This window comes from Silene latifolia, chromosome 3, assembly GCF_048544455.1.
Source record: "Silene latifolia isolate original U9 population chromosome 3, ASM4854445v1, whole genome shotgun sequence".
In the NCBI taxonomy this organism is placed as follows: domain Eukaryota; kingdom Viridiplantae; phylum Streptophyta; class Magnoliopsida; order Caryophyllales; family Caryophyllaceae; genus Silene; species Silene latifolia.
This window is the reverse complement of record NC_133528.1, coordinates 59,090,463-59,162,551: the sequence shown is the minus strand read 5'-3', so window position 1 is coordinate 59,162,551 and position 72,089 is coordinate 59,090,463. Positions and strand designations below refer to the sequence as shown.

The window sequence follows — 72,089 nt, the reverse complement described above, 5'->3', positions numbered from 1 at the left end:
CTTGTATATATTGTTTTGTATATATTGTGTTTGTCCATCCTTTTTCACATTGATCGACTACGCCACATCCGAGACATGAGGATATTGAAGACCGCATGATATGATCTTTCCAATCTCCTTTTTCCTCTTTATGTTAATGACTATGTGGCTTTATTTTGATTGATGCGGTATAAACAATGTGATTATAGGATTGCATTTAGTTTATATGGCATGCTAGTTGGTAGAAGCATATGCATTAGGATGTATATATATTAGCTGCATCATGGCATGTAGTTGCATGTTAGGAAAAATTTTGTGAAACCGTCTATTTGGGAAGCTTGACAAGTGTATATAAGGCCCTTGTAGATACTTTTTCTTCTTAAGACTTTGCTTGTTAGAATACTTGTAAAACACCCTAGGATGTGTCATGCTAGTATCCTTTGACCCATGGATTAAGGCCTAGTCAAGAGTACCTTGTGGTGTGATAACTCCTTGGCTACCGTTTATTCCAAGGTGACCCTTGAAGCCATGCAACCATCTTCCATGTTCTACCACAATTTTTTCATCAAAAACGGAATGGGCACAAAAATTGTTCAAAAATTTGAGTTCAAGAATTGAAATGAAAAGTGAAAAAGTTTGCAATTGCATCGAAAGAAAAGAGGAGTAACGAAAATAAAAACTCCTATGCTTCAAATATAAGGCACCCTCGTTACAAATGGGGTGACTTTGAAAATGTTCAAAAGAAAATGCAAAAGTTGAAAGTTGTCAAGTATTGAAATGCCAAACATCAAAGAAATGGCAAAAAAAAAAGTGTTCTCAAATGTTATATGCCACAAGAAATTGGGGGGAAACAACAACAAAAGCAAACTCCCAAATGAAACTCAAATACTATTGATTCCTTTTCCATCGTATCCATTTTTGTGCATGGTAAAGAGGGGACTACCCTTCTTCTTGTCTAGGCAAGAAGGGAAATTCCGTGATCCTCCAGTGTTTCTAACACCATAGTGAGTCTACTCTTGACGAAAGCATTTAACGATTGAGGATAAAGGTACCCTAGCTTGACACAACTTGGAGGTGATTTATTGGTATCCTTCTAGGCTTAGTAGTTTGAAGAAACCGTATCTATAATGGAGTGTGTATCCTTGAATTGCTTCCCCTTTAGATAATTTCCGCCACTTAGATGAGGAAAGTGGCTATTCTTTTGTAGATGCATCCATTACTTGATTTTGTGTGCTTTAATGCTTGGATGTGTCGCTATTTTGGCAAGCCCCACCTTGCCTTGCAAGAAGGTATCCTACCTCATGGTTGTCTTGTTGTGAGTTGAAGGGGCGGAGTGAGACCCGCTAATTGTCTCATATCGGTTATATTATTAGGATAGTTTAAATAAAGGTTTAGTTTTAGTCACCTCTTTACTCGGGACGAGTAAAGGTTCGGTTTATTTGATGTGACTCATATTTGCGCACATTTAGTCCCTTAATTGAGCATATTTTGCATATTACTATAGCGTTCCATAGCCATTTTATCCGTCAAATTCCTTCTATTTTGCTTTCCTATTGCATTATGTTTGTTTTGTAGGAAAGAAGACAATTAGGCGGAAATTCCCGTCTCTCGTGCTTATTTGAAAGGTTATTGATGATATTGGCTGAACGAGTATGGAAGGAGAGGCAACAACTAAGATCAACAATGCAAGAATAAGAAGTATGCGAGAGGAAGAAGCTAAAGCACTCTGAAGAACAATCCGAGCGTCCTAGCTTCAAGACGCTCGTCGCCACCTCAAGCAATCCGAGCGTCCCGACTGTCAAGCCGCTCGTCTCCTCTGCCCACAATCCGAACGTCTTCCTCCTTTGCACGAGCGGACCGTGGCAACTTCAGCAATATGCTCATCTCCTCGAGAATACTTGCATTTCCCTACTTAGAACTTAGAATTGTTAATTACTAATTTAGCCTTATTTAACCTAATGATGCACTACTATATATACCCCATTTTTTTAATAATCAAGGGGGGGCTTCCACATTAGAAAATCCTCTTAGATTAGATTAGGAGTAGATTAGAATAGATTATCCTTTAGGGTGTGTTTGGATAACAAAAGTGGAGGGAAAGGGAGGGGAGGGGGAAAGAGGGAAGAGAAAGGGAGAGAAGGGAAGGGGAGGGGGAATGGAGTGTGGTTGTTTGGATACAATTTCCCTCCAAATCTTGCCTATTGTGGAGAGATTTTGATTAGGCTTGGAGGAGGGAAATTGGATCCTTCCAAATCTCTCCCCCTCCATTTCCCTCCACCGTCATTTGCTATCCAAATAAGGGATTTTAAATCCCTTACTCTCCCTCCCTTTCTTTTCCCTCCAAAACTCCCAATCCAAACACACCCTTAATCTTTCCACAAAATTACACATTAATCTTTCCTTAATTATTGTTCAAGTTTCTTACTTTTAGGTAATTGAAGATTATTGGGTTATTATTGGAGGATTGACAACCCTTCATCAATCAATCAAGTTCTCTTCTTTTATTTTTGCTTTATTATTTGGATCATCTCAAGTTTGGTATCATTCCTTTACTCTTTACTCTTTATTGTTTATTTCCTTCAAGCCATTATCATGTTTACACTTGTTGTGATGATTGACACCATTAATAACATGTTTTCCATGATAATGGGTGAGTAGTCTCCTTAACTAGGATTAGTGGGTAATTAAGGGAAGTAAACATAGGGAATAATCATGCTTAATCCAATATGTTTCCATAATTAATTTGCTTGCTTGTTGTGATGTCAACCTATGCACATGTTATGTTTGAGAAATGCTAAGCCTATGAATCCTTGCATTTACAACCATCTCTTATCTACTCAACTTGACTTGTAAGATATAAAACAGCTCGAGTCTAGTTAGACCTTGCATAGAAGTGATTAGGGGGAAAGTAAGTCGACTTGTAGGTGTTGTACAATCTAATCGATTCGGCTCCGGGACCCAACTCTTCCTAAGAACCGTAAGACATACACCAACTCGATTCCATCACAAAATTAATTGCTTGCAATTTTGTGAACATATTTGTATGGTTAACTCCCATGAATCCCCTATGAACCCATGATATCCTAGTACTTTTAGTCATTTGTTTACATCCTTCCTTTTATTGATTGTTTTACTTTATTGCTTGTATTAGTCTAGAATACAACTACAAACCCAAATCAATTGTGACACTAGCATAAATTGAGATAGATAGACTTAGAACCCAAAGCACACCGTCCCATGGATCGATCTCGACTTAACCACTAACTAGTTGTTTGTTGAGAATATAAATGTGTTTGATTGGATGTGTGACGACCAACTCTTGTCCATCACTTGCCTCGTTCTTTTACTTCTTGATGCTTATTCCTTCTTCTAAACTCTCTTTCCTTTTTCCTTGGAAGTTACTCTTGTACCCTCCCAACTTGTTCTTTGTTCCTTGCTTATCCTTCCTTGACGCCTGGTAGATGGTTCCCTTTCCCTTGTGGAATGTTAACCTTGGTTGAAAATTTTGACTTTTGAGGAGATTGTTTGTGGTTGACCCGTAACCCTGGTCTTGAGAGGTTGTGATGTTAGAAAGACTTAGATAGTGTGATGAGACATACTTAGTGATTCTTATACCTAGTTCCTTGATAAAGTGAGTATATTTGATTGGTGAATTCTGCGTGTTAAGTGTGAGTTACCTATGATACTAAGGTTATGGAACTTGGCCTTGTTGTTTATACTTGGCAGTTTGAGTTGAGCTCGAGGTTAGCATAGTCTGTATACTTTTGTGAGTGTTGTGATGATTACATAAGAACCATGTTAGGCGAGAGTTGTTGCTAGTTTTGGAATCTCATTTGGGTATTCACTTTGCATAATGAGGATTTGTAGCCAGAGTTCTTGATATGTAATTATAAGTTGGGATCGTTAGAGGTTGAGCTGAGATGAGTTAGATGTAGAGTATAACAAGATCTCTTTGGGATGTTAGAATGTGCAAAAGAACTTTTGAATTTCGATTTTGATCGAGGGTTGTACCATTTTGAGAAACTCATAGTTGACACTAGTTGGATATGAATATAGCTTTGACCTTGATCTCGTGGTTGTTGTTTGTGGATGTTTGAGGATTTGGAGTGGTGAAATCACACTTATAGTGAAGTACCTTGTTTCAAAGAATAGCTTAGGATGAAGTAACGTAAGTGTTTTGAGGAAATCCTTGGGAGTGATGTGGTTACGAGTTTTGTTGTTAGGAAGTTTTCGGAACCGTTTAGGATGATGTAGGGTTTGAGATTTGAGTACCTGGCGTTTCCTTGTTGTCTAAATCTCCCTTTTCCTTTGACCGTAAGCGTTACCGTCCATACCTCTCTTCTTCGCTTCATCTTGCTCCTCCTTTAAATTTGATGCTGGTAATCTATGAAACTCTATCTCTTACATCCTTGTAGATTTGACTTCAATTCTTACCCCTAGGAAGTTCATCATAGCTCTTTTGTTGGTTAGATTTGGACTCTCTTAGCGTACTTTGTATTTATGAGATCTAAGTTACTTTCCTTTTGACCAATTTCTAAACTTTTCAAGCTACCATTTTTGGTTCGTGGTTAAAACTTTATGTTACTTTTACAAAACTTTACCTATTTTAAAGGTTTCAAAATGAAAATTTGATTTAGTGCCCTATTTGTTCCTTGAATATAGACTTCTTTATCATGATTTTTGATTGCTAAACCCGAGTTACTTTTAATTTTGCTCAATTTCTAACTAACTTTGATTTATTTATGATTCTTTGTCAAAGTTTAATGTTATATTTTCAAGAATTTGACTCCTTTTTAAGTTTAACCGTGAATCTTTCAATTTTCATTTGGCTTTTGCAAAAGAAAATTTGAGTGGATTACCTCTTTCATTTGGTTTTAACGTTGATAGGATGTTAGAACTCGTTAGTAGAGACGTTTACTAACTTGTTCTACGCTTGTCGGCAAATGATTTTGTTTCAAACTTGTCTTTAACTTGGAAAGTTAACGTTCTTGTGTGCACGACAAGAGCAATTTCGTTCCATGAAGGAGACTTATACTTTTGAAAGCTCTCTATAAATGTTTTTGGAAGTATTTTGATTTTTGATTTATGCAAATGATTTGCCTTTTTGACCTTATCTTTGATTTGGAATGTTATGTTTTTGAATGCGCAACGAGAGCACTTCCGTTCCTTTGAAGAGAATCTGGTTCTGTCGGAAAATTTTATTTGAAACTTTTGAAAGAATTTTAATTCTTACGATAAGTAACCTTTTAATGTTTTGGTTACCAATTTCAAAAGTCCAGTTTTATTTTTATGACTTTTCATCTCTATTTTCAAGTTTCAAGGACGAAATATTTTAAAAGGTGGGGTGATTGTAACACCCGTGAATTTCCTATTTTTAACATTTGTGATTTATTTAACCGTTCAACTTCTTTATTTATATTTTAAATTATTTAATTTAGTTAATTTCGTGTTTAACATAATTTTCATAAAGATTACATTTTTATAAGCTTGTTTATATAAGAATATATATATATATATTAGTCGGATAATAATAGTGACAGTAATAATAATAGTTTCCATGTTAAGTTAATATAGACTCGAGACATTATTCCGTCTAGCTATAGACCGTCACATTTCCACTTGTGAAACTAATCTTTTCTCGACCTATCCTATATCGACAACACACTCACCTACCCTCTTACACTCTACTTTTAAATATCTCTTTTATATATTATTATTATTATTATTATTATTATTATTATTATTATTATTATTATTATTATTATTATTATTATTATTATTATTATTATTATTATTATTATTATTATTAGGAAAAATGGCAAACTACTACCTATTATAGTTAGTAAATTTCAAAATACTACATAATACACTTAATTTTTCAAAATACTACCTGTATAGTTACAAATCTTCTCAAACTGCTACCAAATAAGCTAAACTAGGTCATAATTGAGGTTAAATCATCAAAAAATCTGAAATTAATGTAGTATATTATCCATTTTGTCCATCTTTACCCAGTTAAACTCACCACCTTCACCAAAGTCCCACCATGTTAGATCACCACCAATACCTCTACCACCTAACCATGCCATCGTTATCACCCCTAATTAGCCACGCCGCACATTCTAACAAGGGTAGATATTGGGGTGTGGTGGGTGGATGTTGATAGTGGTGGTGGGTAGATGAATATTATGAAAAGGGAAAGATTGGAATAAGGGGTAGGATTATTAATAAGGGTATAATGGGTAGAATATTTAAAATTGAATTAATAAAAGAGAAATTAATGAAAATCATCTTATAATGGTTAATTAAGACCTTATCTAGGTTATTAGGTATCAATTTGGGAAGAGTTGTAACTATATAGGTAGTATTTTGAAGAAAACATTATAATATGTAGTATTCTGAAAAATCATAACTATAATGGGTAGTAATATGCAAATCAGCCTTATTATTATTCACCTGTCCCCACTCCCCCTTCATTCCCCTTCTTCTTTTCTTATCCCCTGCAAAAAACAACAAAAACGCAGCTCTCGACCAAAAATCAAACAGAGACCCTAAACACCATTTCCGTCAGCTCAAAACCAAGATTTCGTCTTCATTTCTTCACCATTCCTCTTAGTTTTTGTACGATTCTCTTCCCCTTTCCTTCCTCCTTCTTCCAAGGTAAGAAAGTTTCAGTTTTGTTGCGGTTTTGAAAATGTCATCTTGAGACAAACTCGGTTTTATGACTCAAATAACCCGTTTTCTTACTCCTAGTGATGAACTTGAAGATCCGGAGAGAAGCCCGTGCTCTTTTGGACGTCTCCACTCGGAAATTTTAGAAGTTAAAGATAACGGTGATAGGTTACTCGACAAAGTGTCGATATTTCTTCTTTTAATCAGTTTTCACCCGTTTTCACTGTAAAGTCTAAACCTTTATGTCTTTCTCTTGTTATTGGTTGGATGTGTGAATTTAGTAAGCATTTTTACATGTTTATTGGGCTGCTTTCATAGCCTCTTCCTCTTAAGTGATTTCGGTTATCCGGGTTGTTTCGAACGTATGTCGTCTTTCTCACGGATGAATTGGCTGCTTATTCTGTCCCTTTTCTGAGTTTTTAATGTGGTGAAATTTGTGGGGTTTGTCCATATTTTTAATCGTGCTTTTTTTCCCGCCTCAATGTACTTGTAAATTGGACTGTTCTGGGTGTCTTTATGAGCGGGCTTATTGCTCTGTTTTGGGATAGTTCATGGAAGCCTTGGTGATGTTATGGGACTGTTTCAAGACGAAAATTGCAGTATTCATCGATGCTTTACATGGCTTGTCCTTGGCCAGCTGTGCTTTGGTTCCGTCTTGGTTATGTCTAAGGACTTTTGTTGGATTGACTCGATATGGTCCGGGTTTGGCTCGGTTTGTAGGGGCTGTTTTAGGTCGAGGCGGTGACTGACCAGTGACTGGTTGGACAGTTAGCCACGGCTTGGCTGAGCTCGGGTTTGCCCGGGGCAGCGTGGCTGGGACCCGACTGTGTGTTGGTGTTGGTCACAGGTGGAAAAGGGTAGTACACCCATGGTTTCCATATTCCTTTCTTTGTTGTTTCTTTTAGATTGTGTTTTGTAATGGGTTTATTTGCATTATATGTTTGGGCCAACCCTTATAATTGAGTATAGGCTCATAGCCCTTGTTTTCCTCCTTCTTTTAATTGAGATTTGTGTTGTGTCTTGAATTGGCTTGTGCTCATACTTTGGCTTTTTGGACCGATCCATTAGGATGACATGAACTTCTAAATGATCCATAATTGAGTATTCATATTCTACCTCGGTTTTCACATAACGTAAATTATTCATTATCGTTTGTTGTACTTTATTTATTTTATTTAACCGGCACTTATAATTATGAAATGAAATGTTTATTTTATATGTTACAAGTATGAAAAATATTATTATAAATGGTCTGTTACTATTTATTTATGTTTTTAATCAAGTGACAAATATTGAAGAAATGGGTTACTTATTCATGTTTATGAATATAATTTGGCATGAAATGTCTTACTTGGATCATCGGATCATTACATGTAGTAGTCTCTTTCCAAGTTGATTCGTATCGCTTGGTTGAGTCGTGTTCTTAGGATAATGCCTTTATGTTATACCGTATTGCTTGACTTATCTTTACGCCTCTTTCGGACTGTCCTGGCGATTGTGGGTTTAGCTAATATCTTCCGCCTCTTTCGGACTATCCTGCCGATTGTGGGTTCTCGATTTCCGATTTAGGATTCGGGTCTTAGATGCGGACTGTCCTGCCGCATGTCGAATCGGGAACTGTAATGTCCCGAGAGTCTGGCCAGATTTAGACTAGGACTGAGTCTTGGGAGTACCATTGTCGTCCTACCAGGGGAATTATATATTGATATATGAGTAGTAAAGGTCTTGCTTGGTTATAGATATTGGTATTTGTCTTTCAAGGCAAGAGTTATGCCTTGTATTGTTTGTTTTGGTCCTATCGGATACTAGGGGTGAGCTATAAGCCCTCTAGTTGCGATATAATCGTCGAGATTGATGTTCCCATCCGTTCTTATGGTGAGATGCAAACCATAAGTATGAATGTGACATTAGTAGCCACGTCCCGTGAAATGTTTGCTAAGTGGTTTTCCAAGTAATGGCTACATTTTGTATTCTTGTAATTTGCATTGGTTGATCCCTTACTTAACTGCCTCACATGATTCGGATTCTAATCTCATATCTATGTTGTATTTCCTTAAAATGCGTGCTTTTGTATAAATGACCGTATTCTTGCCTTTCATATTATTAAGTTGTCTCACGTGATTAGTTGAATCTTTATTATGCTGATGTTATCTATCTTGTTCCATCTCATTTAATTGTCATCTTTAATTATAAACTTGATATTCATATCTTTTGTAAGTATCTTACATGACTTACCTATTTTAGTTCTTTGTTATGTTCGTTTTAACATTTTGTGGCTGGGAGAACCTTGAGTTACTCCCCAGTCCCCACTGACTGTGGCGTTCATGTTTACATGAATGACAGGTATTAGTTGGTGCTTTCATGGGATGAAGACATGTGTGAGCTAGAGAGCACTTTGGCCGTGTAGTCGGTTTATTAGGATTGTTTAGACTCACCTTTTATTGTATTGTCATTCGAGTGATATATTTTCCCTCGCTTTGACTAGCACGTTTGTATAATTTAAATTTTGTTTCCGCATTCTTTATTTATGTTTTGGATTTTAATGAACCCGCGCTTTAAATTTCAAAAGTTTCAAAAAAATTCTTGATTTCCGCTTGAATTTACAAGTTATATTTTCCGCTTTATCGCGCGGTGTCACAATATTTGCTCTGGATCAAGTTGTGTCGAGTATGAAAGTGTGTTGCGTCTTTCTACAAATTGGAGAAAGGTATTAGAATAAAGTATTTTCTTACAAGGATTATGAAGCTCCTTGCTGTCAAACTCTATAATGTACTCATACTACAGCTTGCATCTTTTATTACTTACAAGGCTATACATGGATTGGTAGCTTGATGTTGGGAGACCAAAGTTATTCTCATTTTATAATATGTTTTGATTTATCCCTTTAGAGCAATTGTGTTATGTATAACCCTTATTTCATTTTTGTTAACCGTATTTTAAAGGCTATTAGCTCAATGGTAGAGCGATGTGTACATTTTGCACAAAGGTATGAGTTCGAATCTTATATAGCCTATTAAATAACAAATCTCATGATTGCAACTTGTCGATATGCAAGTGGTACATTACAACAAAGGTTAAAAATGCCATAATGATACTTGTGCAATGACGACAATCTATAATTAGACTCGCACGTGCAGCAAGAACGCCACAGAGGCACTGCAATAGCTTTGTAGTGATCAGAATGCTATGACTATACATTCCGGTCTTTGGCGATCTCAATGTAAACACTGATACTTCCTAGCCAATGTGGGAGTCGAACCCACATCTTGTGCATTGCACAATGCTCTGCCGTTTGAGCTAATTGGCTCTCGCAATAAGTAAAATGCAAGTATTCGTAATGTAGAAATAGTAGTGACAATATTAAAGATAGTATAATCAAATATGTTATTGTTTCATTAAATCATTCTTAATGAGCATCAACTAACAAGGAACATGACCAACTAACAAGAAAAACTTCTGGGAAGTGCATGCCAATCATCATATGAGCAGAAGAGAATAAGTTGGGTGTATAAAAAAATGAAAACTATACATCATTCGAGTACACCAAATAACAACATATATAAGTTACCAACGAATTTTCACTCTTATAAGTAATGATGCCATAGGGGCTGAGGGCAGATGTACGCATCCGTATCATATAACTTCTGGGATGTTTGTCTTGGTCCTGTCATTCGGAATTATGCTGACAGCTTTAAGAAGCAGGAAAGTGCGGTTATGGAGATATGGTGCAGGTATGCATAAGTTTCTGTTTATTGTTTTTATAAACCCAAACATGATGAAAGAATGTTGCTTGTCATTTTTATTCTGAGGAATAGCCCAAGTAGAACATGGATATACATGTTCTGTTTTCAGGCTGGGTGCGGAGCTTGATAGCAGACTATGGAGTTCTACTAATGGTTCTAGTTTGGACTAGTGCTTCTTACATACAATCTGAAAGTGTAACATACGGAATACCGAGGCGTCTCTTAAGCCCAAACCCATGGTCTGCTGGTGTATATGAGAACTGGACGGTCGTCAAGGTAAATGTAAAATTATACTTTTCTAATATTAAATTCAAACAGAATATATTTTACTGATAAAACTAGTTCATAATGACAGTACATGCTAATGTACCGATAATGTACATAGTCGGGCCTTTATTTCATACCAACAACTATGATTGCAGTGCTTTACTATTTTGACCACATGTAGCATCCCAACATGCTCAGCAGAAAGAATTCAATTTGAGAAAGCCACCTTGTTTTCACTATGACTTGCTGCTTTTTCGTTCTTTTCATTAGCATGTACCAAATTTACTCTTGAACAATTTAACTAACAACAAAAAACGAATAGAAGTCACAATTATAATATTCGAATCTTCCAAATTCCATTGTATAGCTTCATTCAATAATTAAACATCGAAATTACATGATTGAACATAAAAATTGAATTCGACTCGATATACCGGTAACAAATAGGATGTTTCCAAATTCCAATAAACACTAAAATAACTCAGTCATAACAAAGATAAACAACAATAAGTGGCAAAAACGAATTATCATCATCTAATTGATGAATATACACTTTAATTATCATCAACGAAAAAGAAATACAAATTAAATTGATGAATATAAAGCCTAATTTCGACTTATTCGACTAATTTAATTAATGAATCGAAAAATTGAAAAGACATAAAAATATAAACCTTAATTTCACAAAAGTAAAAATCAATTTTGAGTCTTTACCTCGTCGAATCCAAAGCATCCATTGATGAAGAAAGCATAAAGTCTGGAGTGCGATCAATGTGAGAAAAAGGGAAAGATTAGTAGCTTGGCGAACCCGTGCTTGACGCTCGAACAGTGAGAAAAATATTGTGTTGCGAGCTTCGAAGAGAGGAAAAAAAATAGTCATAATGAAAATTGGAAAATGACGGGGGGTCAGAGCGTTAGAGGCTTAGAGGAGGTGAGAGTTAGCTTAGTTAATCTCGGTGGTTATGAGGGGTTCTCATGGTTCTCATTATGTTAGTGGTTCTCACCGAATCTTGACCCTATATATGTGTGTGTGTGTGTGTGTGTGTGTGTGTGTGTGTGTGTGTGTGTGTGTGTGTGTGTGTGTGTGTGTGTGTGTGTGTGTGTGTGTGTGTGTGTGTGTGTGTGTGTGTGTGTGTGTGTGTGTGTGTGTGTGTGTGTGTGTGTGTGTGTGTGTGTGTATTCCAGAAATCAAGGGACTTCTATGTAATAAAATAAAGATAAATAAATCTATACATATTAATTATACTAGTTTGAAAGCACGTACTTCGTACGTGTTAATGACCTTGATTATTTTAAAACTAAGTTTTAGAACTTTATCTAATAGGTGTTTTGAAGTTCAAATCCGGGTGTCATATAATTCTATAAAAAATGAAATATCCTAATCCCTTATGGTATCTTGATACTTACTTGATTCTAAGCATTAAGTAGCCTCTAAAGCTTTGTTATCTCGAATTCTAGCAAAAATTATTAAATATTAATAATCATAAGTGTAAGCCAATCGGGACGCTTTGATAGCCCTTTGATTAATATAAAGATAGGTGTTTCGAAGTTCAAATCCGGGTGTTACATAGTTCTAAAAAAATGAAATATCCTAATCCCTTATGGTCTCTTGATACGTACTTGATTCTAAGCATTAAGCAGCCTCTAAAGCTTTGTTATCTCGAATTCTAGCAAACTTTATTAAGTACTAATCATCATAAGTGTAAGCCAATGGGGGCGCTTTGATAACCCTTATGATTAATACAAAGACAGGTGTGAAATTAATGAATAGTTTACATTTGCTATATTTTGGTAGGGAGAATAAAGAAAATGTAAACTATTGACTGGGACGGAGGGAGTATATATTTTGTTTGAACCATATACCTACCCTTCGAATATGGACAATTTACTTACACATGTCATTCTTATAAGTTAGTCATTTCAAATGTTTTTGTTCAATTAATAAGACCGTCTCACATAATAATAATAATTAATCTTTTAATTACTGATACATAGAGTTCATTTTTATGTTCTTTCTTTCACAATGCACTTGCAATGTATACTCCTATGATCATCTTATTGCTATCATTCCATCGTAAAGGCGAAAAAGATAAATCCGTCTATGTTTTTGGCCAGTATAAGCTGTAATACTCCGTATTTATGAGTCTTTGGGTACTCTATCGAGTAGGCCTTACTCTGTCGAGTAAGGGTAAGTTGCATTTTAAAATAGTTTCTGACCTGTTGGGTACTCGATCGAGTACCGTAGATACTCGATCGAGTAAGGGGGCACTCGATCGAGTACCTTAGCTACTCGATCGAGTAGCCGGTTTACGGGGATGTTTTGACGGGTTTTGCTAATAACGCGAGTTTGATATAAAAGGTTTCCTTCAGTTTATTTAATCACTTTTAACCTTTCTAAACCCTTCAAAAGAAAAAGGAGTTACGTAGTTCTCTCTCGTCGCGTTGTTGGCAAATCCCCAAGGCTAGGAGTGTCGGATCATCTTGTTCTTTGCATCATAGTGTTCCTTGCGTCAAGGGTAAGTTCTACATACCAATTTTATACTGTTTCTTTGAATTTGTTTAAACCCTAATATGGGGAATTGGGGGTTTTGTTGTAGATAATGATTGGTAATGGTTATGTGTATGTATGATAGGAGGAGGATTTGTAGAAGAGGCTTTTTGATACAGCTGTTGAGACCGTCTGATTGTTGTGCTTTCCAGGTAGGATTTCCTACTCAGTATTAGTCCCATAATGGGATGATTGTTGATGTGTTGAGATTGATTGTTTGCTATAGTAATTGTATTATGACGGCTGTGATTGTGATTGGTTGTCTATGTTTCTCGAGACGTGTCCTCGGCTGAGTGGCGTCACTTGCGGGAGTGGCTTCACGCCCTAGTTTCTCCTTCTGTGGAACTCGCCACAGAAGGGATGTGCACATTAATGGACAGGGTTATCGCTCATTATGAGGAGCGGGGATTTGGTGGGTACGGCTGCGGTCCCCCATCGCGGTAGTCCAAAGTGGACGGTCGGTGATTGAGATTGTTGGAATTGGTGTGGTTGTGTGTGTGTGACGGTTAAGTCATCTGTTTATCTTATTGTTGATATATATTGAATTGTGTGATTAGTACTTGACCCCGTTTAAATGTTTTAAAAATCGTGGTGATCCATTCGGGGTGGTGAGCGCTTATTGAGCAGGTATGATATGACGCGTATGGGATAGCCGGATGAGTCATCACGTGGCGCTTAGAAGTCTTCCGCATTGTCGACGATGTTTTATAGCTTTGATAGTTTTAGCAAGAGAGACCGTCCGAGAATCTTGTGTTTCTTTTTATCAGTTTGGTTTTGCTATGCAATCACTTTAAACTTTATTTACTTTTAAAGTTGTTTCGTTATTGTCTTATGAATATCATGCCTCGGGTAACCGAGATGGTGGCATCCTTATACCTGAGTGGTCCTGGTAAGGCACTTGGAGTATGGGGGTGTTACAAATGGTATCAGAGCGACGATCCTGAAACCTGTAACCAATAAATTTAATGAATATAGGGAGTCAATTAAAATGAACCCGGGGTAAAGGTTGTAGGAGCTAATGCAAAGACTTGGGAGACGTCCTAAAGTCGCGAACTCGCCCTACAATTTTGAACCGGTCACCATGGGATATGAGTCGGGATCGCTATGTGTTTATCCTGTGACTTGTGTACCTATATGGTAATGTGTGGCATGAATCAGTGGATGTATGTATGTGGAGAATGGGGAATGTGTAGAAAAGATGGTGATAATGTGATTTCGTATGTTGTTGATTGAAAGCATGTTGCATGATAGTTGGTTTACAATGTTGGTTGGAATTGTTAGAAAAGTGTATGAGAATGATGAGTAATGTGTTGGAAATGGATGAATTAATTGGAAAAGATGGAGTAGTAATTGCATGAGAATATGAATTTTGTGATTATGAATATGTTTAGGTGACGAAGTGCATTTGTAATGTTGTTGTATTAGTAACATGGAAATAGGATTTGTAATGTATGAGAATGTTGTGTTACGAAAAGTTATAAAATTTAAAGTATGTGGTTAGTACATGACTAATGAGTTAAATAATATATGTGCATGATGGATGTTGTTGCTTGATTTTTGAAGATGGTAACATGAGATTAGCAATACTGGTTTTATGTGTACTGAGTCGTTTTGTCTACCTTGTTGTTGTTTAAGTCATTTGGGAAGTAAAAATCAATAGTTGTGTTTTTCGTTTATAAAGAGGTTGTCTTTAAACTGTTATAACTTGAGATGCATAAATGATTTTGATGTGATTCCAATTGGAGGTGATAGCTTGTCCTTTTACGATTCTAACGATAGGTCACACACCCAAAACGACCAAGAAATGAGTGAGTTATGACTGTTTTACGAAAATTGGACAGTGCTGAGAATTGGGGTACTCGATCGAGTATCCTTGGTACTCGATCGAGTAATGGGGCACTCGATCGAGTACGTTAGTTACTCGATCGAGTAGCCCTGGTGATTTGTTTTACGTGCTTCTGATCTTCACCTACTCGATCGAGTAAGTCACTTACTCGATCGAGTGGCCTGTACTCGATCTAGTGACCCCTGTTTTGGGTCATATGCTTATCTTTTAACATTTGTTGCATATTATGTTTAATTTAAAGGTATTAATTTGCTTCTTTATGCACCGTTTTACATGTATGTTGATCCTGATGCGTAAGTTACCCAATCTTATGTTGTAAAGAGTGGCACCTATGATGAGTATGAGTTCGGTGGGGAGGGCATGATTTATATGTGTTGTGATCGGTAGAGGAAAAAGAAAAGGAAGATTGGTAAGGCTTAATTGAGGTATAGGGCATGTTGTGTGAGACGAGATGAGTGACATGATTGTATGTTGAGTAATGAAAAAGTAAGTGAATGTGGGTAAGGGATGATGTGGGTCTAAGGAACGTGAGAATGAAAAGATTAAAAGGAAGGTTTGGATAGCGGCAACTTGAGATGTGTAAAGAATTATGGAGTGAGATGGTTAGGAGTCGTGTGGGTCAAGAATATATGTAATGAAAGTTCGTGTTAAAGGGGTTGAGAAGAGTGGTATATAGTGAACTTTATGGAGACATGTTGCGAGGTGGATTTGTAGACATTGAGTGAGTTTGGAAGATTTGGTTTATTAAGAGGTGAAACTACGTGTGATTTCTTTGGGCATTTAACGGGATGAAATGAATTTTGATTTCTAGAGATGTACGAAGGAGATGCATTGTTTGAACAGTGAACGTTGATTTTATGGATAGGTTAGTGGCAAGTGTGAGTGATAGCACAATAAAAGAAGATCCATGGTAACAAAGAGTGAGATGATATCGACATGAAATAGTGAGATTTGAGTGTTGGAGCAACAAAAAGGTAATTGCAGCACTAAAGCGTTAGGAAGAAGTAATAAGGAGTTGAATGGTTAATTACTTTTGTCGAGTGTAAAAAGAAAAGAATGAGGGGAGTAGAACTAAGAAAATGTTGACCGGAGTTATGTGATATAGAGGTAAGGAGTCAGCGATATGTGCGACACCATCATGAGGATGTTAGTTAATGGGTATATAGGAGTTTCGGAACAACATGATTAGTCTTGAGTTTTGAGGAATTAAGGAAAGTAAGAAGTTGGTAGAATATCTGCATGATATGAGATTTTGGTGGAGAGTTAGATGATGATACAATTAAGGATAGTATTGGGAAGAATGTTGAGGTAATTTTGTTCATGGATTCGATGTTCGTTGTTTGGGATGTTAACCAAAGATAGGAAAGAAATCGTGATGTTTAGAGATGAGTGAAGAGGTTTGATGTCCTGGACAAAGGGTAGCGTTATGGTTTATGACTAGTGGTTAAGGGTGACGGTATATTAGAAAGGTGGCAATTCTAAAGAGGCTGATTTTGTAGAGACTGAATTGATAAAGTATGGTTGGGAGGAAGTATAAGACATAGTCTTAGGAGGCGGTTTCTCATAATGAGTGTTATCTGTATGGTTATGTATGGCAGAAGGTGTTGGTGATGCGAATGGGAAAATATGTTATGAGGAGCATATGAGTTAAGCTCGGGCGACAGGTAACCTTTATCGAGCGGTAACTTACGTTATCAGGATTGACTAGTTGGATGTCGTTATGGATCTAAGATGTATATCAATGTTGGTGTGAGGTTCTGACCTCACGAGAAGCGGTATGGCGTGTTAGTTATAAAGTTGTTATCTGAATGTTCTGTAATATATGTTGGTTACGGTAAATTTAATGAAATAATGATCAAAGGTAATAATTTGACTGATTTGGCATGGCTGGTTATACTTGTATGTATTTATGATAGATTTTATTCTGTGATATGTTATGGGGGACGATATTCATGAGGTTATTATCTGTTTAATTCATATAGTATGTTGCTTTGTGATTTAGTAAAGTGGATTTGAGTAAGTTTTTCTTGTCCAAGAAGTTATGTTGAGTCAGTGCTTATGGGATTGTGTAAGTTACGATGACTATCGATGTGGTTGTGGTGCCTCGGGTGGTGATCCGAGCACGGTATTTAGTGTTGTGATGCGGGTATTTTCACACTGCGGTGTGGCTGTTGGTGGCGGTGTGGTGATGCCGTCACCGGATGTGGTGGAGTAGGCAGGATGATTATGATTCGAGTTTCGGAATTACATACCAGTTATACATAGATTGTTGTTTTGTTTGATGTTGCTCCCTGCGAGTTTCAGTTGGTGCAGATAGACAGTTGTCTTGTTTATTAATGTTTTCTCTACCAGGTTAAGTTGGGAATGAGGGTAGAGTATGATATGAAATAGAGTTGTATATGTTTTCGCTGTTGTCATGGTATAGAGATATTCTGTTGATGGGACACGGTTGTGAGAGGTTGTTACAGTAATTTTGATCTTGTTCTAGATAAGGCTTTAGTGGACATAGTAACGGCAAGTGATTCGTAAAACATGTGTGGTAATGACCTGAAAGAGGCAGGTGGTTCATAATCCTTTGTTGAGACAGTGAGTGTAGGGTGTTGGGGAAATTAGTGTCATGTTAAGTTATGTATGAGTTTTGCGGTAATGAAGGAAAGAACTTGAGGATCTAGTGTGAGTGTACGTAACGAGTGTGGATCGTGAGTTATGCTTTTGGGAGATAGGTACTTTACATAAAGAGGTATGTTGTTTTGCAGTAATAATGGAGAGTTAGTATGGTGATTTTGCTACGAGTTTTATGGTATAGGTTATGTGGTGTGCCGAATGAGTTGAGGTATGGGAAATGTTTAAGTAAGAGAGCCGTAGATATATGCATGGTGGGTGTTTAGATTATAGGTGGTTATCTTTGACATGCGGTGGTGATGAGGATAATGAGACGATATAGCTAGGATTTAGTATTAGTGAGTTACGTGGACGTAACATTTATCTTAAGAGAAGTAGGATGCGATAAAAGAGATTTTGATGGTTGTGCATATGGTGGTATATTCGCAGTAGAGTGTTGGTGTAGCATAAAGAAGGAAGTTGTATATTTTGTGGTTGATGTTGTTAAAAGGCCATGGTCGTGCTTGTAATAGTGTGATGTTTAGGAGTGTGAGAATATTTCACTAGTGTTGACAGTTGGATGATGAGGTTATGAGTGCGAGTAAACTTCGAGGACGAAGTTCCTTTTAAGGGTGGTAGAATGTAACATTCCGTTTGACGTTATGGGTATGTTGATATTGGATTGGCTCTGGATGATGTATTACGGAGCTAGTTGGTAGTGTATGGAGTTAGTGTTGAGAGAGATATAATGGAGTCGATACGATATCGTGAGCCGTGTTGTGGGGGTGGGAATAGTTAGTGGAGTTGGTGTTACGAGTTCATGTTTGGGTTGGAGTTTTGTTTTGAGTTCTTAGTCACGTTGTTGTGTCTTGATCGAGTTAGTATGTTTGTTTTTTTTTAGTATGGGTTGAACTTCGGGGACGAAGTTCTTTTTAAGGAGGGAAGACTGTAATACTCCGTATTTATGAGTCTTTGGGTACTCTATCGAGTAGGCCTTACTCTGTCGAGTAAGGGTAAGTTGCGTTTTAAAATAGTTTCTGACTTATTGGGTACTCGATCGAGTAACGTAGATACTCGATCGAGTAAGGGGGCACTCGATCGAGTACCTTAGCTACTCGATCGAGTAGCCGGTTTACGGGGAATGTTTTGACGGGTTTTGCTAATAACGCGAGTTTGATATAAAAGGTTTCTGTCAGTTTATTTAATCACTTTTAAACTTTCTAAACCTTTCAAAAGAAAAAGGAGTTACGTAGTTCTCTCTCGTCGCGTTGTTGGCAAATCCCCAAGGCTAGGAGTGTCGGATCATCTTGTTCTTTGCATCATAGTGTTCCTTGCGTCAAGGGTAAGTTCTACATACCAATTTTATACTGTTTCTTTGAATTTGTTTAAACCCTAATATGGGGAATTGGGGGTTTTGTTGTAGATAATGATTGGTAGTGGTTATGTGTATGTATGATAGGAGGAGGATTTGTAGAAGAGGCTTTTTGATACAGCTGTTGAGACCGTCTGATTGTTGTGCTTTCCAGGTAGGATTTCCTACTCAGTATTAGTCCCATAATGGGATGATTGTTGATGTGTTGAGATTGATTGTTTGCTATAGTAATTGTATTATGACGGCTGTGATTGTGATTGGTTGTCTATGTTTCTCGAGACGTGTCCTCGGCTGAGTGGCGTCACTTGCGGGAGTGGCTTCACGCCCTAGTTTCTCCTTCTGTGGAACTCGCCACAGAAGGGATGTGCACATTAATGGACAGGGTTATCGCTCATTATGAGGAGCGGGGATTTGGTGGGTACGGCCGCGGTCCCCATCGGCGTGGTGGTCCAAAGGGGACGATCGGTGATTGAGATTGTTGGAATTGGTGTGGTTGTGTGTGTGTGACGGTTAAGCTGTCTGTTTATCTTATTGTTGATATATATTGAATTGTGTGATTAGTACTGACCCCGTTTAAATGTTTTAAAAACTGTGGTGATCCATTCGGGGGTGGTGAGCAGTTATTGAGCAGGTATGATATGACGCGTATGGGATAGCTGGGATGAGTCATCACGTGGCAGTTAGAAGTCTTCCGCTGTGTCAGACGATGTTTTATAGCTTTGATAGTTTTAGCAGTAGACCGTCTGAGAATCTTGTGTTTCTTTTTATCAGTTTGGTTTTGCTATGCAATCACTTTAAACTTTATTTACTTTTAAAGTTGTTTCGTTATTGTCTTATGAATATCATGCCTCGGGTAACCGAGATGGTCGCATCCTTATACCTGAGTGGTCCTGGTAAGGCACTTGGAGTATGGGGATGTTACATAAACAAACATACAATTTAGTGACAACAAAATTATAGTTTGTTAAATTTTAATTTTAACCGTTAATAATAGAAACTCTTAAGAGCTCTCTTTCACAATAGTTAAGTGACTCAAAAGATTTTGGGTTGATTCCCAAGTTTCAAGGATGGCTTCTATTTATAATCATAAGATCACCCTACCTTATGCATGCTAATCTTTCAATGTGGGACAAATCTACTATTTATACGTAGTATATATATTCACAACACCTCAATTATTTTTCAATGTTGGACAAATAACATACTAATAAATACACCATCTTTTTCACACCTAGCTCGACATCCAACCCGAATCCCGAAATACGGACAATTGCTACTCATTATGTCTAATAGTAGTTATATTTAATATTTAATAATGAGCAAATACTAACAAACTAATCTTATCTAGAGTCAAAAGTTTTTCGCACATATATAGGTAACATTTATACAATTTTATCTTATTGTTAACAAACTAATCTTATCTAAAGTCCAAAGTTTTTCTTACGTATAAAATTAACATTTTTTTCTTATAAATATTAAGTATTTTTTAAGAGTTGGACTCTCTAGATGAAAAAAATGTTAAAACTTGAAAAATTAACATTATATAACGTTATTTTTAAAGTCTCTTATATAATAAGAATACTACTGATGTATGTTCGTTATTTAAAAATTCAGCTTAAAAATTAAAAAATAAATAACTTATTGCTAAACTACTAAATTTGAGTAGAAAAGGAGATGATATAACAATATATAATTATATAATTGTGAAACCAACAAAATTAAAAGTATAATACAAATAAATTTCACTATTGTGGAGGTAATAATACAAACTCTTATAAGAGTTATCTAAGACAATATTTAAGAGACTAAAAAGATTTTGGGTTGATATCTAAGTTCCAAGGATGACTCATATTTATAATCATAGAATCACCCCATATTATGTTAATCTTTCGATGTGAGACAATTCTACTATTTATAATAATAGGATCAGCACACCTTATGTTAATCTTTCGATGTGGGACAATTCTACTATTTATACGTAGTATGTTCACCACATTTTATTATTTTACAATGTGTGACATATAATATACTAAGAATTACATCATCTTTTTCGCACCTAGTTCGACATCCAACTCGAGTTAATAACGTTTTGTTCTTTGGATTTTTCCCCCTTAACTGATGTATGAACTTTTTTTGTAAGTCTTTTAATTTAAGTATATATTTAAACAAAAAAAGGTTGAAGACGGATAATTCCGTCTTAAATAAAAATTCGTGGATAATAAAATACAAATAAATTTGGTATTAAGACTATATAGGCTGTTATGGCCTATGGATTTTTTAGGAAAATATTTTTGTAGCATTTTATTATGAGTGTGTTGGCAGTTCCTAGAGCTAATATGGTAGCTGAACCTTGAGCTTCTTGCTATACTTGGATTTCTTCAACTGTTTTCCGCTTAATTGTTTGACTAATATTCAGTGAGTTGGTCCCATTATAATGAAATCATACCTAACTCATTTTTATATTCTCATTAAATTGAATTAATCAATATTAATCTCTTTTAAGACTTATTAATTATGGATATCATGCATACTTATTATTACATTTGTTAGTTAGTCTTATCGGTGTTCAATTGTTAGATTAAAGTATAATATAATTAGATAATTGAATCAAGAAAATCAAGGCCACTTGTATCAATTTAACTGTTAGAGCACAACAAATGTAACATATAAGACAACTGTAACATATAAGAGCTCTTTAAGGCAATACTTAAGATACTGAAAGATTTTGGGTTGATATTTAAGTTCAAAGGATGACTCATATATATAATCATAGGATCATCACACTTATGTTAATCTTTAGATGTGAGATAATTCTATTATTTATAATTGGATTACCCCACCTTATGGTAATTTTTCGATGTGGGACGATTCTACTATTTATACGTAGTATGTTCATCACACTTATATTATTTTTCAATGCGTGACATATAACATACTAAGAAGCCCGTCTTCTTTTTCTCGCCTAGTTCGACATTCTATACTGTCTATTAATAATCGTACTTTTTTTTTCTTTTTTTTTGTGCAAATGATATGAAATTCATAATCTAATAATTTCATTTTTTTTTATCTCAAATCTAATTATATAATTTTTTTACGATAGTTTTTTATCAAATGAAATGTAAAATATTTTTATATAAACATGACTTGGATATATAATATAGGAAATATATATTATAATAATTAAAAAATATCCACTTTATTTTTTATATCATATTGTGGAGATATGATACAAACTTTTAAGAGCTCTTTAAGATAATACTTAAGAGACTTAAAAGATTTGGATTAATACCTAAGTTTCAAGGATGTCTCCTATTTATAATCATAGGATTAACCCACTTTGTTAATCTTTCGATGAGGGACAATTCTATTATTTATACATAGTATATTCTCCACACCTACATTATTTTTCAATGTGGGACATATAATGTATTAAGAACTAAGAGGTACACTATCTTTAGTATGTGCAAATGATATAAAATTCATACTCTCATGATAGCATTTTTTATCACGAATCTAATTATATTATTTTCATAATTTTTTTAACAATACTTTGTTGTCAAATGAAATGGAAAAGTTTTTATATAAACATTGGAAATATCACTTGAATATAATTTAGGAAATATATATTATAATAATTAAAAGATTTTGCACTTTATTTTTTACATCAAAAATTATTATTTATGATACTTTTATAAATTGATTTTTGATGATGTGGACGCTCTAGAATCACTCGAAAAAAGCCTCTTTTATAAATATATATAGATTACATAGTTTGCAATCGATAGCGCTGTGTGATGGACCTGAACGAGAGACTTCAATGTAAATATTATATAGTTTTGGTTGAAGTATAAATTTAGAGAATATTATAATATGGTGATTTTTCTTAAAATAAATATGCTCCACTTATGGTATTAATTAGTATAAAGATATTAATTATTTAACATACACAAATATAATATAAGTATGTTATATTTTGCAAACTATTAAAAGGTTAATAAATCAATCTAGATTTCCAAAAAAAATATAATATTCCATAATTCATTAGATTTGTAATTTAATTAGTAAATAATAATGATTACTCTTTGTTGTAACGGAGGCGTCCCGTTACCCAATAGTTAGTTGATTAGGGTGATAAAAACAAAATAATAGCGAATAATAAATAAAGTGACACAAAGATATACATGGTTCATCAGTAAAATAACTGGCTACGTCCACCCTGAAGGAGAGCAAATACACTATTGTGGAGATAATAGTACAACAGCAGATCGGTATACACGCGCTACTAAGAGCCAAAAGTATACCCTATTCTACCAACAAAAATAATAATCTCAAAGAGACAAAAGAGACTACCCCAAACGAGATGAAGGACAAACGATCTCGAGGTCAGCAAGATCTAAACAAACCCCTTCGATGTCCAAATTCAGACGAACGCCAATCTACTTGAGCCCGGAACAAACTGAAGCTTCCTCTCCGGAGGGAACCTCACAAATCGACTCTCATAAGATTGCGCTCACAAATACTATCTCCCTCTCCTTAATTAACCTAGACTAATACAAGGGTCTTTATATAGATTTATTCCACCCTAAATAAGAGATCTAGACTAATTAGGAAATAAAGATTATTAGGAAATTAAATAATTAATTCCCTAAAACAACCGAACTATCGAAACTTACCAAAGAACCCAAACCTACGTGAAAGACTATTAACATGGAAGATTAGAAAAGTGCATGAAGGGCCCACATCTACTAACTTCCAAGATAACAAATCATGTAGCAATTCACGCATACATGCATTGAGGCAGCTCCAAGGACGACTCGCACCACACACGGACCCGTCTTCCTTTGTTCTTTGATTCGTTTCTTCGTCTCATCTTAGCTTAATCCGTCTCGACACAAATTCAAGGCACAAATTCCTAACAATCTCCACCTTGACTTGAATTATCCGAAAACGAACCAAACCCAAATCAGCTTCTTCAACTGAGTCAATCCTCAAGTCACTACCTGTCCCGATAGTCTCCATTTTGACTTAAACACAACTCACAAAATGGATAAACGAATCAAGTGTGCAACAAACGTGACCAATATACGAAATGCCAAATGTAGCAAGCTGAAACTACCATACGTATGTACTAAGTACCCAACATATCTTCATACCAACATGAAGGTCAAACGTAACAAACTCCGAAAAGAACAAAAGCTACCAAACGTCAACACAAATATATGAGATACCAAATATCACTAATGATGGAACGGTGTACTAAACCAACACACACAAGAATCCAAAAACAAAATCTTCTCCAAACATAATGGCTAAATGTACCGTCGTACCAAATTGCCCAAAAGGACATCAAATGCCATGAACAAAACAGATGTCTCACCTGGGTACAAAAGAGAGTGTCACGAACACCACCAACATACCTACACCAAGGCAACAATAACCCAAGTCGAAACCAAAACAACATTCTATGCGAGCACAAATCACCTCCATTTAAGATGCAAATTGTTAGACTAACAAGTCCAATCCAAAAGCTCTCCACAGAACAAACTTCCGTCGAAGTTTCAGATGACCTCTTACGAGATCTCAATCGCTCTTTTTCAAGAACTCAAATAGCTCCACCTAGAGCCCAAATCGCCTTACTGAGGCGCCAAATCAGATGTAGGTTTGTCTTGAGGATCCATTAGCTTGATCTGTATAAGAGAGAACTCCACCTTACCGTCAACACTACCATCCTTCTACAAACTCACCAAACCCAAAAGTATGTCAACTTTCAAAATATTCGCTCCCAACATTTTTTTCACCCATAATTCAACAAACCCAAATTAACGCCTAAATGACAATTACAGCGGAAGCAGATCCCAAATCAGAACTCTGGCTCTGATGCCAATTGTTGTGCTGAAGCGTGAATATCTCGTGTTGGGCCTCTCCTGCACCAGTGTCCAATGTCCATAATAGTACGATATTGTCCGTTTTAGGCCAAGCCCTCACGGATTTAGTTTGGGACTCCTTCTCAAAAGGCCTCGTACTATTATATTTTCTGGACACTTATAAAAATGATCTTCCATCTTTATTCTACCGATGTGGGACATGGGTTTGCATCCTAACACTCTTAAATAATATTCTAATCTAATATTTCAGATTTATTTAAATATATAACTCTAATACAACTAGATAATCAACTAATATGATAGTAACCACCCATGTGAGTAGTAAAAGCAACAATAATAGTAACGGGAGTAGTGAAAGTCATATTAGCAGCAACGGAATAGTGAAATTAAATGCGGGAGTAGTGAAAGAAAAAATAATGACGGCGGGAGAAACGAAAGTAATAGTGGTCACAACACATGTAATGAAAATAACAATAGAAACAACGGAGAGAATATGAAAAATTAAGGGTTATTTTCACTTTGGGTGCCCGATGTTTGGCCAAATTCCAGTCTGGGTACCTCATATTTGCAAAATTCCATTTTGGGTGCCTAAGTTTATAAGTATATATATTTTAGGTACCCAAGATTTGTGTAACTCTATTTTAGGTGCCTCAAAATGAAGTTAAATTTAATAAATAAAAAAAAGGGAAATACTTGCGTTCTCCTGGAGGACGTCCTCCCTACACACAAAGGAGGAGCACCAAAATGAAAATTAAACATTATAAAAACCTCCTTTAATGTAGGGAGGACGTCCTCCTCTCATAAAAAAAACACACCAATCTTTTTATGTGGTTTGCTCCCAAAAGTAAAAGTCCTACCTTCCTTAATTCTCCCTTCATTTTTTGATAGCTTATCCCAAAATATAACAAAAGAAAACAAGTATGAAGAATATTTTCGCTGTTCATTTGTTTCATATTGATTACCTACACAAAATTTAGTTTCTTATCCAAATTGAAAGAAGAATCAAGCATTAGATTTCCAAAGTTACTCCTTCAACAATTAATGGAGGTACAATTTTGATCTATCTCGCAACACATATATCATATGAAAGTCTTTGTTTTGATTTTTGATTTTGGATTTTGGGTTTATGATTACTAATTTTGCTATGTATTATTAGTGTTATTAATTGAACATGTTAGTTTAGCAAAATCACACAAACATAAACTGTTTATTTAAATATATGAGTGTGACAAAACTAAAGGATTAACCGTAAAAATAGCAGGAGTAATTAAAGAAACAACGGTAACCGAAGAAGTAGTGAACGTAATAGTAATTAATAACAGGGGATGTAGTGAAAGTAATAATGTTAACAGCGGGAGTGGTGAACGTGTGTCATAATTTGTTGACTAATTTTACATCTCATCATATTTTCAAGATATAAATTGTAAATGTATGTTTTAACCAAATTTAGCGAATGATATTTCACAGGAAAATAAAATTTAAATGGTAAATAAAGATAGTCCGGGCGTAGCCGGGCATCAAACCTAGAGGCGACAATCGGGTCACTCGGGTCGATTACGGGTCGGGTCAAAGCGGGTTGGGTCATATCAAGTTCGGGTTATGTCGGGTCAGTTACGGGTTCGGGTCGGTTCGGTTCATGTCGGATCGTCTTCGGGTTGGGTCATCAACGGGTGGCAAGTCGGGTCGGGTCATTAGTGGGTCAGTGTCGGGTCAGGTTATCAGCATATATTTTATCTTATATATTTCGTTTTAGATGGTAATTTTATATTTAAATAATAGGTAGGTGTATTAATTGTAGTTTTAAGTGAAAATAATTAAGATGATTGTCAATTTGGTGTTATTTAAACCATTATTAAGCTAGTTCATTATCGGGTCATCTATCGGGTTGAGAAAATATCGGGTCACGGGTCGGGTCGGGTCGGTTCAGGTCGGGTTCGGGTTGGAGAAAATAAGACTTTTATCGGTTATCGAGTCGGTTCGGATCGGTTCGGTTTTGGTTCACCCAATTTTCGAGTTGTATCGGGTCGAGTTTCGGGCGGGTCGGATCGGGTTCCTCGGGTCGGATCAGCTTTTGCCAGCTCTAATCAAACCTAGTGTATATAGAAATCTAAAATCTTAAAAATACACACTTTTAGTGTGTGTTTGGATTGAGATATTTGGAGGGAAAAGAAAGGGAGGGAGAGTAGGGATAACTAGGGGATTTAAAATCTCTTGTTTGGGTAGAAAATGGGAGTAGAGGAAAATGGAGGGAGAGAGATTTGGAGGGATCAATTTTCCCTCCTCCAAGCCTAATCAAAATCTCTCCACAATAGGCAAGATTTTGAGGGAAATTGTATCCAAACAACCACACTACATTCCCCCTCCACTTCCCTTCTCTCCCTTTTCCTTCCCTCTATCCCCCTCCCCTCCCTTTCCATCCACTTTTGCTATCCAAACACACCATAAATGTGTGTTTAGGATCCTAAACTCATACATGACATGCGTGAATCGTCAACCACTCGTAAGTTATTCTAGGCTTATAACTCAACGCAAAATACTACTTTCGTCAACTGATAAACAATACGTGAAACTTGAATAAGTCCGTGCACGACACAGGTAAAAGAAATAGTCGGATATATAAAGGCGAAAATAGTTTAATAGTCACTAAATTATGTAAATGAGCATGTGATATTTATTACTTTTTTCAAACTAATTTTTATACATCTAATAAGTATAATGAAATTTTATATATTTATGTCATTAATTGAAATAACTGATTTGCGGTTTATATATATAGTACTCCCTCCAATTCAGTGTTTTCTTCCCTTTGTTTTGGGGCACAAGAATTAAGGAGGGAGTTAAAGAATGAATAAAGAAATATGGTGGGGGTTGTAGATTGGAGAGAGGAATGAATAAAATAAGAGTAAAAGTAGGTGGGGTTTGGTGATAGGAGAAATGAATGAATAAAATAAGAGTAAAAAGTTTTCAAAATAAGTAAGGGGAAGAAAATCTAAATAATCCGTTTAAGAAAAAAATAGGGAAGAAAACGATGAATAGGAGGGAGTAGATTATATTAGGTGTGAATCTACCACCACGGCTCGATCTAGTTCGAGAAACGTCACAAGGATTAAAGTAGGATAAAAAATCGAAATTACGTAGCCTACAAAGAGGAAACGCAAATACTCGTACAAAACAAAAAGGAAGTACATGTACAAGACTAAAATTGGAATAAGTATTTATTGTCTCATTGTATTACTTGCCAAAGCTCTCACACTCGGATTTGCGTAATCAACTGTTCTCATGTGTACAAATAATAAGGGCTTTATCATGTCAAAAATTCCCACAAAATGTCACATGCTCATTTACATAATTTCTTCGAGGAAATGAACATCCCGCTAACCTTTATAACAATCAATATACAACTTATCCTCTGAAATCATTTTTCTTCAAATCTTACACTAGATACAATATTTACCCACAACTCGTTCTCCGAGCAATTTCCTGACAATGGCTATTTTGGCTCATTGTCAATCAACAATGTCAGAATATAAGAACGATTTCATGGAGTGTGGAACCCGTTAAAGTATCTTCCGAAGAGTTGGTCTCCACAAACGGGCAAACCAATTTTTCTCTGTAGATTTTGCACTTATAGCTCTTCTCCTCGCGTTTCTTGCTTCAGATGTTTCTTCTGCATCTATGAGCTTAATTGGAAGGGGGACCCCTATGTCAGTTGACGTACCCACTAAATTATTAATCATTTCCAAGACATCGCTCATCTTGGGACGTGACTTTGGTTGGCGAACTAAGCATCGGTTGGCTATAACCGAAAGTTTATGTATAGACTTGAGAGGATAGTTCTTACCAAGTCTTGGGTCTACAATGTGCTCAAATTTTTTGAGGTCTGAAAGGAATGGTCTTACCCATTCTATAAGTCTTTGCTCGCATTTTGGACGGTTTTTGTCAATGGGTCTCCTCCCGGTGATTAGTTCATAGAGGAAAACTCCATAACTCCATACATCATTCTTGCTTGTGAGACGCCCGGTTCTAATGTACTCCGGGGCTGCATATCCCATAGTTCCTACAATCTGACACGGATAACAAGATCTTGTTAAAATAATGATCCTCCAAGAACAAGTGAGGATACAAAAACTAGCATCTAATTGTAAGAAAACATGAACAATTAGCAACACTCAGCGGAGACAGCAGCAACAAGCTCTTTTCATATGACCATGGTGCAGAATGCCAGGAATGTTTGTGTCCCACTGATATATTCTGAATTTGGTTTAGGGAAGCTCTGTTATTCTTAGAGTTAGACGTAGATCGACTCACCATGCAATATTCAACATATCAATCCACTGACAGGAAGCATAAATCACTAGCAATTGTAGAACTGTTTCCTTTCTGTGCAACTCTAATCACTAAAAAGAAGCAAACAGTGGCTCAACAATCAATCCTGAGACCACAATAACTATAGTGAACTGTGGTATCAGATATGGGCTGTGCTATGTTACTTGGACAGCGGGAATCTGGCACTGGAGTATATCCAAGTTTTGACCTCACTGCGTCTCAATAGACACATGGACCCTATTCAGAATTGAGGATATGGGTATGACTATGACTGTATGAGTATACGTCTTCCAAACACTGATTTAATAAATTATAGGTTTAAAATTGTGTAGTTTTCTGATGTGATATAGAAAGATGTTTTTGTTACAAAAATGATATCTGCAAGCCTGAATAATTTACCTAGTGTAAGGAAAGTGTTGGGTTAGTAAGGAATAAGGGACATACAGATTTCATATCCATGTCCTTGAGTGCCCTGATAGTGTATGGCAGCGAAGCTGAATAATAGAAGTAAAATGATTTGTGAGGGTTTTGAAATTTGATTTGACCGTATTTTCAGACGATATCGACCGTGCTTATGACTCCAGGGCTGAGATCAAGGCACATTGACATCTTTCTCCATCACAAGTGACGACATACATTACCAAAATTTAAACAAAATCAAACTACATAATAGGGTTGATTATTTATTCTCCCTGATCTCTCATATATGCGTGGGATACTGGGATCACAACTTTTCAAACTGCATCTTTCCAATTTTAAAAACTGCATCCCTCCATCTCCACTCATTAATTCCTTCCAATGTTGACCAATCAACGAGCTACCACCACCACCAACACACTGCAGTCTATCCCGTATACTCTTTAGTAGCGCCGTTATCTCAAGCCCTCTACTGGCAGCAGAAGAACGCTTCCTTTCATAAAATCGGCAAGTCTTGTGTATAACACCAATTAGAAGAGAAATTTCCACCTTGTTTTGTTTAGTTTCTTGCGAATTTGGGTAAACTTCTTTAACCTAAGGACAAATGTGTCATGGAGTTCACAACCTTTTCATGCACTTGTGAACAATCTCTTTTGCGTACACGTTTTTGGCTAAATCGACGTGTGCAATAATAACAACATAGCCTTAATCCGAAAGTGTGCAATTTGTTACAATTACAACCATTACCCCAGCCGACCACATCTCATTTAGGATTAAGGCTTTATTGTCTTGTTGTGACAATAACAACAAATAACATGTCATAATAACTAAATAAAACCGAAATAAAATACCTTATATGGATAATACTCATTCCAGTTGACCAAGCCTAATTTTAATTGTTTTGTGCCGAAGCAAAGATATCCATGGGGCGATTCGTCCTATTCATTCAGGTATTCACGACTAAGAAGTAATGTATTCTCTTTCGGATAGGCCCTGAGAGTAGAAGGCTGGAATGTCTAACCCATGTGTCTCTAGGGCTCCCACAAATAGCATGGTAAAGAGGTGTCCGATGTAGTACCCCTACCCCATACATGTTAACAATAAAAGAAGTTCTCGGACGACCCATAATGAAAATCGCGTCAGAAATTGCATTGAATGATCTATATTTATTGCATTGAATGATCTACATTTTACACTAAAAGCGTAGCCAGATAAGTGAGGCATTTTTCTATATTCCATAATAAACCGGAACCAAAGAATGACAAGTCTTTGGCTCCATTGGAAATAAAAACCAAGATGTGCAAATTTGTAGAGAATTAAAAATTTATGAAGTATTTGATTCATAAAGCAACATATTTAGATAACCAATATATAGTATAACATACCGCAGTTGAGACATGGGTCAGCCCTTCAGGAGGGCCTAACCTTGCAAGCCCAAAATCTGACAATTTGGCATTCCATTGCTCATCGAGTAATATGTTCGACGATTTGAAGTCTCTAAAGATAATCTGCAAACAGCAAACAAAATCTTATAGAAATTCGGATAAGAGGCGAATGAACTTAGCAATTTGAGCTCTCCATACTGTCTATGTATATAATATTCCAATGAACCGAAGACGTTATTTGGGTGGGGTACCCCCTTGAAGAGGTCCACTGATAGGCTTAAAATCTGACTAGTGCTTAAAGTTTGGATTGAAAGGACTACTCATATCAACAAAGTGTACTTTCTTTTCTAGTTATCCATGCAAAAGAACTCCATAGTTAGTTAAGCATTAAGCGTGCTTGGCTAGGAGTAGTCTTAGCATGGGTGACCTCCTGGGAAGGTTCCCGGGATACGCATGAGTGGGGACAAAATGCGCTGGAAAGGACCCGCGTTGATCTGTGGGCCATGTACACAGTTTGGCGAGCTACCGTAAGTGACCGCTCCCGACCCTAGGTTTGGGCCGGGGTGTTACAATGTATTAAGTCAATAAACATTGAAGGACTGTCCATCCACCAGTTATTGTAAATTTATGTGGATTTAAAGTTGATGTGTGAGTCTAAAAAGTGTGGGGTGAATTTTTAAGTTCTTACTCCCTCTGTCTCAATCATTGTTTTACCTTTGATTAAGATACTTCTCACAAAGAATATAAAAGGTAAACAAATGAATAATGATTTGAGACGAAGGGAGTAAATTATAACGTTATATGGTGTCTCTAGAAAACTGACTGCTGTACCTTAAAGCTCACCAAAACTTGAATTTGAATTTTTCGAAGGAGCCTTAAATTTCCCATGGGTTGATCAAAAGTAATGATCCAAATTTCCTACTGAAGTTTTTTGTGATTGTGTTTTATCTGAGGAGACTACGATCCAGATGTCGACAAGAACATAAGACATACTGAAGTCAACTTTTACTACACTTTTCCAAATTTCAATAGGAAATGAAAGCAAAAGCTACCTGAAAATCCATTTCTTCGTGAAGGTAGGCTAAACCACGAGCAGCATCCCGAGCTATTCTTAGTCTCATGGCCCATGGAAGAATTGTCCTTGATTTGGAAGATAAATGATCCTCCACACTTCCATTAGGCATGTATTCATAGATCAGAAGCCGCTGAATACCCCTTTCATCATCATCGGCACAATACCCCAACAATTTGACAAGATTGGGATGCTCAACTACTCCAAGAAAATTAACTTCTGTAACCCATTCTTTATGACCCTACGAGAAAAGAATAAACCATCATTAAGTAATAGGTTGTAAGGCTTTTCATCAAGCAATAACAACAATATGATAGTAGCACCTAAAAGGCTCCCACATGTGGCTGGGCAAGGGGTGGTCAGATGTAAACAACTCGCCCTCAATTGAAACATGAAGAAACTGTTTCTGCATGAGTGATGAAAATTGTGACGTGAATAGAGCTTAAAAATCTGTTACTGCTATTTCAGAATAAAAGAAGAGCATTCTGTTTAGTGAGCCACTGTTTGGTACACCATTTTGTATTATTCCATCTAATCGGCTATGTTCTTAGTGAGACATATTAAAACCCAAAATTGCTAGCATAAAACAGATTAAGATTCTCAAAAGAAATATTGAGAATTTTGTAGCTTTCTTAAAGCCAGCAACATTTCGTAGATCACCCAATAGTTGTACAAGATAAACTAGGTCATGCTGTTGTCGGTCCAAGATATAGGCCATAAGAATTCCAAAAACCTTTACATGGTCGTGACTTTTAAAAATCAATCGCTTTTAAGTGAACTTTGATCTGTGACGTTAAACATCTCACTGTTTAAATCATATCCCCTGGTTCTGTTCATTTACTGAACGATATTAGTATGTTAGATTGAAAATTAGAAACTTATTTCTCCAATAGACTTTCCACAACTTTATGTGGTTGGAAGTTTTTCATAATCATGGTCAAAGCAGATGACTTATAGCTCAGTAACTTGCAAAGCTTCAGATAATGTGAAGTAGCATGCATACAGTGCAATTCTTGACACAATATGTATCAGGGAGTTATTTTTAAATAAACTTCCTTTATTTTCATTATCGAAGTAAAATCTACGTATATCTAACTCCTTGACCTAACCATAGCAGAACCAAGTTTTCCTAATTCATTATCAACATGCCACATTTGATATGTCATACACTCCTCTAGACTTATAGAGTCTCTTATGTACTGTAGATTTTAAGTAAGCGCCATGATAGAATTCGCTTAAACCCATTCACAATTCCCTGGGTTCGAGTGAATTCGATAACCTAAGGCAGAACCCTTTGAGCACTGAGATAATAATTTTGTTGTAATAAAGCAAAATGGATAACAAAACTTCTTATGTGACGAAGAACCAGCCACTCGACACAAATTTGGTCGCATTTTCATTATGGCCGTTAGGGTGATCTTGAAGAAGCCACTTTGTGTTTTCAACAACGGAGTAAGGTGACTAATCCAGTCTCTCTGCTCTACCTCTCACCTCTCACTGAAATAATGTTGTTTTCAATACTACTTCGCAGGAAGCATTGCCTCATTCGAATTTCTGTTCTCCCTTACACTCAAGTTAGTTGAAAATCTAAAAGATACAACACTGGCATGCCAAATGACATGAACAAAAGTAAACGGACAAAATGGATGAGCTGTGAGGCTGATTGGGAAAGAAGACAAGAATGAGGAGAATAGAAAGACCTAATGAGGAGGGAACTCAGATTCCAATATAGAATCATGAACAAAGTATGGTGTGGTTCGTGAGTTTTGAGAACTCCATGAATACTGAAACAGAACTAAAGTGATCCAAATGTAATACAATCTAAGCTCCACCTTGCAAGGCAATCTTTCGTTTCTGTTTATGTAACCACAAATTTGTCACGGAAGAACATAATGCTTTTCAAAGCCAAAAGTGGTTCAAAAAATTGATGCAAATTCGTTCAGGGTTTCAGTAATGGATTCTGTAAACTTCCACACAAAATGGGTATGCGTGTTGGTGATTTAAGAGTATTTACCGGTTCATTTGGCGTAATAAAGGTCGGTTCATTGATGGTTAATTTCTAAATAATATAATGCGAGTTCGGAAAGTGCGGAGTGTACGCTCGTATAATTATTTACGGGATTGCGGAATAGTTTTCATTCGAATAACTATGACGGGGGTCTCGCTGCCCGGTCAGTGAGTCTGGGTCCAATGGCGCTTCGCCCCTGGTTTAGGGGTTCGGGGACACAACGTGGTCCCCGATGGGGGTTCGGGGGCAACGGCCCCGAAACTTTGGCAGTAATTAAATTCCGCGTAATTTAAATACTTTTAATCCGAATTTCTGAAGAGTTACAACCCTTCAGAAATGCATCCCCCTGTTTCCCTATTTCCCAAATCTTTTCTATATAAATAGATAAAGGATGAGAAGTAAAAGTTACAGAAAAATATACTCTTCTACTACACCAAAAGAACGATATAACATTCTACACAAAATATTTCTATATTACGTAAAAATCAGAGGGCACCGTCTTATCTCAATAGGAAATTCGGTTTCACCCGGTCACTAATAAGGGTCGAATTATTCTATTAGGAAAGCGGAGTCGATTCGGTGCGGTGTTATTGTCAATTCCTGTTCGTGCATATACAATATCTAACAATGCGCACATAAAAAGGAGACTCTACTTCATAAACCGAAAGGGGTTTCAAACCAAGACCAACCGGAAATAAGAGAAATAGCTCCTTCTAAAGTAATCTAACTCTCTTCTATCAATGTGGGACACTCACATACGGACAAACAAATCATAATATGAGGTGTTTAAACACATTTGAAAGGGTGGTCTCAAAATTTTCACCAGATTATAATGCAGAGGAATCAGAATCTCACTTATTAAAGCCTATGATCTCTCATACTTATATGACTACAAATCATAATATGAGCTGTGATATACAAAATTAAGAACCTTGCATCCAAATGCTCACAGTTTGATCTCAAGCAGCTTATATTAGTTTCTAGTTATTGCTATATTCACTGGTGGCTATCAAAATATCAGTTTCTATATTACTGCTCAATATTTAGCCATCTCATGCAAGATGAACAGATTGTTTACTGAAAAATTAACACATACAGCACACAGTGCACCACTCAATCCTCACCCGAAACATCCCTCAAATGCACCTACAAGAGTTGCGCATATTACAATGCACTAATAAAACGATACAAATATGCCATCAAAGATTTAAAGTACCTAAAAGGGCTCTACCTTTGCCTAGCCTGACAAAAATATAAGAATTATAAAGCAAAATATAAAACAGCACCTTCCAAGTTCCAAGACAAGCAATAAGTGAAAACCTTCCATTGATCTACTAATTGCAACCCCAACTTTTCGGCTTTTGGTGCCCTCCTTTACAAAAACCTTTAATAATATGATCACTTTATTCTTCATAATAATATTACCTTTCTTTTGAATTTTGATTAAACATTTTCCCAGCGCATTAGAGTTGATATAATATCCATTCAGTATTTAAATTGATACCTGTGTACTTATTATGATTTCAAAGTGAACTCTTTACACCCATGGTGAAGTCAGAAAGAATTTATATATTGAGAGCATGTCTTTTTTCCAATACTTTTACAGTTTTACTAATAAGCTAGCATCACAACTCGACAATGAAATATTAATTTAAGCTTCTTTGGCTCTTATATTTACAGCTTCATCAGTAAATCCCATCCTTCTAACTTATCAAGAAGAAAAAGAGGAATAGCATTCCAGGAAACCTTGCCCAATAAATTAGTCCAAAAATATAGCCATCCAAGTCTCACCCTTCAGTGTTAAATGCTCATATTCTCACAACATACATTAGTTAAAAGTTTCTAAACTGGTGAAATGAAAATAGTTGTTTTAATAAATTAAACATGACAAATTTTACATTGTCTACCTACATATATATTTGGAGAATATAATAGGCAAAGTTGACATTAGTCGATCACTAAAGTCAAATGGGGACAATAAATTTTGGATGGAGCCATAAAGTTAACAACAATAACTCGTAATAATTAATTTAGAATGCATAAACCGAGCTCCTTAATTTCACACTACTGAATTATGTGTGCTTCCTAACACAAGAAAATAATGTCTTAAAAAACAGCATAACAGTACTTCTTTTTTCTAAATGGTAGCAATCTAAGGATAAGTATTTCCCATTATGATTTTCAACGAATTGATAAAAACTCAAAAGACATGACGGATAACTGAATTTAAAAAGCCCTTTCTATCATCTTGGTCTTCTTGTGAATTTTTCTTTTTCAGATCATTGCAGGAACTCTCAGTATGTGTAAAGCGAGAAGAGATGACAAACAGTAGCAAATAAACAGAAGAGATACTTGCCTGGAGGCCTCTTTTACCCAGTTGCTTAATGGCAACATCTATCTTTGTAGAAGGATCTTCCGAACTCTTGATAAGCCCTCTGTACACACACCCAAATCCTCCCTCTCCAATCCTGCCAGACCGACTGAAACCTTTCGATGCTGCTTTTAGCTCTTGAAAAGTGAACACTCGCAAATTGGATGTTGATCTCTGAGACATGCTGAAAAATGAGTTTTTTCTCATGGACTCTGCACTTGTATCAGAGATATCTTGAGAATTGAAATCAGAGCCTGATCTGGTTATGTCGTCATCACCAAGGGCAGAACTTGATGACAAATTAGATACCAGCTTTACTGCCTTTGGCCCGCTTCTGTCTTCGTCATCGGAGAATTTGAAACACCCCATCACTCTTAATTAACAGGACACTATCGTAGTCACTGCACAAGAAAAAATGGATCATTTAAGTTAGATTGAGACAGTATCAATTTAAGCATCGAATACAAACACCTCTACAATCAAAGAAGGAATGAGAATCAAATGATCCTACCTCCCTCCCAAATTAATTGTTGACATTAGTGGTCAATTGAGGTCAACATTGACTATTCCATTCTACAAATATATGTAGAGATACAATGTTAAATTTGTGATGTTTGGTTTATCAAAAATCTACTTTCATATTATCATTTCTAGAAAACTGCAACTAGTGTAAATATAAAACAATCCCAATTGAGGCTCCAAATGATTGCTACAATTAGATTAGAGCGGAGTATAATGGGAAGTTGGGAACCCTAGTTTAAGACTAACCTTTGAAGACTACTTTTGATTGTTACAATGCTATACTTTGTACAAGTGTCTCCACTAACAACCCATGTTTCTTATATAAAATTGCGACTGAGGCACACAATGAAGCTGAGTTATAAAACCAACAATATGCTTGTGACAGTTTTAGGTTTTCTCCTAAAACCAGCTACCAAAATATGATTACCATATAAGCTTATTTCAGATGGAAAGAAAATCACGTGGATCTAAACGATCACTTTTAAGTCTCAGCAGGCTTACAGATTCAAAGAGACCTCCTCCACCTAGGAAAACTGATGAGGTGGCTTCACATTGCACAATACAGAAGTTGTTTTCTATAGCTCAACAAACATGTCACTTTTCATCTTTGCCTCAAACCCTTACAGGAAATGAGCTAACTATGCACAAGCCCCATTTGAGATAGCAACATTTCACACAAATGAAGCAGTCCAGTAGGTCAATTCCATATTCATCGCCATTTCCGAAAATTGTAAACTCACAATTAAATTATCACACTCCCGGCCTAAACCTAAAAACCTACACAAGGGTGAAGGGTCCCTATCATCAAAGAGACTCCAACTAAAAGTATATGGAAGCTCCTAATGTTTTTCACTACAAAACCAAAATAAAAATTAACCTACCCAATTAAAGATTACATGTAACTACTACCCGCAGTGACGATAATTCACACGAAAACGGAAGAAACATCCAGAAACTAATCAAAATGAATATACAATCAACATAAGATGAATCAGTAGTTACTAAAATACCCAAAAATGAAAAGGGTATCTATAGCTAAGCTAGTAAGATAAAGTTCAAAACACACCAACATCATAACATCAAAATTGGCCTTTTAAACTAACATTCAGAAATCATAGGCACCCAGATCAAAACAAGTGCAATTGAGAAACATGAACTCATAAATAAAGTGAAGAATTGAACTGACCATATATTAAGGATAACAAGTATAGTGAAAGGAGGATGATCAAAAGGGGTAAGGTGTAATGAAGAAGAGGATGATATTCAGAGTAAGAAGCAAAGTGGGAAGGTTCACATAATGAATGAATAGTAAAGTCATAGAGATGAATTAGTAAAGTCTTCACACGGTAGCGAGAAGTCAGCTTACGAAAAGCAAGGGAATAGTAAATTGTTTTATCGTTTTATTAGTTATTGTTCTGAAAATAGTTGGATTTTCAATGGCCCCTTACTTTTGATGCTTGATTGATTGATTCATGAATCCAGTCAATTTTTTACTGATTTTTATTTGATTAAATCATGGTGGTGGGTGCTCAGACTGCTGACCAAGTCATTGCTGTAAATCCTAAAGTTGTGTTTGGATTAATGGATTTGGAGGGGGAAAAGAGAGGGAGAGTAGAGAATTTTAAATCTCAATCTCTTATTTGAATAGTAAATCTATATTCTATATCTATCTATCTATCTATATTAATAAAGAAAGCTTTTTTCGAGCGATTACAGAGAGTCCAAGTTTTACAGACTACTAAATTTTTAAAAAATAAATTAAATTAAATATACAAACTAATTAAATTAAATATACAAACTAATTAAAGATATGAATTTGATAAGATAAATTATGAATAACTTTTGTATTTAGGAGACTTTAAACCAAATTCTAATTTTTCAATGTTACGTAAAGACTACATTGGTGTACGTAACAAATTTTAAGTCAAAATTCAAGAGTTTTAGTTAAATTATAAAACAAACTAACATAAAATATAATACTAGACTTAATATATAGAGTTATTTTACAAGAATAATCCAAACTATGGCCAGTCTTCTTATAATAATCCAAACTTCATTTAATCTCATAATAAACCATACTTCTAACTTCATCTTCTCATAATGCACTTAGTGACTTGATACCCGTTCATTAGGTAACACTTCAAAAAAAAAAAAAAAAAAAAAAAAAAATCTAATCTCTACAACATTCAATCACTAAAACCATCAAACACAACCTTCATCCCCTTACTCCTCCATCACCAAACAAAATAGCCATCATCAAACACCGAACAATCAATCACTGAAACCACCAAACACAACCTTCATCCCCTTACTCCTCCCTCCATCACCAAAAAAAAATATCCATCATCAAACACCGAACACCTACTAACCCCACCATCACCAAACACCAAACATCAAAAACCACCCAGTCAGCTTCACTCTGCCACGCAATGCACCAAACCACTGAATTGTCCCACCCTACTGCATAGCCACAACCAAACCGCACTACCACGCCTTTCTTCATAAGCTTTATATAAGGAGAATTAATGAACCATGACTTCGTTTTTCATCTTTTTCGACCACCACAAAATGCATCGCCATCACCAACAAAATCCCCTTGCTCCACTTACCTTCGTCTTTTGACCCCTCATCTCGCCATCAATAGCTCCACTTACCTTCGTCGCCTTCCTTCTCTAACCACCTAAGAGCCCTCAGATCTATGATGGTGGTCGATTTCAAGTTTAAAATGTGGGTTTTTGTTAAGGATGGTGTAATTGTGGGTTAACGGAGCAGATTTAAAGGTTTTGCAATTGAAAGAAGTTGAGAATGAAATGAATAATTAGTTGTTGAATAAGGTGGGTCATTTGAGAATGGAAATGTGGGTTGGGATCAGGGAGATGTACCTATGTAAAAGGAGACGAAGAAGAGAAATGAAGAGGAGATGGCTTGAAGATAAGCAATGCAACATACAAGGGACACGAACCAACCCGCCATTTCCTAGGAACTGAACCAACCCGCCATTTCCTAGGAACTGAACCAACCCGCCATTTCCTAGGAACTCAATGGGGAATTTCGTATCTGGTATGATAAGCAATGCAACATACAACGGACATTCCCAGAGCTTGTTGGGGAAATCCATAGTACCATTTTGAAGGCCAAATCGAGAATCGAAGTGTATCAAGACGTAAATGGAGTAGAGGAGATACTTAAAGATCGAAGGATTGCGGAACAAACCTTTTGCCAAGCAAATCCGAGTGTGTGCCATGTTAGTAGTTGGTGTAAGTTTGGATTTAGTAAGGCAGATTTCAGGTTGGGGAAACCGAATGGGTGTTGGGGCTGGTGTCCTTAACAGTTAGTGCAAGGACTTATAAATCTCTAAAAGGATCAAAGGGTATACTTTTGTATCATAATCAGTTGGTCCACGTTTATCAATAACGGTTGGCTTGCTAGATAGGTTTGACGTTATTGTCATACAGATGGCGGTGATCAACTGGTCCCTAAAAGTCACACCTTTAGGATACGTTTGAGAGATGTGACGGTATGAAAATACAGTCATATAGATGCCAAATTTGACTAACCAGTTAGTCCGAGTTATTTGACTAGTAATTAGTCTAATATGTGATGTTGAGATATTTTATTTAATACGGATTAAATAAAAATGGCTAAGACGAATTAAGCGATTAATTCGTAAAATTGAATATAAACGTTTTATATTTAATTAAATGTATATTGAATATAATTATACAATACTGTTTTGTCGGACATGTATTAATAATTCAACTAACCCATATTATTAGTTGATGCCTTAATTTCCGATAACCGATAACAGTTTATAATGAAACCGCGTCATATACACTTAGCGAGTTTTGGACCGGACCACGAGTTTAAGTGAAGAGGAAATTAAAAAGCCCGCGAGCTCTCCTCTCACTCGGTTTGGCCGAGCCTCACATAGACAAAAGGAGAGTTTCTCCTCTTGTCTAACCTAATTCATTTTTGCTAAAAATTTTTAGGGTTTTGGGAATTGTGCCTCCCGAAATTCGGATCTCTCATCCAACACAAACTCACAAAACAATCCCCTCAATATTGCAAGGCAATTAGGGGATTCTCTCTAGCACAAGGGCATTTCTCGGACAATCTTGGGTGCAACATTTAGGAGGAGATCTACATTGATCTCTCATTGCCTTTTGCACTAGGACCGAAGGTTATTTCTACATCTTAATCGTTTCATTATGTTTTTCGTTTTATGACTATAATCACATGTAAATTTTGCGTTATAATCCTATAATTAAAGGGTATTATACGGATATTACCTCACAAGTGGTATCAGAGCGAGGCCACGTAAATTTTTCTATGTGATTTTCATTAAACGATTTTTGAAATCGATGAATTTTTGTCTAAAATTTGGTGCGGCTGATTTTTTTTTCGGCACAAATTTTTTTTTGCCCTCGGCAATTTTTAATTGCTGCGTTTTTCCTTGGGAACCGTGTCCATGTACACGGTTGTTGGTTGTGATTTTGTCTTGTTTTTCATTTTAATCTTTGCATATTGCATTGTAATCGATATTCATTGCGATATATAGAAGATCCATCATAATGATTGCATCAAATTTCGTGTGGCAAATTTTTTTTTATCTCGAAAATTCTGGAAAACCGTGCTTGATGTTCACGGCCTGTTTTGGTTTTGCATCGTTATGCGTGCCACACAATTTTGTTAGATCGTTCGATCTCTTGTTTTCATTCATTCTTCACATGTTGTAATTTTAACCGATAATTATTGCAATATGTTGAAGATTAACAATTGTAGTTTGATTTCTATACGGATTAGATTAAAATTGCAATTGTGTTTTATCAAACCGTTTTGTTTTGATCTCTTGTTGCTCACGATTTTGAGCCGTTTAATTTTTTTTTGGCCATTTGATGCTCTCGGCATTCACAGCCCTATAAAAAAAAAAAAAAAAAAAAAAAAAAATTTGGTACTGGTACTGTTCACGTACAGCAGTACAGAAGAAAAAAAAAAAAAATTTCTGTTTTTTTTCTTTCGGCCCTTTTTAATGCATAAAACGTTTTTTATGCTCTCGCTTGATAGTGAAACGGTTCACCCACGAACAATCAAATTACTTTAAAACGATTTAAAGTAACGGATTATCTCGGATTAAAATTAACTTGACTAAAGCGGTTTTGTCATATAATTTTAATTATCTTTGGTGGTTTGGATAAATTTAACATAATTACGGAATTATGTCACGAATAAATTTAATTTTTAGTTGATGCATTTTATTTATCGTTCTTGTTTAATTTTGAATGCTTTTAATTACGTATTTATTTATTTTGCAAACGGTTGTAACTTAGTGTGGCCTTAGTAGAACGTGTTACCGTAATGATGGAACACGGTCTTGGTTGTATTTTGAGATCTCGTATCTCCATTTTTATTTCTTTTAATTACAGTTTTATTTAGAATGTAAATAGGTTTATACTTGTAAATTTTAATTGTAATTTTGAGAAGACTAAAGACGGAGACCGGATGCTCACTCCCGCTACTTGGATCAAGATGGAACATCAAGACAAGCTTCTCGGGTCCAACAGTGGATTCCAAAGTTGTTTTATGTTCTTTTTATTAGGATAGGCCACACTAGGAATTTATTTTTACGTATTGCATTCATTTATTTATTTTTCGTAACGATAATATGCATCATATTCCGCCTAAAAACCAAACCACCTAATTATTGCATGAAAACTGACACATATAGAGGTCACGAGTTAGTTTCCTTTTGACATTCTCATGTCACACGATCATGCTAAGCCATCACCTAAATTGATTCATTCACGCAGACGCTAGTTATTCGTTCACTTAAAATGAATTATAATTAAGTTGATGGGATCTTCCTCGTATAAACAAAAATTGAGAATAGTCTTTATAGGTCAAACTCCAATGAGTCCCTTCTTCGTCGGTAGGCATACTATGACCCCTTCTACGTCGGGTAAGTTGGAACCGATTGACCTATTTTATCTCAACACTATGGTCACTCGTACGATCCTGTGACTATGGTGGACTATAGATAGGATTTACGGAAATCTATCGACCAAGAGTTCTTCCGGAAGAATTAGCTAAACAGTTGGCTTATCAATTTACAGAAATTGAGTCTTGGGATCACTTGTATCATTCTTGAGGGAGATCAATTATGCAAGTGCATTGAGTCTACACGTTAAAATGAATTTTAAATAGACTTAAATCACCTCGATGAGTTGCTTATTTCGTTTTTGTTTTTCTTTCTTTTTCAAAGGTGTAGATCACGATTTTTAACTCGCAAATAACAAATGGTCTGGTTCTACGATAACCCAATGCCAAGTGCCACATTGGACCGTGAGTCCTGGCTTCGGATCTTCATGAATCGGATGAATCGGTCTACTCGATCAAGAATGATGGATCAAACTTCGGAGACTGGGAGGCGGCATTACGGAATGCCGGCTGGCGATGGGAAGCTCAAATATCTATTAGAGCCTCTCCCGGCAAACCCAGTCCCACGGCTAGAGCTCGCTGAAATCACCAAGTTTAATGATTTCGTATGGAAGCGGTGCGATTAAAAACGTACTCATTTTTGCAATGGAATCCAATTTGCAGAAACGCTTCATAGCCCATGGTGCAAACAAGATTTTCACCACGCTCACTAAGGAATTCTCGAAAGCACCGAGAATCGTGACCTATGAGCATACCACTCGCTTCTTTGATGCGAGACTCCGAAAGGGCCAACCAGTTAGCCCACACATTCTCAAAGATGATTGAGAATGTCGAGAAGTTGGAGACCTTTGATTGTAACATCAGCGAGAACATTGTTATCGACCGCATGCTTCATTCACTCCACGATGGTTTTTCGCAATTTAGAGCGAATTACTATATGAATGATTTGAAGAAAACCCCACATGAACTGCACTCCCTTCTCGTACAGACCGAGAAGGACATGAAGTTCAGTGGGAGCTTGAAACAGGATGTTCTCGTTGTGTCAAACAAGGGGAAAGGTAAGGGCAAAGCTCAGGCAAACCTAGCAGTAGGTAAAACGAAGTTCAAGAAGTCGGGTTCAGGTAAGAGTGGGCCTGGTGAGTCGAGCACCTCATCAGGCACGACAAAGAGCAAGAATGAAAACATGGAATGCCATCATTGCCACAAGACTGGGCATTGGAGGCGTACATGTCCTGTTTATCATGAGGACTTAAAGGCAGGTCGTGTTAAACCTGTTGGTATGTCTTCTCTCTCTTCTACTTTTATTCATATGATTGAGATTAACCACGCAAGTTACGGAACTTGGGTACTTGATACTGGTTGTGGTTCTCATCTGTGTAATCATGTGCAGGGGCTCCGAAACATCGAACCCCTCGTAAAGGGTGAGGTGGACCTGCGTGTTGGGAATGGAGCAAGAGTGGCTGCCATCTCAAAGGGGACATATGTGATCCAACTTCCTAGCGGATTTGAGTTGTCATTATATGACTGCTATTATGTTCCTAGTCTTTCGAAAAACATTATTTCAGTTTACGCACTTGACAAACTTGGTTTTTCATTTGTAATAGAAAATAATGCTTGCATTTTCTCTTTACACGATATGATTTATGGCAAGGCGCTCCTTGAACGGAATTTATGTTTTAGATCTGACGACCGAAATATTACACGTAATGAATAAAAAGTTAAAGGTTGGTGATAAAGATCAAACGTATCTATGGCACTGCCGTATGGGACACATTAATGAGAAACGCGTAAAACAAATTTCATCAAAAATGGAGCTATCTCGGCCTTTGATTTTCAATCATTTGGCACGTGTGAATCATGTCTCATCGGCAAGATGACTCGGATTTCCTTCAAAGGTGTTGGAATGCGCGCTGCTGACCTATTAGGACTCATACACACGGATGTATGTGGACCTATGTCAATCACCGCACGAGAAGGCTATAGGTATTTCATCACTTTCACGGACGATTTAAGTAGATATGGCTATGTCTACTTAATGAAGCACAAAAGTGAATCCTTTGAGAAATTCAAGGAATACCAAAATAGGGTACAGAACCTATTAGGTAGAAAGATTAAAACACTACGTTCAGATCGTGGTGGCGAGTATCTTTCTCACGAGTTTGATCAACACCTAAAGGACTGTGGGATTGCCCTACAGTTAACTCCACCTGGAACACCTCAGCTGAATGGTGTGTCCGAACGGAGAAATCGAACACTACTTGATATGGTTCGATCCATGATGAGTCACACCGTGTTGCCCGACTCATTGTGGGGTTATGCTCTTCTCGTCACCGCTCTAATACTTAACCGAAGTCCGTCTAAAGCTGTTGACAAGACTCCATATGAACTATGGAAGGGAACGGTCCCTAACTTGTCCTTTATACGGGTTTGGGGCTGCGAGGCTTATGTCAAGTGGAGACACGAGGATAAGCTCGGCCCGCGAGTGGTCAAGACATACTTTATAGGTTATCCTAAAGGAACGCTTGGTCATTACTTTTATTCGCCAACCGAACAACGTGTTTTTGTTGCGGCTAGTGCGACATTCTTAGAGAAGGAATTTCTCGAGAATGCAAAGAGTGATAGAACCTTCGAACTGTCGGAGATTCCAGAACCAAGTACCGGGCAACTATTGGAGGAACCTACTCCTTCAATCCCGGCTGCGGTGAATATTCCTGAAGAACCTAGGAGGTCGAGAAGAGTCTCTATTCCTCCGGACAGATACATTGGTATGGTCGAGGAACATGACATAGATGACGTTCTACTCTTAACGAGTAGTGAACCCGCAACCTATAAAGGTGCCGTGACCAGTTCTGACTCGAAGCTATGGCTTGAGGCCATGAAATCCGAGATGGACTCTATGTATGAGAACAACGTGTGGGATCTTGTTGACTTACCTGCCAAGGTTCGTCCCCTTCAATGCAAATGGCTTTACAAGATAAAGCATTCTGTGGAAGGTCAACAAGATATCTACAAAGCACGACTAGTTGCTAAAGGTTTCACCCAAGTGCCAGGTTTGCACTACGATGAGATTTTTGCACCCGTAGTCATGCTGCGTTCCATTCGGATTATCTTAGCGATCGCCGCTTTTCATGACTATGAAATTTGGCAAATGGACGTGAAAACCGCCTTCTTAAACGGCTTTTTGGAGGAAGAGTTGTACATGGTACAACCCGAAGGTTTCATCGATCCAGGACATCCTAAGAAAGTGTGCAAGCTTAAGCGTTCCATATATGGACTTAAGCAAGCATCAAGGAGTTGGAATCATCGCTTCGACCAAGTGATAAAAGAAAATGGATTTACTCGATCTGTCGAGGAACCATGTCTATATATCAAGTCGAGTGGGAGCAAGATTGTCTTCCTAATATTGTATGTTGACGACATACTCCTGATTGGGAATGACATACCTCTCTTAACTTCGGTGAAAGTATGGTTGAAAAACCATTTCCAGATGAAAGATCTGGGAGAGGCACAAAGAATTCTAGGCATCCGTATCTATCGAGATAGATCACGACGGATGTTATCTCTCGATCGAGTCTTACATAGACAAAGTCCTAGAGAGATTAAGCATGACTAACTCCAAGAAGGGGTTCCTTCCTATGTCTCCAGGGGTGCATTTGAGCAAGTCTCAGGCACCAGAGACACCGGAAGAGAAAGAGCGCATGGCACGGATACCTTATGCCTCGGCAATAGGATCTATCATGTATGCCATGATATGCACACGTCCGGACGTGACATATGCATTGAGTATGACAAGTCGATTCCAACAGCATCCAGGTGAACCACATTGGTTGGCTGTCAAGAACATTCTTAAGTACCTACGGAGGACTAAAGATTGGGCATTGACTTATGGAGGCGAACAAAAGCTATGCGCAACCGATTCTGTGAGATGCTAGCTTCCAAACGGATCGTGATGACTCGAAATCTCGATGCGGATTCGTTTTCACTCTTAATGGCGCTGCAGATCACCGGAAGAGTTCAAAACAAACTGTTACAGCAGATTCTACGACTGAGTCCGAGTACTATGCCGCGTCTGAAGCTACAAAGGAAGCGATATGGATGCGTCAATTCTTACATGGACTATCTGTAGTGCCTAGTTCGAATGACCCGATCACCATCTATTGCGACAATAGTGGTGCCATCTTCTAAGCTAAGGAGCCAAAGTCTAGCAACAAGTCTAGACATGTACAACGGAAAGCTCATCTAATCCGGGATTACGTGGAGCAAAAGGAAGTAGTGATAGAAAAGATTGCTACAGATAATAACATAGCAGATCCTCTCACTAAAGCATTACGACAAGATAAGCATGAAGGGCATGTTAATTCCATGGGAATTAAACGTGTTCCTAAGTTGTAGTACTCTTTTATGGATTAGATTCATTCGCTTTTGTACTCTATACAACATCATCGTTTTGATATTTTATATATATTTTGTTTTTCATGTGGATTTGTACGACAAATTTTGAACACCACAAAGTGAACTGAACGAACATTATATTTTTCAGTCCTTAATTTCCCACATGAGCTGATAACTCTGGCAATCATTTTGTGACGTTGGTTGATGGTGGGTTCAACGAGCCATAAGTCAACCGGTTGACTGACCAATCACAGAGGCGATTTATACGGATATTTCGTAGGACACAATTGTGACATCGACGTGGAGTCCTAAATGTTTTATAACATTCGGTGCCCGGTCGTGGATAGGACTTCCATGGTGATCCTAAGAGTCGATTCTTTTGACTATCGACTGTCTCTTGAGACTAAGGCAGATTTTGGGTGACTTTGGTTTCTCTCTCACGGTCATCCGTAACAGGGGGCCAAGTAGATTGTTTCGGTCATTTCATCATGTGTGCTTAGATCGGAAGGAGTCGAGTTGAAGGAAATATTCAGCCTTTATCGTGTACTCGATATTTCTCGGGGCCACTCGAGGAGTCAGAATCGAAATGCATGGCCATGCTCGGATACGGATTCGTTTTATCGCTTAAGTTACTCTCTAGTCTGTCGGAAACCACTCTAGATACAGATCGATTGTAAAATACGACCTTTGTGGATCCAGATCTGCAAATTGTTTTACATTGAGTGGGAGAAATTTTAAATGAATATGAGAATCGGTTATCGCACATACACTTGTACGGACAAGTGGGAGTTTGTTGGAGCTTGTGTCCTCCGTTAGTGCGGATAACGTCATTGCACATACACTTGTACGGACAAGTGGGAGCTTGTTGGGGCTGGTGTCCTTAACAGTTAGTGCAAGGACTTATAAATCTCTAAAAGGATCAAAGGGTATACTTTTGTATCATAATCAGTTGGTCCACGTTTATCAATAACGGTTGGCTTGCTAGATAGGTTTGACGTTATTGTCATACAGATGGCGGTGATCAACTGGTCCCTAAAAGTCACACCTTTAGGATACGTTTGAGAGATGTGACGGTATGAAAATACAGTCATATAGATGCCAAATTTGACTAACCAGTTAGTCCGAGTTATTTGACTAGTAATTAGTCTAATATGTGATGTTGAGATATTTTATTTAATACGGATTAAATAAAAATGGCTAAGACGAATTAAGCGATTAATTCGTAAAATTGAATATAAACGTTTTATATTTAATTAAATGTATATTGAATATAATTATACAATACTGTTTTGTCGGACATGTATTAATAATTCAACTAACCCATATTATTAGTTGATGCCTTAATTTCCGATAACCGATAACAGTTTATAATGAAACCGCGTCATATACACTTAGCGAGTTTTGGACCGGACCACGAGTTTAAGTGAAGAGGAAATTAAAAAGCCCGCGAGCTCTCCTCTCACTCGGTTTGGCCGAGCCTCACATAGACAAAAGGAGAGTTTCTCCTCTTGTCTAACCTAATTCATTTTTGCTAAAAATTTTTAGGGTTTTGGGAATTGTGCCTCCCGAAATTCGGATCTCTCATCCAACACAAACTCACAAAACAATCCCCTCAATATTGCAAGGCAATTAGGGGATTCTCTCTAGCACAAGGGCATTTCTCGGACAATCTTGGGTGCAACATTTAGGAGGAGATCTACATTGATCTCTCATTGCCTTTTGCACTAGGACCGAAGGTTATTTCTACATCTTAATCGTTTCATTATGTTTTTCGTTTTATGACTATAATCACATGTAAATTTTGCGTTATAATCCTATAATTAAAGGGTATTATACGGATATTACCTCACAATGGGATCGTCCCAACATATAATGGAAAACTTCTGATGTTTAGGAATTACATCTTCTTTACTGATTATTATGATGATTTAAATGATGACGGAATTCTTGGAGGAGAAAGAGATGCAAGTCTTGGAAACTAATCCACGGTTCCTTAAATTTGCTTCCCCTTATTACTTATTGAATTGAAATGTCTTTTTAGTATATCATTATTTCATATGCTACATAAAATCGTATAATTAGTTACTCAAAAGGCAACAAGGCAAAACAAGACTGCCAATCTGCCATGAGAAGTTCTGAAGTTGGATATTAATGAAAAAGGATTTATCAAGTCTATTTTATTGTTCAAAGGAATGGGGAAGTTAATATTGGTCTTATTTACATGATTGAGAAAAGTTCATTATATCTACAAGTTTATAAGGATGAAATTTGACTACAAACATGTGGATTTTGTTAAGTATCTTAATGTGAATACTTTTTTTGCCAGTCTTAATGTGAATATGAATATTGGTATTCATTACTCCAACTTATCATCAACTTAGCCCGGTAAACTATTCATCACAACCTCTTCTTAATATAGGGAGTATGTAGTAGTTCCCGTCAAATTGAAGACTACTAGATTAAAAATTGTAAACGTAATAAATAATTTTGTTAAGAATTTGTGTAATATGATAATGAAAAGATATCTGAATTTTTTATTTGATTATAAACTATTAGATTAGATACTACATCCTAGAGCCCAACGTTTTTGAATGATTTTCAAACAACATCAAGAATCCGGATTTTGTGACATAATAAGGGTTATTAGTTACATAGTTAATAAGATGATGACTCTCCGGGTAGAGTTTGTGAGCTAAATAATAGAATATGCATCAATTTTTTTTACCAATTTTAATAATATACTCCGTAATTAACTTGAATTTGGGTAAGTATAAGGATTTTAATATGTAGTTTTTTTTAAAAAAAAAAATCTAATTTGCATGAGTTTGGTGAGTGATGGGATTGTTTATAATACTATTATCTATAGTAATGAATTTAATGCCGAAATTGAGTTCATGATTGCAAAAACTACGTAACATGCAGCTATACTTTTTTATTACTAATTATTGTAATTATAAATAAAAATATAACAAAACGAGAAAATTAAAAAACCTCATAATAAGATCATTTTCCCTATGACAAGAATTTGGGTAGTAAACAAAAGGGTTTTCGTACCAACAGTGTAACGGGTCCAACAACATACGAGTCCTACAACATACGGGATTTGCAAATAAGTAGATTACCATCTTATCCTGCCTATTTTTTTTATTATCAAATATAATATTTTATCGGGTTTCGTTATATATTTATATTGTCCTTATCCATCACTAACTTTACGTACTATTATCATTATGTATTATTTATATACGAGATAGCATTCACAATGGTAGTCCGTTCTCATTTTGCTCGCTTCATTCAATACAGTTCAGCTCATCTTTTCATAAGTTAATTAGAGTATCTCTTCTTTCTGGTTTAATTTTAGTTCGGTCCGGTTTAGTTCAACTCTATTTGGTTCAAATCATCTTTTCGTAAATTAGTACTTCTTCTTTCTGGTTTAATTTCAGTTCAACTCTAATCAGTTCAGCTCATTATTTCACAAATTAAATTTTATTTCAGCTAAATTCAGTTTAGCTCAAATTCGTTTAGTTTCGTTAAGCTCAACTTCATTTAGTTCCGTTCAGTTCAACTCAGTTTCATTCAGTTCATCTCAACTTTCTTCAACCGAAAAAGAACAAGGCCTAACTCTTACTTCAGCTATATTCAGTTCAGTTTAACTCATTTCTTCAAAAATTAACTCTTACTTCACCTACATTCATTTTAGTTTAATTCAGTTCAGTTGAGCTACATTCAGTTCAGTCCAGCTCCTTTTAGCCAAAAAAAAACAAGACCTAAAGCCATTATATCGTACTCTTATTATGAAAATAAGTATAAAGACTCACTTTGCCCTCACGATAACAATAAGATGATCAAGAACAATAGTTAGAATGATCACTCAATAACTTACTGACATATCATCTCTGCTAAGTATTTATGCTTCATCTTAATCATTTTGGACAAGACATTGTCATAGTTGATTTTGAAGATGTAACAATTGATTATAAAGACTCTCTACCAAATGGCCCGGGCATTAAATCTAGTATATATATAAAAGAGAGTTTTTTCGAGCGATCTTAAAGCGTCCACATCATCAAAAATCAATTTAGGAAAGTATAATTTTTGATGTAAAAATAAAGTGGAAAATCTTTTAATTATTATAATATGTATATTTCCTAAATTATATTCAAGTGATATTTCCAATTTTTATATCAAACTTTTACATTTCATTTGGCAAAAAAATATCGTTAAAAAAATTATGAAAATAATATAATTAGCTTTGTGGTAAAAAATGCTATCATTAGAGTATAGATTTCATATTATTTGCACATATTAAAGATTGTGTACTTCTTAATACGTAAAATTGTGTACTTTTTAGTACGTTTTGTCCCACATTGGAAAATAAGTAGGTGTGGTGAATATACTACATATAAATAGTAGAATTGTCCCACATCGAAAGATTAGTATAAGTTGATGTGATCCTATGATTATAAATAGGAGGCATATTTGGAACTTATGTATCCACCCAAAACTTTTTGAGTCTCATAAATATTGTTTTAAAGAGCTCTTAAGATTTTCTATCATTATCTACGATATGATATAAAAAATAAAACTAAAAATTTTACTAATGGTTGTCTTCTGAATGCGTTAATGAGTCGTTATATGTACGATGTAGAGATTTCTTTCTAATGATCGAGATTAAGTGGTTTTACCTTCAAAGAAAAATAATATGTATACAATAGTGGTTTTTTTAAGAAGAGACATGTATTTCTTAATATGTTATATCTTTCACATTGAAAAATAATATAGGCATGATGAACATAATACGTCTAAATAATTAAATTATGTATCTCACATTGAAATAATAGCATACGGTAAGGTGATTCTATAAATATAAATAGGAGGCATCCTTGAAACTTAAATATTAACCCAAAATTTTAAGGTAAAATAGAAGAACATTTCATTCAATCATCGTCTCATTACACTATAACAATAAGGAGCAATACTAATTATTTAGAATTACACATACAATTGTTCATCATTAAACTATTACAAAATATTACGAGTAATACAATATGTAGAAGTTGTGTAGAAGTGAGCTAGATAACCCGTCCACGAGACCACGAGTTAGTTAAATATGTAGAAGTTGTGTAATTGGTGTGTATTTCATTAATTAACAATAACGTACATATATAGGAGAGGCAATACAATAACCTAAAGATACAAAAATTCTAGGGCAAGCAAAGTATACAAAATACAATAGGCTGGCATCTGTTCGTCCCCTCCCACCCCATAAGTCCATTCTATAAATATAAAAGATATGTACTTTTTAGTATGTTATATGTCCCATATTGAAAAATAATGTAGGTGTGGTGAATATATTATGTATAAGTAATAGAACTGTCTCATATATATACATTTTCTATATTATATAAAAGTGATGTTTATAATTTTGATATCAAAACTTTATATTTCATTTGACAAATAAGTATCGTATGAAAATTATATAATTAGATTGTGACAAAAAAAATGTTATCATTAGAGTGTAGATTGTATTGTATTGTATTTTCTCATTATTAAATCGGGTTGACGTAAAAGTAGGTGCATAAAAAATGGTGTACTTAGTATGTTATTTGTCCTACATTGAAAAGTAATGTAAGTGTGGTGAATATACTATGTATAAATATTAGAATTGACCCACATCGGAAGATTACCATAAGGCATGGTGATCTTATGATTATAAATAGAAGTCATAACCCAAAATCTTTTGATTCTCTTACGTATTGTCAGAGAGAGCTCTTAAAAGAGTTTGTATTACTGTCTCTACAATAATGATTTCTAACCTAAGTTAATCTTTGGAAAATCTTTTAGTTATTATATACTCTGTATTTCTTATTTTATATTCAAGTGATGTTTCTAATTTTTATATAAAAACTTTTACATTTCATTTGGCAAAATAATGTCGGTAAAAAAATTATGAAAATAATATTATTAGATTCATGGTAAGAAATGCTATCATTAGAGTATATATAGATTTCATATAATTTGCACATATTAAAGATGATGTATTTCATAGTATGTTATATGTCTCACATTGAAAAATAATATAGGTGTGATAAATATACTACATATAAAAAATAGAATTTTCTCACATCGAAATATAGCATAAGGTGGGTGATTCTATGATTATAAATAGTAGGCATCCTTGGAACTTAGGCATCAACCCAAAATCTTTCGAGTCTCTTAAGTATTGTCTTAGAGAGCTCTTAAAAGATTATATCATTATATTTTCTACCTATAGATTTTATATGTCCAATATTGAAAAATAATGTAGGTGTGGTAAATATACTACTTTTAAATAATATAATTAGAATTGTGTTAAAAAAAAGGATTATTTCATGGGAATAATCCATCCTATGAGTGCCCTGCAAATAACACTCTAACCTATCAGTACTTCTAGTTAAATCCGTCCTATCTCCCTTTCTTCCCATAACACTCTCGGAAGATGGGCAACCTGAAGAACAGGTCACCTTGTAAAAGACGCTAACAACTACACGTAGACTGTTTTAAGACAGTCAATACCAAAACCCCAACCACCGTCAACCACCACCCCACCATCATCGTCGACGGCCGCCGGAGACCTGACCCACACTTCAAACACGACTCCCCTACATCAACACTGTCACCTTTCAGTCTTTCACCACCAATTGAAACAACCATCTCGATGTCGGAATCGAACTATCTTGAGCTTGTTGCCTGTTTCATCATGGGTTGATGGTTGATCTTGAGCATTGTAAGTGTTCGTTTCAGCTAACAATGCCAAACTTCTTTTCCATACAGGACAAGATTAGTCAACTTTCAGATGATATTTTGCTCAAAGTTCTTTCCACATTAGACTTAAAAAATGCTGTGAAAACTAGCATCCTTGCAAAAAGGTGGAAATACTTGTGGACATGGCTCCCTGTTCTCGACTTTGATTATAAAATTTTGTCCGACAATTTCAAACCGCAAAGATACATAAATTGGGTTAATCAAGTAGTTTATGGACACCGTGATCTCTATATTAGCAAGTTTAGAGTTTTTTTCTGTTCTTTGTGGGGCAGTGAGGTGAGCCAAGTTGAGAAATGGGCCCGATTTGCCTTTTCAAAAAGAGTTGAGGACCTGGACTTGAACTTGGACTTGAAGCTTCTAGCTTCCACAAAAACTTCGAGATTCTCTTTAGGATTAGACCTTTTAAAGCATCCTCAGAATAATGGCATCATCAACCTTAAATCGCTCTGTCTGTCATGTGTTGATTTAAGCGACGAAGTGTTAGAATTTATATTGTTGCATTGCCACCTCTTGGAACAATTGTATGTGAAGAGTTCAGAGACTCTGCACAGATTGAACATCGTGTCAGATAAATTGAAGCGTTTGACCTTGATATATTGTATCTATTTGAAACAGCTTCAGATTGATGCAGTCAATCTGATCAGTTTCCATTTTAAAGACATTCGTGAATGCGTCTTGACACACATGGTGTTTAAGAGGGCTCCAAAGCTTGTTGAAGCAAATTTTGACGGGGAAAGTTGCATTTACCTGTTTCCTATCTTGGAGCGAATTTCACACTTACCCAAGCAGCTGACGAAGCTTTCCTTTTCTCCATATGTGAGTATAGAATCGTAATTTTCTCCTCTTTTCAGAAATGGAATGCAGCTCACAACTTCCTCTTAGAAAATCACTTCAACCTTCATTAAATCAATTCCTAAATCACCCTATTCAATTCACTAACACCGGCTCAACTTGCATCAAATTCGAACCAAATTAAGCCCAGAATTCCAAAACAAATCCAAATTTTAATTTGATTCACATAATACTTTAAAAAGAATTGGTGCTCTCTGCGAGTTCAGCGGAGGTGTGGTGGTGTTTTTGACGGTGGTGATTTTGGCGGTTGTTGAGTGGTGGTGATGGGCGAATGGGAGTTGTGGTGATGGTGAAGGAGAAACTGAAAATGGGGAAGAAGAAGAAGATTGGTTATAAAAAGGAGGAAGTGAGTAGTGATGACCTAATGTAACCGGTCAAAAATTGGGTAAGTTTGTTCCGGGAAGAAAGGGGGATAGGATGGATTTAATTGGAATTACTGATAGGATAGAGTGTTATTTGCAGGGCACCCATAGGATGGATTATTCCCATGAAATAATCCTAAAAAAAATTCTATCATTAGAGTATAGGTTCCTATCATTTGCACATATTTTAATTATGATAAAAAAAAATAAAAAATAAACGTCCATGTGGTAGCATGTGTAATCTATCAAAGTTCAAGGTTACCATGAGAAATTTCCAATATTATAATGATATAGTTAATTAAATTTTCATTTAAAAGAGAGAGATATCCGTACCAATAAAATAATAAATGGGGTATTATTTTTTAATTGTTATTTTATTGCCACGACATCAAACATAACGTCCATTTAACAACCTTTAAATTAGGGGGTCCTATGGGAAAAAAAATGGAACCTCAAGGGTACCATAGGCAGATTCTTAAAAGTAGGGGTAACATGAAAAATGTGACAAAATTAAGGGGTACCACGGGAAATTTCCATATCTCAATTATGTTAAATTTTTTTTGAAGAAAAACAACGTACAAATATTAATGGAGAGTACTTGATCATATTATTAAATTTAAATATAACTATTAGATATAATGAGTAGCAATTGTCTGTATTCGGTATTCGAGATCTGGTTGGATGTCAAACTAAGTGCAAAAAAGATGGTGTAATTCTGAATATGTTATTTGTCCCACATTGAAAAACAATGCAGGTTTGATGAATATATATTACGTATAAATAGTAGAATTGTCGCACATCAGAAAAAAATCCAAGTTTTGTGAATATATTACTTATAAATAGCAGAATTGTCCCACATCGAAGATTAGTATAAGGTGAGGTGATTATATGATTATAAATAAGAGTTAACCCACGTATATATTAATCTTTTATTTTTTTTGAAAGAGATATTTTAATAATATGTAAACAAGTCATAAGACATAGAATGTAAATATTAAACCCTTATAAAGTTTTTTTTTTTGCATTATAAATAAGTTAATTACCCCGTTGCAACGCACGGGCATTCAAACTAGTTAGGTAGTATTCCGCGTTTGGCGCGACCTGTTTTAAAATTTTATATTATTATAATTGAAGAAAAATAATATAATTCATATATAACCTTTAATATTTTTTCCTATAAATAAAAATAAATTAATTTTTTTTCTCAAATTTTATTTTTTTAGGTTTAAGTTCAGTGTTTTAAAATAAAATACATATAATTTTAATTAAAACTAATACTAAGTTATAGTCAGGGGCGGATCCAGCCCAAGGGCTGTCTGGGCTGGAGCCCAACCTATTTTTGAGGAAAAAATTAATAGAAATTAACTTGTGCATATAAGGCAACTATCTTGTATTGAATCAGTGGTAAATTATTGGCTTCTAGGCCTTCTACTCCCCAATCTCATGGGTTCGAACCCCAGCAAAGGAATTTTTTTTCTAATATTTTAACCTATTAGTTTTATCAATTTTTAATATGTAACCTATTAGATTTCTCATATCCATGTTGCTTTTCTTTGGAATTTATACTTTGCATATAGAATTATAGATTTTGACACATTACAATAGACACTTTTGTTCAATTCTTTTATCCAAGTGATCAATTAGTGTAAGAGGAAGTTTACTTATGGATTTTTTTTTTTAATTATTCTTTGCGGATATGTTAGTTGACGGAAAAAAATACCATCAGAGAGAAAAAGTAAAAAGGGAAGGAAGGAAATTGAAACTAGGGGAAGAGAGCAGTGACATTATTTCGAAGGATAAAATTGAGAATGTATCACTTATCTCGGTCCTTTTGTATATAAAACTAAATGTGAATAATTTACAAGAGTAAACAGGATAAATATAATATCGATAAAATTTTAAAAGATTAAAATTTTGACTCGAATATCACAAAAGTAACACGTAAAAAAATTAATGGTGAAAGCGCTTATAATTATCAATTTCAAGGCTGCTATTACATTTCAGAAGAAAAACACTATAGCCCACCGTACATCTAATTCCTGGATCCGCCCCTGGTTATAGTATTACAAAAAAAATTGTAACTGATCAAATACCACATTAATTAAAATAAAATTTATTCGAATAATGCAACAATCAACATTAAGGTATCAAATTATATCATTTCACGATACATTATATTCCAAATCAGTTAAAATATTTGTTCAAAAACAATGTGAATATAATTTTATGTAATTTTTAATTTTGTATGTATAACGTTTGATACTTATGTATCAAACATATATGGCCCAAACTAAACTTATTCAAATGTTTTGGTTGTGTCTTACATGTACTATGTGTCAAACATATCTATAAAAAATTTGCACCTTCTGTTTTTTTAACAACTATATATAACGATGTTTAAGAGTTTACCGTAAATAAAATAGGTTGAACTTTCTCAAATATCATTTTTATAATGTAACATATAAAGTATTTAAATAAAAGTAATATCTAGTTAGTCATAACTAATGTTTTATTCTTGCGTATACATATTTAACTAAAGATATTAAAGGAAAATGTAATGTGTATTCTACTTTTTCATGTTGTTTATATAATAGGGTTTTTCTACATGATACCCTTGTATTTATTCAAATTCTACGTGATACCCCTCGCTTTTCAAAAATACATGTGATACCCCTAAAAATGATAAAAATATCTTAAAATATCTAAAATGCTCTAATCCGCCTCTTTAAAATGTTTAATTTATAACCGAAGATGTCTTAGTCTAGTGGTTAAGACGGAGGTATTCTGGACAATAGGTCTCAGGTTCGATTCCCCCTCCCCCTATTGTAATGCGACTAAGTGCGCGCTTCGTTGAACCAAAAAAAAAATGTTTAATTTATACATTTTTTATTGATTTTTTGGTAATATTTTGTCATGCCATTAACATAAACATCGTCTACTCAATTGTAAACATATTTTCTTTACAAAATCTAACATATTAAAAACATGATTTTTAGTAGATTGGGTATTTTTAGAACTTAGGGATACCACTTATATTTTTAAAAATATAGGGATACCACGTAGAATGCGAAGAAACACGGGGTACCACGTAGAAAACCCTATATAATATTATATTACTTAATAATCATTACTTTTCTTTTAATTATTCAAACCCACTCGCGATCCCTGTGTACATACATACTCGTTATCAGAGTATTTAAACCTCTCAAAATCTTATATCTATTCATTTTGTCGCAATATAATTTTTTCGTTCCCACACTATAAAAACTTATATCTTAGTAGTTTTTTTAAAGTTTTGTTTTTAATTAATACAATGACTCTTCAAAATATATTTTTCTCAATAAAATTAATGGTCTAAGTTTTATAACTTTCTCAAAACGTTTTTTTACGTAAATGTAAGACATTGTAAGATACTCACTTTAATCATCTCTACATATCAAAATATGTTCATAAATATAATGAAAATTATACTCGATTGAAAGCATTTTTCGCAATGAACGTTTTTACTTACAATTTAGAATTTTTATCAAAATAATTTTTTAATAAATTTAGAATCAAATCAACATAATTATTTAATGTAATTTTATAATAAAATTTATTAAATTATAATTAATATTTACTGAGATTTATGCTGCATTTATTATGTTCATATTAAATGATTAGCTGTAATAAATGCTTGTCATTAAGGCTGTATGGGACACGTGACGCATCCACATGTTTTTCAACTTGATTTTATATATATATATATATATATATATATATATATATATATATATATATATATATATATATATATATATATATATAATCGGATCCTGTACGAACTAAATTACGGTGCGAACCGTACGAACTGACTTAAATCACCTAAAATAAAAGACTCGCGCTAATCACTCATTCTCACCTCTGCCCTTGACATTTTAAACAACTCTCCTCCACACACTTTTTTTTCTCTCTCTCATAAGTCATACATATCCACAAGGCCAATAACCACAGTCGTCGGCGTCGGAACGCCAAAGCTCGCCGCCGCCCCCACCGGTGACATATATACTCCTCCGCTTCTCACTCTCTTTCTCACTCTCTTCTTTATTTTCTCTCCAACAACCACCATCGAAAATGGCGCACTCCCTCCGGTTGCTGCCACCACTGAACGCCGACACTCCCTCCGACCTACAATACGACGACATCGGCCACCAGTTATCCCCATGTCGATTATGCTCCTTAACTACTTTTTCCTCTAATTTCGAAATTTCTGTAATTTTAATCCCAGATCTACTTAAAACGAAATCGAATTTCGAAAAACTAATCGCAACAATGTCATAGTCGGAAGATTTCGAGTCAGAAATGTCCTTTTCAATTGAAGATGAGTGAACTGGTGTGGATGTGTGGTGTCGTCGGCGTCGTGTATTGGTGAGTTGTTGTCGGTGGTGTTGGTGTTGGTAGTGATAGTGGTGGTCAAGTTCATAGTTTTGGTGTTGGTTAGAAGTTGCCAGAATAACCCACCTACGACAGGACCTCATCTCCTTGTTGATGAGTGTATATATTGTTGTAAACACTAGAAAATAGTTGGTCTCTTTGGTAAGTACTGAAACCTGGGTCTTTGTTTGATTTTCCGAACTCTGCTAACAATGGCTTTCTCATAATGTTTTGTGCGTCCTGTATGTGAGATGTCAACCAGTTGTTTACAAAACCGAGCTGAGCTTGATCATCTGAGTTGGATATCTTGTACACAAACCAATTTATTACATATGAGACTGAAAGTAATTGATTTATAAAACTAACACTCGTCAATATGCAAGTATGTATCTGGTAGTATTGGTACGTGTATCTGGCAGTACTAATATGTGTATCTTGGAGTAGATACATGCTAATGTTAATGTAGATACACATGTATTGGGAGTATAAACTTGTGTATCCAACCGTATTAATATGTGTATCTGGTAATACTCACATGTGTATCTGAGAATATCTGGTAATGTTAATGTAGATACACTTGTTTGATAAGATGTGTATCTAGCTTTAATGACATGTGTACCTGCAAAAATTAGTGTTAAAAAAGTGTAAAAATGCATCTAGAATTTTAGTGTGGAAAAAGTGTATCTACTTCTATTATAAAATGTATCTGGAATAAGAAGTGTATCTGACAAGGTAATAATGTGTATCCGAAAAAAAAAAAAGTGTAACTAAGCTAGTTAAATGCGGTTACCGTAACTCGATTCGTACACCGAACCCGCCCTATATATATATATATATATATATATATATATATATATATATATATATATATATATATATATATATATATATATATATATATATATATATATATATACCCCTTTAATGTATGCATGGTATCTATATAATTTTACTTTTTTGTGTATTATTTATGAACCACGGTTTTTTTAGGTTATAATTTGTAGAGAAATTAATAGTTAGTAATTAAACTTTAAATTAAGTGTTATAGGTAGTATTTACATTTTTTATATTTTCCTATTGTATTTTTATATGTGTGGTAATGGAGAAGATTCTTAAATATAATACTCCTATTTAAGATACATTTATGGTTAAAGTTCGACAATAATATGAGCAAAATATATTAGTTTCACAATATATTTGTACAATCTAATACACATAAAATATATACATGGTAGTACAAAATATTTTACTGAATATATTTTTTCTCTACAAAGATTGGCACGTAAGACTTATGAAGTATATGCTAGGCCCAATATTTATATAGAATAACCAAAGTGTTAGGCCCAATTTATAGGTGAGATGATTTGAGCGGGAAAATCTCAAGTTTCATCTATTCATTTAATAAATAGAGGATGAAGGTGTAGGGAAATGGAGGGGGAGAAATTTGGACGGATCCAATTTCCCTCCTCAAAAGTCTAATCAAAATCTCTCCACAACAGACAAAATTTGGAGCGAAATTGTATTCAAACACCCGCACCCCATTCCCTTCTCTTCCTTTCCTTTCCCTCCTTCCCCCTCCCCTCCTGAAGTAAAACTCTCAAGACTCGAATTTTGACTGAAAATGACTCGATTTGGATAGTGAAAGGAACTGTTTAATTGTGATAAAAACGACTAAAAACCGAACAGAAACTCCGAGGACTGCAATCGAACAGTCGACAGAACTGTTTATAACCACGATTTCCTGAACTCTACAATCTAATAGAGTAAAAGACGTGATTGGGATATGACTTAATCCAAGCACCAAGCCACTAGACTAAGCCTAAGGATAATTTCAAGCACTAAGCAAAAAAACTATCCGACTCTAAGCACTAAGCAATAGAGGATTTCCCAGCACTAAGCAAAGGAGGTTAGTAGAAATCAATGTTTCTAACTTGTATTTTTCATTCATCAAATCTGGATTTTTTCATGTCTAACCTTGGCTTTTATACTACAAGTCATACAATCTTGACCCTTGATTACAAACTAAGATCTAAGGCTCACATAAGAGCTGAAAAACAACAAGAAAAACTATCCTCTAGACCTTACATAACTTACACAAGACAATGACATAAAGCATAAAGATACAACCTCCCTTTGACATGTTCTATTGACTTATTTATGATCACAATAGACCTTTTAGAAGCTCACAAAACCGGTTCATGCTTTTGGTAGCCTTCCAAAGGTGTTTTAGAACTTGCTTGTTCAAAAGAAGAAAGGTTGAAAGCGACCCCTTGATAGTCTCTTAAACCGTGTAAATGTCCCCATCACTCGGTTTTACCTCCCTTGTTCCACATGGATCAATTCTTTTTAAGACAAAAGTTCTTATGCAAAAATCCTCCAATCCTTTATATGAGGATCCTAGGCCAAAAGTTAGACATTTTCTTAGACGGGTTTGGTCTTGGACCTCAAATTGCGTGATGGTTCAAAACCGAGCTCAATGGGACTTTGGGTGTCTTGTTTTGCTTCAATCTCCCCTTCTTGAAAAGGATTTGCCCTCAAATCCTCGACATGATCATCACTAAGTTCTTCATAATAAGGACTTAAATCCCCAATGTTGAATGTACCATGAACTTCATAATCTCCGGGAAGGTTGAGCTTGTAGGCATTAGGTCCAATTTTCTCGATTATTTCAAAAGGACCATCGGCTCTTGGCATGAGTTTATTCTTTCTCTTGTCGGAAAATCTCTCCTTTCTTAGATGTAACCATACAAGATCTCCGGGCTCGAAATTCTTGGGCCTCTTAGAACCGTTGGACTTAGCTTTGTGAACCTCATTACTCTTCTCAATTTGCTTCTTGACTTGTTCATGGATATGGAGCATTTGTTCAACCCTTTTGTTAGCATCATAATCAATAGTGTTTCTCATGATGGGTGACAAGTTCGTGGGCATCATTGGATTGACACCATAGACTACCTCTAATGGTGACTTGCCCGTTGGTAGAAGGAGCTTGGTTGAATGCAAATTCGGCTTGAGCTAGCTTGAGATCCCAATCTTTCAAAGACTTAGTAACGGTGCACCTTAGTATCCGCCCCAATGTTTTGTTAGTGATTTCAGTTTGACCGTCGGTTTGGGGGTGGTGGGAGGAGCTAAAGAGCAACCTAGTCTTGAGTAGTTTCCATAAGGTCCTCCAAAAGTGGCTCATGAATTTTGAGTCCCTATCCGAGACAATAGACTTGGGAATGCCATGGAGCTTGACCACTTCCTTGAAATAGAGCTCGACCACACTAGTTGCATCCTCCGTTTTCTTACAAGCAATAAAGTGAGCCATTTTGCTAAAACGGTCCACAACCACCATGATGGAATCATTACCCCTTGAAGTTCTTGGTAAGGCAACAATGAAATCCATGCTAATATCTTCCCATGGTTGATTTGGGACGGGTAGAGGGGTATAAGGACCCGTTTGGAAGTAGGCCTTTGATTGTTGGCAAGGGGCACACCTCTTGATCACATCTTAGACATCTCCAAGCATCTTGGGCCAATAGAATTGCTCTTGTAGGATGTCATAAGTCTTTTGGATGCCAAAGTGACCGGCAAGACCATTAGAGTTGACTTCCCTCAGTGAAACAAGAACCCATTTTGAGTAAAGTACTTGCTCTTGATTTTGATTTGGCCCCCTTGAAGTAGTTCCCATTCTTCTTTGAAATATGGATCCTCTTGGTATAACTCCTTCATGTGCTCAAATCCAAGGACTCTTTGCTCCATAAAACTCAACATAATGAACCTCCTAGATAGAGCATCCGCCACCACATTGTCCTTCCCTTCAATATATTTGCTTGAAAAGTTAAAGGATTGTAGAAATTCTACCCACTTGGCGTGCCTATGATTGAGCTTATGTTGACCATTTATATATTTGAGAGCCTCATGGTCCGAATGGAGGACAAAGGGTTGTGGCTTCAAGTAGTGACTCCAATGGGTTAGGGCTCGAACAATGGCATAGAATTCCTTGTCATATGTTGAATAATTGAGCTTGGCACAACTCAACTTCTCACTAAAGTAGGCAATAGGCTTGTGTTCTTGCAAGAGGATGGCTCCTATCCCAACTCTACTAGCATCGCACTCAACTTCAAATAGCTTATTGAAATTGGGTAAGGAAAGAATAGGCGACTCACAAAGTAACCGTTTGATGGTGTTGAAGGACTCCTCGACCTCCCCCCCCCCCCATTTGAACTCACCCTTCCTCATACATACGGTTATGGGAGCCATGATGGTGCTAAAATCTTTGATGAACCTCCTATAAAAAGAGGCTAAGCCGTGGAAACTTCTCACATCCGTGATGATCTTTGGTGTTGGCCACGTCTTGATTGCTTTAACTTTCTCTTGATCAACAAGAATGCCTTGGTTGGAGATGATGAAACCCAAGAATTGAACTTCACTTTGCAAAACTGAACACTTCTTGATTTTACCGTACAACTTGTGTTCTCTAAGGGTTTCGAACAGTGCTTGCAAGTATTTGAAATGCTCCTCCTTGGAAGGACTATAGACCAAGATATCATCAAAATAAACAACCACAAATCGGCCCAAATAAGGCCTAAGTACCTCGGTCATGAGCCTCATGAATGTACTAGGCGCATTAGAGAGACCGAATGGCATCACAAGCCATTCATATAACCCATACTTAGTCTTGAAAGCCGTTTTCCACTCATCTCCTTCCTTGATCCTCACTTGATGGTATCCTTGCCTCAAATCTATTTTTGAGAACACTTGAGCTCCACTAAGTTCATCTAGAATGTCGTCAAGTCTAGGTATAGGGAACCTATACTTAATGGTGATGTTGTTAATGGCTCTACTATCGGTACACATTCTCCAAGACCCATCCTTCTTTGGCATGAGCAAGGCCGGAACGGCACAAGGACTAAGGCTCTCCCTCACAAAACCCTTACTCATGAGTTCCCCAATTTTTTGTTGCAACTCTTGAGAAGCTTTTGGATCACTCCGATATGCGGCTTTGTTGGGGAGGGTAGCACCCGGAATGAAATCAATTTGATGTTCAATTCCCCTAAGGGGAGGCAAGCCACTTGGGAGCTCACTAGGAAACACATCTTCATAGTTATTTAAGAGTTCTCGGATTTCTAAAGGGAGGGTCATCCCGTTTTCCCCAAGCATGTCCTTGGCCACTAGGACATAAATGTCATCTTCCCCTTTCAATTCTTGTAACATATCGGCCTCATTAATTAACAAAACATCTCTTGTCGGTTCAACCATGGATGGTGGAGTTGTTGGTTTGATAGGTGGGGGTAGTGGTGAAAGGATAATTTTTCTTGGACCGAATTTGAAAGTATATGTGTTATCCCTCCCATGATGTACCGAATCCCTATCAAATTTACAAGGCCTACCAAGTAAAAGATGACAAGCATCCATGGGTAAAACATCACAAAGGACCTCATCTACATAGTTTTTACCAATGGAAAAGGACACCAAGCATTGCTTATCAACCCTCACCTCGGCCTCTTTGTTGAGCCATCTCAATTTATAAGGACATGGGTGGTCTTGTGTGGGTAAAGAAAGCTTTTCGACAAGGGTACTAGATGCTACATTGGTACAACTCCCCCCATCTATGATTAGATTACAAACCTTTCCCTTTATGGTACATCTAGACCGAAATATTTGTTGTCTTTGATCCATCTCTAAGGGTTGGGGTTGAGTATGCATTACTCTCCATGTTACTAAGTTAAGACCCACATTCGGATTTAAACTATCATGAAGGCTAGGATTTTGTACCTTTAAGTTTTTGTCGAGGACCCTTGGATCCGAGTATGGCCCTTGTGTTCCATAAGCTTGCTCTCTTCCCATCCGGCTATGGCTCCTTTCCTTATCACGGAGTGGTATTTCTTTCTTTGTTGATGTTGGAATGAAGTCATTGAGGGCATTCAACACATAGTCACATTTCTTGGAGAGTCGTGTTACTTGAGTTTCGATTCCAAGTAGTCTTTCTTCACTCATGGTTGTTTTTGTGTTTTTGGATGTGGTTAAGGTTTATAGCGAACTCACAAGAAGGTTTCTTCCCAAGACTAACACAACAATGGAATTGTGTTAAACCTTTGCTCTGATAACCAATTTGAAGTAAAACTCTCAAGACTCGAATTTTGACTGAAAATGACTCGATTTGGACAGTGAAAGGAACTGTTTAATTGTGAAAAAAACGACTAAAAACCGAACAGAAACTCCGAGGACTGCAATCGAACAGTCGACAGAACTGTTTATAACCACGATTTCGTGAACTCTACAATCGAATAGAGTAAAAGACGTGATTGGGATATGACTTAATCCAAGCACCAAGCCACTAGACTAAGCCTAAGGATAATTTCAAGCACTAAGCAAAGAAACTACCCGACTCTAAGCACTAAGCAATAGAGGATTTCCCGGCACTAAGCAAAGGAGGTTAGTAGAAATCAATGTTTCTAACTTGTATTTTTCATTCATCAAATCTGGATTTTTTCATGTCTAACCTTGGCTTTTATACTACAAGTCATACAATCTTGACCCTTGATTACAAACTAAGATCTAAGGCTCACATAAGAGCTGAAAAACAACAAGAAAAACGATCCTCTAGACCTTACATAACTTACACAAGACAATGACATAAAGCATAAAGATACAACCTCCCTTTGGCATGTTCTATTGACTTATTTATGATCACAATAGACCTTTTAGAAACTCACAAAACCGGTTCATGCTTTTGGTAGCCTTCCAAAGGTGTTTTAGAACTTGCTTGTTCAAAAGAAGAAAGGTTGAAAGCGACCCCTTGATAGTCTCTTAAACCGTGTAGATGTCCCCATCACTCGGGTTTACCTCCCTTGTTCCACATGGTTCAATTCCTTTTAAGACAAAAGTTCTTATGCAAAAATCCTCAAATCCTTTATATGAGGATCCTAGGCCAAAAGTTCGACATTTTCTTAGACGGGTTTGGTCTTGGACCTCAAATTGCGTGATGGTCCAAAACCGGGCTCAATGGGACTAGGGGTGTCTTGTTTTGCTTCACCTCCCTTTCCCTCCACTTTTACTATCCAAACACACCCTCAAAATCGCTAGAGTATGATTATCAACAATAAGAAACATGTATCTGACGTATTACATCATCTCTTTTAGCAGTTAAAAGTTTACGTGTATTTGTTTCTGATTATTTGAAGTTTATAAATTACATTTTAATTTTTTTGAGTTCATCAAAATTAACTGAATTTTTATATGTACAGTTTTTAAAAGCCGCAAACTTTATTATAAAACTCAAAAACTACCCAAATCGATTTTACTAGATGTGATGTATAATCTATGAACGATGAATATCAACACGACTGTTCCCAATTTTAAAATTATTTATTATTTCTTTATTAGTTTGAAAGCTCGTAGGTTGTACGAGTTAATGAACTTAATTATTTAAAAATAATGTTATAAATATAGATTGTTAAATAGATATTTCGAAATAGTTTATTTATATTTTTTTTTAAAATCAGTCTAATTATAAACCTCATGTAACTATTGTTTGAATACCAAAGAGATCTTACGCTAGTGTTTAAAATGTAGGATTAATTAATGAGAATAATCCACACTATGGGTGTCCTTCCTATAATACTCCAAACTATGAATTAACTGACTATAATCCCAACTATGCCTAAACCCTTCCCTGGTTGCACCTATATGACTTGCTACCTGAAAAACAGGTTACCTTTGATTAAATAATGTAATATTTCTTTATTTTCTTATTCTCTCAATTACTCAACACAAACACACTCTTTTACTCTTGTTAATTTTCTTCATCAATCTTCATTGCCATTATCATCTATAAAATCACCCGAGCCTAGTTTTAATATCTAATGGACATACAAATATTGCCGCAATTACACCTGCAAAACAAAATCACCAATGAAATCTCCCAATTTCACATGAATGGCAAGTTGTTGACAAGCAGATCAGTTGCATGGCTAGCAAAACCCCTTTCCTTGGAGCTTAATTAAATTGCACCTCCCAGTTACATACAATTAATTTCACCCGCAATGCCACGGTGTTGTTGTTGTTCCCGTAATTTTGGAAAATTTAGGGTTTAATTCAGTGTAAATTGAAGAGGAAGACTCAAGACGATAAAGAGAAGGGAGATTGAAGAGAAAATGAGATTGAAGAGGAAAAATGAGAAGGGTATAATTCAACCTTCTTCATTAATCTCCATCCCAGTGGTGATTACAAATAAAAGAAACTAACAAATACCCCTTGCTCAAGGTTTAGCTATTCAATAATTTTGTGCACCTCAATTAGAGAACAACAAAACAACAAAATGCAGTAGCGGCTGAGAAATTATTGACAGAAAGGACACAAAGAGAATTAAAATAAAATAAATAGAGATTGTAAAAACTACCCCTAAATTATGCTTGCATAAAATACCATTAAATAACTTTTAAATTACTTGAACTTGCATATAAGGAGTTCTTTTTTATTGTTAAAAATAAAATAAAATGAACGAGGTCTATAGGAAAAAAAATGAAAAAAGAGAACAAGTACAATAAGAAGATGCCCAGGAAAAATAAAAGAAGTTACAGAAGAAAGAGAGATAAAGAATGGAGAAGAAGAAGAAGAAGAAGAAGAAGAAGAAGAAGAAGAAGAAGAAGAAGAAGAAGAAGAAGAAGAAGAAGGGGGAAAGTTACCGGCATTAACAAGTAACAAAGTGACCAAGTTCAATCTGGGAAAGGGACTAGGATAGTTAGGATTATAGTGAGTTAAAGCATAGTTCATAGTATTATAGGAAGGACGCCTATAGTATGGATTATTCCCATTAATTAATCCTAAAATGTATATATTATTGTAGACATAAAGTTGACGGCAAATTCTCATTCTACTTATATTGTATTTTTTTACTTGCCCATGTAAATACATAAATATAATAAATAATTTTTGCTTTTATAACTAAAAAACTAAAGAAATTGCAATATTATTATAATGAATAAGAGGGCTACATTTAACAATTTCACATTAGTTTGTAAATAAAACAAAAGAAGCTTAAAAAGATTGACAAATAAAACATTTATTTTAGATATGCTTAAACTCTCAGTTAAAAAAAATGTATTCTTATAGGTCAACGTATGCCTTATGATATGTAAATTATCTAACAATCATGCCTTAGAAAAGAACATATTATAAAATTACTAAAACGAAGGGAAAAAGGCAAAAAAATGCACGTGAAACTAAAATACTAACATATATATTATAACATTATTTTAGATATACTTAAAATCGAAGTAGTAAGTCATTAAATCAATCAGATATATAATTTTGGTTGTAGGGTCTATAAACCCAATGCTTTAATAGAAGGCATTTTAGCCACTAAACATTTAGGAATCTCAAACTTAATTATGGAAGAATGTTATTAACTCACTTCGTAGTACTTGGAAAATTCCTTGATTAATTTCTAGTATTATTAAGGATGTGAAACTATACCTTCATTAATTAGATGAAGTGATAATTAAACATTTCTTTCGTAAAACCAATAGGGTCGTTGACTTTATGACTTCTATTGAACATTCATATCCAACTCTTTCGAGGTGGTTTGAAAGCCGGTGCCTTCAACTTACTCATTCGAAAGGATGAGATAAGTATGGTAAAAAAAAAACAAAAAAAAAACCTTACCTGACCAAGGTAATCTGGAGTGTCACCATCTCGATTTCCCGAGATAGTGAATCAAAACTACAATTAAGCAACATTTTATTAAAGTATATGTCTAATGAATGTCATAAATGAGTAATACAATACAAAACATCTCAATTACCACAATCATCTAATAAAGCCTACGTCGACTAACACGTGTCTACTCGACTCGACTCCAATCTCCATGGTTCTATCTGTGTCCCGCTTATTACCAAGTCCAAACCTGTACTCAAAACTGCCCCTACACGATCAGAAATATCATATAGATCATCACAGGTCCCCCCCCCCCCCCCCAATTAAAGAAGGTGACAGTTTACACATAACCAACACACGTCAATTACAAATAATACAAATTTTCATGACAGGATATGAGAACAATGCAATACAATGAACAAGATGCACACAGATCACAAGTCACCTCCAGCCACAACTCCACAACCGCTTCATCGGTACCCGGGACGCACCCAAAGTACCAAACAACCGAACCCGCAGTCCGTAAAAAGATACGCACCGAAGTACCAAGCCCGGGCGCTACCGGACCCCTGTCATATTCAGAACGCACCTGAATCCCTCCGTACTCAAGCCATTAATATACATATCCTCCTTGGAGTGGGAAATTCCAAGGTGCGACTTAAGTGTAAGACGGTCTCCTGAACCGCCTTACGTCTCCTCAACAACCACACAATACAATCATAACCTCCAACATCCACATGTACACAACTTAGTGTGTACATGTAGTCAAGATGTAACACCCCAACTATCCGGCCAAGATAATTGGAACGTTACCATCTCGGTTTCCCGAGATAGTGTTTCAAAACTTCAATCAAGAACATTTTATTAATATAAATGTTTAGTTAATTACATAAACGTAAACAAATGAATAAATAAAATACAACTCGTGTCATCTATACTCTTCTAGCCAACTAGAATCGTCTCGTGATATCATCAAGCTCGTCCCGTCTCCCGCGTACTATCCAAACAACCTGATCATAACCTGCTCCCCATATGACCAAAGGATATCATATGGATCGACACAGGCCACCCCAAGAGAGATAGGTGACAAGACACAGACACACAAACGTCAGTTTCATTAAATAAATAAAGTGTGACACGACTCGAGTGCGAACATGCAACATGACTGTGATATGAATGAACCACCATCAACAACCCCCACCACGGTACCGGGACACGCCCAGACATACCGACAATCACACTGGTACCGGGACACGCCCAGACATACTGATCATCACACTGGTACCGGGACACGCCCAGACATACCGATAACCACAAACAGGTACCGGGACACGCCCATACGTACCAGGTCTGGAAGCTAACCGGATCCTCTGCCAGACGTCGTGTCTCAACCACACGAGTCCCTCCGTAACTCAAGCCATTAATGTGCACATCCCTCTTGGAGTGGGAAGCTCCAAGAGGTGACTTAAGCGCAAGACGGTCTACCAACCGTCTTACGTCTCCAAAGCAAGTAACCAAACAAACCACCACGTCCTCCTACATACAAGAAAACACAACAAATACGATATACCATATAACATGCCAATTTCCGACTCACTCAGTGCAAATGAATGATGAAAGACTCATTTATAAATAAATGCAACAATTAAAACTGAGTAGGATAAACCTACCTCACAGCAAATCCGCATAAGCAACCGTCACACAAGCTAGGTCCGTCTCGTAAAATCGTCTCACAAAACCCATTTCCTAAAATACGATAATAATACGAATACATATAAATATACCAAACTAATACGTATAAATATACTCATCTAATCATACAGATACGTATACAATACGTATAAATATACTAATCCAATACGTATACCAATATGTATAATATACTAATATATTTATACCAATACGTTTAAATATATTAATACATTATATAAATACATATACGACCAAATAGAACTCGCCTTACTCATAACCCAAAAACCCGACTCAACCTCGATCCCCTCCACCACACCTCCCCACCGTGGGCTACCACCCAGCAACGGTGGGTCCGGCCAGCCCAACACGCCACTCACCTCACGCCCCCAACCACCACACCGAGTAACAACACCAACAAACACCAACAACACCAACAACATCACCCAACCCGACATACACCACCATACACGGCCACCACTGTGGTCCACGACCACCACGGTGGTTGACTCCCTCACCATCACCGGATCCGTTCCCTCTTACCCACACTCGACCACCACAAAAATAACAAGCAACAACAACAACAACAAACAACAACCACTTCGACATCCTCTTTTCTCTCCCCATTCCCGCCACCTACAGCCATCATTTCCACCGCCTCTGACCACCACAAGACTGGCCCCTCAACCCTCGACTTAACCACCCCACCACCGTTCCAAGTGAGCCCACAAATGGAGGGTAAAAACTGTGCCCTAAGACGGTTCACAAAGACCACAAAAACCCCGTAAACTCTCGGTCAAACCGTCCCTAGGGTGGTCAACGACGGTTATCTGGTCAGTCACGGTGGTCACCTAGCGGGTCTAAGTTGCGGGTGAGACAATGGTATAAAAATAATAACATAAAGGCTAGTATAAGACGGTTTACCTTACGATCTTGAGGCGAGGTGACAAAATCTCCTTTTCCTCTCTTTCTCTCTTCTCCCTTATCTTT

The 72,089-nt window shown here is 36.0% G+C and overlaps 2 protein-coding genes across 3 annotated transcripts; one reads left to right on the top strand and one right to left on the bottom strand.

Annotated features, from left to right (window-relative positions):
* Positions 1–28,113: 28,113 nt before the first annotated feature.
* Positions 28,114–38,387, bottom strand: LOC141647666 (serine/threonine-protein kinase PCRK1-like). Of its 2 annotated transcripts, XM_074455952.1 has the most exons (6): positions 38,201–38,306; positions 37,004–37,065; positions 36,478–36,893; positions 32,094–32,354; positions 31,042–31,164; positions 28,114–28,977 (listed from the first exon to the last, which is right to left on the bottom strand). In XM_074455952.1, the coding sequence occupies exons 3-6, from the start codon at positions 36,859–36,861 to the stop codon at positions 28,471–28,473; spliced, it is 1,275 nt and encodes a 424-aa protein (XP_074312053.1). In that variant the 5' UTR covers positions 36,862–36,893; positions 37,004–37,065; positions 38,201–38,306; the 3' UTR covers positions 28,114–28,470. The 2 variants fall into 2 exon arrangements, with proteins under 2 accessions (XP_074312053.1, XP_074312052.1); XM_074455951.1 differs by lacking the exon at positions 37,004–37,065 and having other exon boundaries at positions 38,201–38,387.
* A 15,742-nt stretch (positions 38,388–54,129) lies between these two features.
* On the top strand, positions 54,130–54,978 carry LOC141649116 (putative F-box/LRR-repeat protein At4g15060). The gene has a single exon (XM_074457815.1). It carries the CDS (start codon positions 54,130–54,132, stop codon positions 54,976–54,978), a length of 849 nt encoding a protein of 282 aa, XP_074313916.1.
* Positions 54,979–72,089: the final 17,111 nt, after the last annotated feature.

What these genes read in the sequence shown, in the direction of transcription:
- LOC141647666 (XM_074455951.1), bottom strand. Translation starts at nt 36,861, where the DNA reads ATGGGGTGTTTCAAATTCTCCGATGACGAAGACAGAAGCGGGCCAAAG. An exon ending in TGGGTAAAAGAGGCCTCCAG is followed by an intron (nt 32,355 to 36,477) that starts GCAAGTATCTCT and finishes CTTTTCTCGTAG; the next exon opens with GGTCATAAAGAATGGGTTAC. An exon ending in ACGAAGAAATGGATTTTCAG is followed by an intron (nt 31,165 to 32,093) that starts GTAGCTTTTGCT and finishes TGCTGTTTGCAG; the next exon opens with ATTATCTTTAGAGACTTCAA.
- LOC141649116 (XM_074457815.1), top strand. Translation starts at nt 54,130, where the DNA reads ATGCCAAACTTCTTTTCCATACAGGACAAGATTAGTCAACTTTCAGAT.